Consider the following 63635-nt stretch of genomic DNA (forward strand, 5'->3'; position numbering starts at 1 on the left):
AGCATTTTTTTATTCTCTACATTGTCAGCACTACTTAGAAATGGTAAGTTAAACATAAAGAAAAATCTTTAACATTTTCTTTTCTACACAAAACAATTTTCTTTTCTAAAAAAAGAAACTAAAACTTTTTCATGCAAAATAGAAGCTGGCAGAACATACTCTATAAAGTTAAAAAATTAAATATTCATTTTGAATTAGAAGTTCTGAATGAAATTTAGGCTCACAAATAAAGAGTAGGTTTCTACAGATCTCTAAACCCATCTCCATATAAAGTCTGCTGAGAAGGGTCCAGGCATGTCCATTCCTCTTCTGAATATTCAATGACCATATCCCTTAATGTCAATGGTTCCTGAAATAAAAATTAATAAATACATATCACATAAACCATATGATTAATGACATAGCATTTAATTTCATACAAATTTTAATGAGAGTTAAAAGATGTGGCTTTCACATATGGTAGTGATGTCAAATATTCAATAAGATACTTTTTTTTTTATGGTTCTGGGGATTGAACACAAGGCCTTGTGCATGAAAGGCAAGCACTCTACCAACTGAGCCATAAGCATTATAAGCATTAAAATTGGTGGATAAATTTGGTATAATGAAACCCAGGGAGCAGCACATGTGAAGCAAAACACTGAAGCAAAAAAGTGGGAAAAAAATCCAACATAATTCCAAAGGATAAATAATAGTTGCGATCAGTTATTGAATATTCAAAAGAAGCACAACTAAACAAAGAAATGATACTTGAGACATGCATAGCAAAATTATAAGTAATAACTATATTCATACAACAGTGGTCACCTCAGTGTCTAGAAGACATAAGATATCACTAAAGACACACCAAAACTTTCAACAGTCCACATGTTTATTTGGATGGTTATCTCCAAAGTTGTCTACTCTTCTCATTATTTAAACATACCATAAATCTATACTATATTTAAAAAATTACTTTTATTTCTGCAGACCACAACATCACAACTCACTTCTAAAACAATAGAATAAAATTTGTAACTATCAAACTATTACAAAACACTTAAGTACTTGGGTCAACTTGAATTACATAGCACAAAGTTTTAACAAAATAAAAATAAAAATGCAAATTAAGTGAATAGACTGTTAATATCTCAGTTCATAAAGAAACTGACACATCAGGTTTAATATTCCCAGATTTGTAAAACCACTCTCACTGTGGAACTGTATCCTCACCTGGCTCATTTCAAAGTAGAAAGACTGAGAATACTAAGCAGTTAAGAAAAAAAAAATTCTGAAAGTTTCTGGAACCCTAAACACCTCCCTGACAGCATGGAAATACTCCTTTTTCCAGGGTCTCACTTATCACTAGTGAACAACACATACATGAAGTTAGTTTAACATTCTGATCTGTGATGTCTTTCTTCTGAAATAGCATTATTTAAAAAAAATTAGAGATTTAGCCCAGGGGCTCTCTACCCCTGAAATGCAGTTCAAGAAGTTTTTACTTTTTTAAAAAATTGTGATAAATGGGCTTACAAATTTGCATAGGGTCTCCAAATTACTGAGACTGGAATCAAATTTACTTTTTTCCCACCTCATTTTTCCACATCACTGTGATTAGAGGTGTGTTCCACTACTCCTGACTCTGCAACCATTTTTGATACCAAATCTGCAAACAACAACCAATATTTCAACAATTAGTATTCTAAAAATTCAATTCAGATACCTAGTACAGATCCCACAAGTTTGGTATTATGCTTATAAAATTTTACTAACTGAAGTGTCAGTTTCAAGCCCCAGAATAGAATATTTATACTTATGATTCATTTTCTATAAATTAGCGGTCTCTACATCTACACACTCAAGTTACTTATTCTGATAAAAAAGAACACACTTATGTATACAGCTTCTTGAATCAAGCCAAGGATTTTCTGTAACCAAGAACAATGTTGTTTGAAAAGCACTGTGAGAAATTTGGATAGTAACTTTAAAACATGCATAACTAGGGTGCAGGGAGGCACGCACTGCACAGGTTATCCTACAGCAATCCTGATGCAGGCATTATTATTATGCCATCTTTACAGAAAATAAAGAAAAATCCTGAGATGTTGAGTAGTGTGCCCAGGCTACATGGCTGTGCTGTGTCAGAGCCAGGATTTGAGCCCAGGCAATCAGTCAGATTTCTAAGTTCACATTCTTACCTACCATTTTGTATTGCCTCTTTTAAATGTTTAACTATTATATATTCCTAAAGATGTTAATAGTAAGAACACAAAATTGTACTAAATGAAGGATGTTTTCTATGAAGAATTCAGAAATAGTTTTTTTTATTTTAATTACTAAATGCTTTTCAAAAATTACATAACTGCCAATATTCTTTATTTCTTCACAAAATCAAAGAAATTATTAATTTGTACCCAGGGCATTTACAATTTTTCAAATTCATAAACAGTCTAGTAGCTGAAGGCCAAGCACTAAATAACTAGATAGTCCACTCACAACCAAGGATCAGAGATCAGCCAAAGGCAGGTAGTCAATATCTCCTTTCACTTCAAATTAAATTGACACAAGTACTTTTCACATTCATTTCTACAGACAAAATTCTTAAATTTAGTTATAATTTGACTAAGTAACTTCAGACCAAATATGGCAGCTTCTATCCAGACTGAAATTAAGAAAAAATGTTAATAAAAGTATCAGGAGTTAATTAATTTTCCAAAGTTCTTGGCATGATGTAGATTTCAAAATAGAATGCCAATTCTAAAAAGCACTGGTAAATGATAATTTAGAGTACTAAATTAGGCAATAATGGTATCTCAATGATTTTTATAGAATCAAAGGTAGTTGTTAAAAAGATCATGAACACAGACTTCATAAAGTTGAGATTCTAAATACCAAAAATTACTCAGCATAATTCATTCTCAAAACAGCTTCATGCATTAAGTTATAGACTCCAATTATAAAAATATACACATTGTACATATCACCAGAGGACATAATTTATCTCTCAAATAAAATAATTTATTCCTTCTAATAATGAATGGGCAAGTCTAGAATGAAGGAAAGATTCATGCCCTCAAAGATAAATAAGTTCTAAGAATTCAACCTAATTTATAATCTTCCAAGGTAAAACAGTGTAGTTTTGTGAGCAGGCACTTAAACTAAGCACTAAATCATGAAGAATAATTATACTGGGTAAAGGATAAACTAGTGCTGCTAGGGTTGTCTGATTCTAAATTTTCTAATGATTTCACAGCACATTTTTCCCAGGGGGGCTTTCAAATTAATGATTGTGGTGAGATTAGAGCTGAACCTTTTCCCAACCAGGCTGTTGAGATGAGTCTGTTATAAGCAGATTTTATCCAAAGATGAGGGAAACTATAAAGACAGGCTCCCTCACCACTTGCTTTCTGCTTCTCACTTTTCTCCCTAATGCCTCCCATTCTCTGCTTCTGCTTTTCACATCTATTATTTACTCATTTTTTTACAAAAATTTACTTCTTATTGAGTCAAGCCTCCTAAGCAATGATGGAATCAGCTGAAAAGGCTGCTTTCTGGTTGCTGCATGCCACCAAGCTCTCCTGATGCCTCCTCCCCATCTGCACTCTTTTGGCATTTTATCTCTGTCCTTCTCCAAATATGGCATATTCTCAGAGCATGTATCTTTAAATCTGAAGCTTAATTTTGCTATAATATAATGATCTTGGTTGGAATTCACTTTCTTTTAGAGCTTGATAAATACTATTCCAGGACCTCCTGCCATTGAGGTTTTGGGTTGAGCAATCAGCTGAAATCTAAATTGGTTTACCTCTATATATAATTTTTGTTTCTTGCAGGCATTAAAATTTTATTCTTATTCTGTTGGTTATTCACTCTTATAATGTGCCTTGGTGAGGTTTTCATGTAATTTTTTTTTTCATCTGGAGTTTTGTAAGGCTCTTGTAGTTGATTTTCCATTTTATTCTTTAGATTTGGAATTTTTTCTGATATTATTATTTTTAAAAGGTTATGCATTACTTTGGTTTGTGTCTTCAAGACTTCATCTATTTTGGTCTTTTCATGATATCTTGTTTTCTTAGAATTTCTGTTCATAATTTCTTACCATCTTCTTAGTGTGGTTGATTTCATTTTCAAGAGTATATATTTTGCCTTCATTGCCTGCAGTTTTTTTTTTCTTCTAAGTGATCCATCTGTTAGTGAAATTTTTTATTGAAATTTTAATTTGGTTTATTGTTGTCTTCATTTGAAGATTTCTGTTTGATTTCTTTTCATAATCTCTGTCTCTTTATTGACATGATCTTTTACTTACTGTATTTCCTCGACTGTATCCCCTTCATTTCAAAGTTCAGCCAAATTATGTATCTTCTAAATTCCTTTCTGATATTTCTTCTACTCTGTCATCCACAGATTCCATTGTTGGAACTTGATGGCTTTTTGAGGCACTTTGATCTCTTGATTTTCATGTTGTTTGTGTTTTTTTCCACATAGCAGTATGACTCTGAGGCAGTAGTTTCTACACTGTAGTCTTATAGTGTCCCTAAATTCTCCCAATAACTCACATTTAAGGGGAAGGCTAATATTAATAGCACCCAATGCAAACAATATACAACTTTAATTCTAATAGCTCCTATTAAAGCAGCCACAGTTTTGTCAAAATAAACAGAAATGGTGTATTAAATTATTGTCTACAATATAAATAGTAAGTTTGCTAAAATGGTTCACAATTTCTAATAATGGACAATGAGAGAACAGAAGTATTGTAAGATGTGGTGTTTTAAGAGAGAAAGAGAGAATATAGAGATAAAAGTGAAAACAAAATTAATAAACATTTGTTTTAGTATGGGAGAAGTGAGAAAGAGAATCCAGGAAGACAGACAGGTGAGAGAAAATATATAGAGAGAGATTTAGAAAAATATATATATGCATATATATATATATATATATATATATATATATATATAACCTCATATTTATGGGTGTGCTAATGGTAACAATCTGGATGCCATGTATATGAGAGAGAGAGAGATAGAGGAAGAGAGAGAGAGAAAGAAGGTAAATCCTTCATTAAGCTTATTTTTATTCTTGCACAGAGTATTTGACAGAATCACAAAAAAGGAAATTTCATGTACAGTGGATGAAGAAATAGAGGGGTCACTGAGCTAAGGGAATGTAGCAAGACAGGTTAATTATGCACAAAAGTGAGCATGATGGATTAAAAAGTGACATTATATACTGTCTGCAGATGCAGAGCAGAGGATAGAGCCATTTCTAGAGTGAAGGTCTTATTTGTTTTTTCTTGGAACCCTGGAAACTCTCTCAATCCCATGGAGCTTTGGATTATTCCAACTAATACTCTATTTATCCTTTCTCTCTGTCCTTGATCATCCTCCTACAATAAATGTGCATGGTACTTATTTGAATACTTGGAAAGGAGAAACTACATCAGTGACCAATATTACTCAATTTTTAAGACCCTTTGCCGTATATTTCCACAGATTTATGTATTTGAAGACCAATTTTTAATATTTTAGTATAAGGAACACTCCATGATCAATGCTAAAATATAAAGTGGGAGAAAATACTTTTAAAGTACATATATAGCAAAAAGTTGATATGACAGAATATAAGTGGTGTTATATTTGTGAGGAAATGAAGGCATACCAAAAGAGTATTTTACAGTCAAAATATTTCTAAATTCACTTAATAAAAGAGAAAATATTCAACCATCACATAAATTTACAAAAAAAGGAGTATATATCACTTACTACTTAGATGAGTTTTCAAAAAAGTAAATTCACTATTGCATACCAACCAGGAAGAAAAACACGATGTTGAAAGGAAAAAAAAAAGGACTGAAATTACAAACATAATAATTTATTGGAATTGACATAGCCTATTCTTTGCCATGCAAAACTTTAGAGCCTAGTAGAAAATTGATTTGGTACTGCCTACATAGGTAAACTTAATGAGTCATCAGTTCTACTCCTGTACACCAAAATATTCTGAATGTTCCAAAAGATAGCTACCACTACTGCTTTCACCATAAAAAATAGACTGCATCTGCCAGCACCTTCCATTGTCCAAGTTCCCTAAATCAGCGCCCTTGTTCCTAAGATTCCCATTAGCCTATGCCCAGTCCCACAATAATGTCAGAGCAAAGCATAAGGAATGTGGCATAGTTGGAAATCAAGGATCTGAACATAGACACAATGGAAAGAAAGGCCAAATGGAATGAGTAGAAGAAAAAGTGGTGAAGGAGTAAAGAATGGATCTGAGGAGGAAGAAGAAACTGCTAACTGTGTATCAGATGAGAAAAATTTCATCCCAAGTGGGAGAAGACAGAAAATATTGTGGCAGCATAATACTTACCCCAGTGGCCTCATATTTGGAAATTCCTAATAACCAGAAGTTAATGGTGTAATGGTATAATCAAATAAGTATGCCACACACCTGGCTTCCTGCTCTTAGAGCTCTACCAGAGATGTCACACTCTGTTTTTTCAAGACATCTAATTTGTTCCTCTCCAGGCACTGCTCCTCAAACTTAAATCTGCTGATGTTTCACTTCTGGATCTGTTCAATCTGAGCTTCCTCAGATTGTCTCCAATAACTCATACCCAATCTTTTGTTTTTCTTTTTGTTCAACTTATCCCACCAATCCTTATACTCTGGTTGCTTCTCATACCTGAACTCTTAATGCTCCATCCATGACATTTTGAGCTGCCCCTCTTTTTTATGACTCCTGGATCACCCTCTGATTTTTCTCCACCAACAAAGCTTTAAGCATAAATGGTGTAAGATTCTGTCTTCTACACAATTAACTACATATTTTACTCTTTTTTGGTATAATTAAATAAATAAATGGCCCCACTGCTGTTTGTTTATTTATTTATTTATTTACTTATTTAAAAAAAATAATACATTAAAAGAATAAGTTGGAACAAAAATGTTGAAATTACCACTAGGGTGACTGGAGGGTACATTGAAAGCAAAGCTGTTCTCCATAGTATCATTAATGGTCTATTTCTTAATAGAAATAGTAGTTACATAGTATGTTCCACTTGTAATATTTCATTGACCTATTGAGATTTGATGCTGGTCATGTATTTGCATTGTTAAATAAGATCAAATTAATTTCACAAAAGGTGGTGGGGAAGAGAATAAGGGATATACTAAAAAAGGGTACTAGAAAATATTTGGGGTAATGGATGAATCAATTAATTATTGAGCAGGTTTTTTGGATGTGTTTGTAGGTCAAATGCTAAAAGTATACACCTTAAATAGGTATAGTAATTATGGTGATAGTAATTAGCACTCAATTGTGGTAGAGTGCTTGCCTCACATGCACAAGACTCTGAGTTCAATTTCAAGAACAAAAAAAAGTACAGTAACTATATTAATAAACCTGAAAAATATATCTAAGTTATGGTTAAAGAGAAATTACACTATTAAATGATTAATTAAACATAAAACTAAGAACTCATTAGCTAAATATTCATCTCAATATTTTGAGACAGGAAATTTGTGTAGGTAGAGAATAGAGGGAAATTACTAACAAAGAAGTAATATTTAAACATATTAATAGTGAATATAGCATAGAAAGTATCAGTAATTACAAATTTTACATTGAGAATACAACTAAAATTAAAAGAATGCTGGTAAATTTCAGAAGTAACATTTTTATATTATTTATGTATTATATACTTGTAAAGTGTATGATATATATAATAATGCCTCATTTTATGTGTATGCATTCTGGAAAATGCATCGTAAGGTTGTTCTGTTATTTTGCTAATGATGCAGAGTACTTACATAATTCTAGATGGTACAGACCACTATATACCTAGGTTATTATTTACCCATTAGAGTACATAAAGTCCCTCATTAATGAAAACATTGTGACACATATGACTATGGGATTTAACATTATAGCAATCAATATAGATCTCATAAATGAGGTGAATAATCAGTCCCATGGAACTAAAGACAGAATACTTAAAAAGACTCTGGCCATTTAGATAATGATAAAACACAGAAACTGAACTACCATAAAGGGGAAAAAATGATAAACTTTCCAAAGAAAGCTGCACAAAAAATGGAGTATCTGAATAACAAAAAATTCCATTGTATCATTTACTGGTATGACTTAATAAAGCATTCAATGGCAAAAAACCCCAATAATTTAATATAAAAGAAAAATATAAGATATGCAAAGTTTTTACAACAAAGAGATTTATACAGTATATCTAGTGGTGGGTGACTATAAAACTAGACACGTGGAAGGAAAAGGAAGAAAAAATTGCAAAAGCAAGATCAGTTTAAGCAGCTTAGTGAGATACTTACTCAAAATATACTTTAGATAGGACTGTAAATGTTGTGGAGTAGTATGGTACACTTTTCTTTAATCATCTAAAATAATAAAATAATAATAATAATAAAAGAGAATTATGGCTGTTTGTTTTCAAAGTTAAATGATAAATTTATAACAAAACAGAAAAATATTTAAATGCAATTTATATTTATGATATCATATCATTAAAGGGTACAAACTGAAATAACCAATTGGGAAAAACTAATTGCCTCATGTAGGACAAAATGTATGCCTCACATATGAAAAAGGAGGAAAATTAAAATAAAAAGAGCAGGGTTAGGGTTTGTTGCACAGTAGTTAAGCATGCCTGATTTTAAAACTGGGTATCAAAAAAGTAAATAAAAATAAAAAAGAAAATGTCAAAAACAGAGACTAAAAAAAAAAAAAAAAAGAAGGTAAGATCTATTCATGTTGGTACATTTCTATAGTTCCAGCACCTTGGGATACTCAGAAATAAGAATTGTGAGCTCAATCCCAGTCTCAGGAATTTATTGAGGTAAAAAGCAATTAAGTGAAACCATATATCAAAAGATAATACTAAAAAATGTAGAATGTTGTTTAGTGGTAAAATGCCTCTGGATTCAATCCCTGGTACTAATAAAAGGAAGGGAATTGACTTCAATAGCCACCTTTCAATAGGAAACATAAGTGTTCAATAATTATAAAAGAGCTCAATTTGAAAATGGCAAATAAAATCATATCTGCGAGACAAAATTAAATAGTATCAGCAAACACATGGAGCAAATAAATTCTTATGAACAAAAGAGAGAGTAAAAGTTGTTATTTCTTTTAAGAAACTAGCTATTGAAAATACATGTTCATTCCTCAGTAGAAGCATATGCTTATAAAAATTACTGCATATCTGAACCACGATAACATATAAGGATATGGCAGTATTTGTCCAAACAGATAAAATCCATGACATGCAGAAAAGGCAATGTACATTAAAAAAGATATAAAGAGAATAGAATGAGAAAGACAGAGATTATGGAGAGAAAAATAATTTCAAGAACCCATTTTTATCAAAATATATCTAGTTTGATAAATGTTAGTCATTACATAATTTTATATAGATGTCACAAACATGTAATATTTTGCATGCATGCATGTTTAAAAATATGTAGTTTGAGAAAACAAAACTATACAAAAGAACATAAAAGACTTGTGTTCATGATAAAACCCATAATTTCAAACATGTAAAATTCCCCATAAATCTAAAACATCACCTCATTAAAATGTTAGCAAATTTTACTTTTAATGGAAGAAGTTACCAGAGCAAATATTGTAAAATTAATTTGGAATGTTATATGTTATACATGATTTTCAGCCCTCAAGTTCTGAATTAAAAGAAGAACTTATTTTACAATAATAAAATACAAAGAATCATACATAATACAAAAGAAAACCCGTAGATAAATGTGTATGTACATAACACTTTATGTACATTTAATAGAAATTAAATATCCAACATAAGCCTAAACGCCTCAAGAACAACATCACAAGTGAATGGTTGATATGGCAATCCTAAGGAATGATTGACAAGGGGGCAGAATTCACTTGTATAGTTTGTTTTTACAATCTGTAAAGCCAAAAGATAGAAGGCATATCTTAAGTGTGGGCAATGCGTGGAATATAAATGAATAAGAGCTACTGACTTTCTCTCTATCCATGGATATCTTAAATGTAAATGTTATGTTTCAAGTTCCTCTTAGGCAAAGTAAAAAAAAAATGACTTGAGAGATTTATATAAACTGGACAACTGGGAAAATATCTGCCACTTGATGATTTCAAAAAGCTAGGGTAGACTTGAGACTTATTCCAGTCTTAGGCAATATACTATGTAATTGGAACAGAATTACCAAAAGCCAGTATCACCATGAGAAGAGAAAGATTGGGACCATATATATAACACCCTACCTCTAAATAATTTTCTGCACTTTAGACCTTAATTTTGTTTGTGCTAAAAAAGGATTTTCACATTCATAAGTGCTAAGAACACACAAAAAGTAATAGTTATCTATATTCATGAAAGGGAATCCATGGGCTTAAAACCCTGGGATCAGGAGAGAGAAGTTAAATCACAAATAATGTGGTTTATGCATTTATAGGTGTTCAGCACACAAAGAGCTCTAGTCTCCAGCTTCCCCCTCTAAAAATTCCATGACAGCCAATTTTTCCCAGCAAGATTTTGTTTTTTCCACCAAAGGTTGTAAATCTCTTAACATCTTCTATTCAATGGAAGAAACTAATTATCTCACATACAGCAAAACACTGGGCAAAAAGAAATGTAGAAGGCTTAGGCAGGAGGACCTCAAACAGAAAGCCATTCCAAATGCTCAAGTTCTGGGAATAAAGCTTACTGATCATATGCAATTCTCCTCTAGATCACAAACTATTGCTTTTTCATTGGTTGGCAAACATCTCAATGGGCTGCTAAAATCCTAAGCAGGGGTTAGAAAGCACACACAGTTGTTAATTCCCAGAAAAGGTTTCCACACACTCTCTCTGTGGCTACTTAACAGACTGGACTCTACAATCCTCCATGACAGATTTGATGCACAAGTCCAAATGTGGACACTTGTATACTGAGCACAGGTGTTAGAGTAGCTTTTGTCACCAGGAATGGTTGCATATGCCTGTAATCCTAGCAGTTTGGAAAGTAGAGGCAGGAGGACCTCAAGTTAAATGCCCAGCCTCAGAAAAAGTGAGGCACTAAGCAAGTCATTGAGATCCTGTCTCTAAATAAAATGCAAAATAGGGCTTTGGGTGTGGCTAAGTGGTTGAGTGCCCCTGAGTTCAATCATCAGTTCCTACTCCCCCCAAAAAGAGAGAATAGTCTTGTAAACAATATAATTACAAAAAAGGTCAAGAAACTATGAATATGTGAAAAAGAAAATCCTTTAGTGAAAATGTAAGTTTAGGAAAGTTATCTGTAAAATAATGTAGACTCCTTGAAATATTTAAAACAGAAATAAAATATAACATGGTTAAATTAATTCTATGTGTAAATTCAAGAAGTTAAAATGAATAAATCAAAGAAATGACTGCATTCCAAGTCTTACATGGTGCTTTAGAGGTTCCCAAATCCTTAAGATGTTAGTTCTGACATCACCTTACCACTGAAGCATCTTGATTGAATTCCACCTTGAACACTGATACTATGCTTTTACTGAAAGTGATTAACTAGTTATGAATATCATTCTTTTTCTGCCCTCAATACTCTTAGAAATGTGGGGATTGATGATAAGTTTAGAATCATAATTTTCAACATACTTACTCTAGACCCATTTGATAACAGAAGACACCTATATTCTAAAAACAAGGGAAAAGACAATTCACCAAGTCCTAAAGAGGTAAAAAATAAATTCAGGGAATAAAATAATAGTCATTCATTAAATTTGTTTCAAAAATATTTCAGTTGGTAATATCTTACTGCATTAGGAAAGAGTCATATAAATGCAATTTCAATTTTGAGAGTTGTGACTGATTATTTTAAAGAGAGTATCAGAAGCTGTGTGCAGTGGTGCAAGACTATAATCCTGGAGTCTTCTGAGTCTGTGGGTGTAAGATCACTAGTTTAAAGCCAGCCATCCCCAGAAACTTATTGAGGCTCTAAGAAACTCAACAAAACCCTTTTTCTATATAAAATATTTTATAAAGAGCTGAAGATGTGTCTTAGCAGAAAAGCATTTCTGGGTTCAATCTGTAATATTAAAGAGAGAGAGAGAGAGAGAGAGAGAGAGAGAGAGAGAGAGAGAGAGAGAGAGAGAGAGAGAGAGAGAATGAATAAAAAAGTAATCAGTGACACTTTCAGGGTCAAGGATTTAAACAATTTAAAAAGTATAGTGGGTTAGTCAATGGAAACTCATCAATGGAAACTCATCTAGGTTTATTAACTGCTGCTTTGAAAAGTTGGTTTTCTCTCAAACATATAAAAATAGGAGAGGAATCCTATTTTAATGTGTGTATAGGAACAAAGAGAAGTTTTGGCACAGCTTTTAGTTGACCCAAAGGCCCACTTTAGTTGGAAATTGGAGATATGCCCAGGTGATAGATCCTTGAACTGTTTGAAATAATGAGCTTTTTTCAAGTATTCATAAAACAAGATTAAGACCTAATATAAATCAGGCTTGGAAAATGAAAACAACATTCAAATACCAAGTAACTATATAAATAAACACATACAGTAATACAGAGAAGTTAACATTCAGGATATTTATATAATTATATAATAACCTGGAATGTCAAAACAATGACAACTAAAGAAAAAGTGAACGAATAAAGAAACAAATAAGCAATGGAATGAATGAATGAATGGATAACTAAAAAGTATAAAGATGTAATGTGACTGGAATTATCAAAGACAGCTTGTAGCCTTGAAAAAGTGTAAAGGTACTTGGATATGGTGTTTTACTACTTGCTGAGGCATACCTTATGAACTATCAATTCCACATCTAAATGGAAAGAGTTAAACACAGAACCCGTTCACCTGGCTCTCTCACTTGGAAACTGTGCAACAGTTACCATTTTCTTTCTCCCCAAATTTTATTTCTGCTTCCAAGAATACTACCCCTCTGCCCTCATGCTGCCATTGTAGGCTTTTTGCATCTAAACCCTTCTATTTCTCAAGATTTTCTTTTATTTTTCATTGCTCTTTTCCTTACTACCCCATATATTCCACCAATTTTTCTTTAAATATTTATTTTTCAGTTGTAGTTGGATACAATATATTTTGTTTATTTACTTATTTATTTTTATGTGGTTCTGAGGATGGAACCCAGTATCTCTCACATGCTAGGTGAGCATTCTACACCTGAACCAAAACTTCAGCCCCTCCACCAATATATATATATATATATATATATAAATAATTGCACCTATCTACTCAGCATCCACCAGTCTTACATCCTGCTTCATTCATTTCCTGCCTTGTGCATTAATGTTATTTAGATCTCCTCCATTCAGACATCAATAGTCCAGGGTGCTCAAAATTGGGGGTTAAAAAATGCAGAATATTAGAAGTCAATTACATAACAATGAAGCTATAAATAGTGGAATGCATCTAAAGCTGAAGGTAAAAAGAAAATATGCAGACATTACTAGTTAAAATAAAGGGTCTAAAATTCATGATTATCAATAATTTTCAAAAGAATTTCATAAAAAGAAGAGTAAAGAATAGAACATAATAATAAGCGAAAGCAAAAAATTTTAAAACCCAAAAAATTTACATATGCACAGAGTGTGATATGTGGGTGCTTCCAAAAGACAAATTAAATTTAAAGAGATATGATTAATTTGAGATATAGCAATAATATATTAATTGTATATAATGGTGATATATATATATATATATATATATATATATATATATATATATATATTATATATATATATATATATATATTTGTACAGGTATATATATACCTGTACAAAATATGCCTCATTTAATGATGGGTATATATTGCAAAAAATGCACTCTAAACTTTTTTATTTTATCTTATTTTATTTTATTTTTCAAAATGCCATAGTGAATACCAACATCTAGATTTTTGTATTGCCAAATTCTTAGGCTACATATTATATTTACTTGAAGTTAATCACTGAACAACAGATAATTGTTGTATATTTTACAATTATAGAAATAAGTATATGTACTTTATAATAATATGAATGAATAGACCTGTTTAAGTAACACAGAACCTTTATTAAGAAAGGGAATTGAAATTTAGGGAAAATTTGCAATACTCTGAAGAAATAAAAATATGACATTATTTCCAAATAAAATTGTTGAAATTGGGGGATATTTTCTGGGAAAAACTATACTATATGCTTTCTTAATACAAAAAAAAAATCATTTTTGAAGTAATATGTACTTCAATATAAAAATAAAATACAGCTGTGAATAGTATTACACTTGAAATCCTAATGGCTTGAGAGGCAAAGGCTGAAGAATCAAAAGTTCAAAGCAAGTCTTAGCATTTTAGCAAGGCCATGACCACCATGAGGAAGTTCCTCTCTCAAAATATAATAATAAGTGGCCTGGGTATATGGCTGTGCCTTAAGAGTATACCACCCCTAGTTTCAATATCTGATATGTATCTGTCAAAAGTCACTATAACAAAGGATTTATGCTAGGTCTGGTGGCACATGCCTGCAATCCCAAAACTCTGAAGGCTGAGGCAGGATGATTATGAGTTCAATGCCAGCCTCACCAAATGTGTCACTAAGAAACTCAGTAAGACCCTGTCCCTAAATAACATATAAAATAATACTGGAGATGTGATTCATTTGTCAGGTGCCCCTGTATTTAATCCCCAGCATGAATAAAGGGGAGTTATATTGAAAATGTCATAGTACATGCCTCTAGTGCCATCTATTTGTGAGACTGAAGTAGAAAGATTAAAATTTCAAGGTCAACCTGGGCCACTTGTTGACAACCTGTCTGTATATAAGATTAAAAACATGGCTAAGATTAAAAAAAAAAATGGCTAAGAACATTAATCAGTATAATGGTAGCTTTTGTTTAAATCTCAAGAACCACAAAACAGGACAGATATTTTTTTCAAAAGATACAGAAATATGTTAAAAATTCATAAAACAACATTAAAATAAAATAACATAGAAATTTTGTTCATTAAAAAGTACAAATATGGGCTGGGTTTGTGAATCAGTGGTAGATCACTCACCTGGCACATGTGAGGCTACCCCATATCGATAAATAAATAAATAAAATAAGGGTATTGTGTACAGCCACAACTAAATAATTTTTTTTTAAAAAAAGTTACAAAGAGAAGTGACAAAGTGGGAGAACTAATGACCTCACATAAAATTAAGTATGTTTAATAAAAAAGGAAATGACACTTGCCGCAGTCTGGCTGGGCACAAAATCATGAGGACCCCTGACCACTGCTCCCATGCAGGAATGCTGGCCACAAAGCCCACACAGGCCCTCCAGCCACCATGCCCAAGCAAGACCACCAGCATCAGCACCTGCACAGGACTCCTAGCTGCCCACCCATGCAGGAATCCTTGTGGCCACTGCCCTGCAGGATCCCTAGTCACCACTCCTGTGTGGATCCTCATTATCAACATCAGGATCCCCAATTTGCCTCCATCTTGGGATACTTCAACCACTGCCATAGTTTCCTACATGTGGTTGCCTGCACCTGGGGACATTGGACAAGGTCTGGGTACAGCTGCCAGCCACAACACTGCATGCCACAGAGCTGGATCTTAACATGTCATCCAATGCCCCCATCTAGCCCAACACAACTGATATCCCCATCTCTGAAAGCAGCCACCTCCAACGTGGGACACCTTTGTTGCCATCTTTAGTTAGGGCAACTCCCAGCTTGGGACACAGACTGGGGCCTAAGCAATATCAAGGTACCTAGAGTCCCCAAATCCCCCCTCTCCCCAGGAGCTGCTAATGCAGCACAGTGCCTGTGGCCATACGACCCATCCATAGCTTGCAGAGCCTGGTCCTGGTCTGCTCAACAGCTCTCCACAACAGGTGCACAGCTCCTGGAGCACAGCCCATAAGACCTCTGGGGAGAGGGGTTTCTGATTGGCAAGTAGAAAGGGAGGAGTGAGTGAGATAGAGTTCAGAGACTAAATTAGAGGCCAGGAATTGTAAGGTCTACAGGTGGGCCACAGATGAGATCATTGGGTGTAGTCTCCCATGGGAATTGGCAATTGCTACACTCCCACCTCCAGGAACTCCATCCCTAAGATCAACACTCCCACCCTAATAACTTTCACCATCCTGAGGGTGGAGACACCAGCAAACAACAGACGACCCCAACTAGTAGGTGAGAAAAGAAGCAGGAAAGATACTAAACTCCTACTAAAACAATCCTTGTATCTTCCTTTGAGATTCTTTTTCTCTTTTCTTTCTCCCTCTTCTTCCACCCTCACATTCTTAGTATTTGTAAAACCAAGAACTTCTCATGGATTAGGCTACTGAGGCCTCGGGGGTCTGAATAGTATGTTATACTTGTGTTGTATATTCTTTTATCTCCTATTTTTACATTTTGTATTTCTTAATTTTGGGTTTTTTTGTTCTCTCTACTGTCTTCCACTTACATATTTCCCCAAAATCACTTTCTCTTTTATCCTGCTACTATCCAACATTTCATTCCTCTTTCACACTTCCTAAGATCTAATAACTCTATATCCTCCTCTCCTAACCCCTCAACATCTCATCCTACACCCCATGCCTGGTTCTCTCTTTGTCCACACCCGAAACTGCAGACCCTTTTGTAAACCAAATGTTTATATTTTAGATAATGATTGAACTTGCCATTTCAATACATTGTGAAAAATCAAAAAAAAAAAAAAACAATTTAATAGCAGCTACTTGGTTTAAGGCTGCATATTGTTTGTATTGGGATCTGTGAATATTGTTCCCCCCATTTAAAGGGGAGGCAATGGAACCCATTAGGGACACTATAAGCCTCCAGGGTAAAAACTGTAACACCTCGAATACACAGAGCTAGAAGGGAAGATGCATGAACAACATGAAGAACCCAGGGGAAAATGTGCCCCAAAGATGCTCCATTATTAGAAGCCATGGTCAAAATAGCAGAAGAAATGATAGAGAAGAAGTGGAGGGGTATAATTTTCTTTCAATTAAAGAATGATGTAAGACAGCAAATACAAGCAGCAAAGGATTATTTTGATAAAGAGCTACGTAAGCACATACAGGAAGCAAAATATTCCTTCAATAAGGAGATAGAGATTCTGAAAAAACAAACAAACAGAAATCCTTGAAATGAAGGAAACAATAAACCAAATTAAAAACTCAATAGGAAGCATCTTAAACAGAATAGATCACTTGGAAGACAGCATCTCAGACAATGCAGACAAAATATATAACCCTGAAAAAATAAAGTTGACCATACAGTGAAGATGGTAAGAAACCATGAGCAACATATTCCAGAATTATGGGATAACATGAAAAGACCAAATTAAAAAATTATTGGGCTAGAGGAAGGCATAGAGGTCCAAACCAAAGGAATGAACAATCTATTCACTGAAATATCAGAAAAATTTCCCAACATGAAGAATGAATTGGAAAATCAAATACAAGAAGCCTTCAGGATGCCGAATGTACAAAATCACAACAGATCCACAACAAGGCACATCATAATGAAAATTACCAACATTCAGAATAAGGAGAGAATTTTAAAAGCCACAAGATAACGGAATCAGATTACATATAGTGGGAAACCAATTAGGATCTCTGATGATTTCTCAATGGAGACACTGAAAACTGGAAGATCCTGAAACAACATGTATCAAGCTCTGAAAGAAAATGGGTGCCAACAAAGAATCTTGTATCCAGCAAAATTAAGCTTTAGATTTGAAGATGAAATAAAAACCTCCTACAATAAACAAAAGTAAAAAGAACTTATAGCTAGAAAATTGGCACTACAAACATTTTTGGCAAAATATTCCATGAAGAGGAAATTAAAACAATGAAAATCAGCAGAGAGAGGCAACACCCTAAAGGAAAACTAATTAAAGGAGAAAGTCAGGTTAAATAACAAAAATACAGAAATGTGGCTGGAAATACAAACCATGTCTCAATAATAACCCTGAATGTTAATGGCTTAAACTCACCAAAAGACACAGGCTACCAGACTGGATTTTATATATATGCAACAATATGCTTCCTACAGGAGACTCATCTACAGGAAAAGACATACCAGATAAAGATGAAAGGTTGGGAAAACTCATACCACTCACATGGACAGCAGAAGGAAGCAGGAGTTTCCATCCTCTTATGAAATAAAGTAGACTTCAAGCCAAGGTTAATCAAAAGGGATAAAGATGGACATTACATATTGCTCAAGGGCACCACAGACCAACAAGACATAACAATCATTAATATATATGCCCCAAACAATGATGCAGCTATGTTCATCAAACAAACTCTTCAAATTCAAGAGTCAAATTGACCACAACACAATGATCTTGAGTGACTTTAATTCACCCCTCTCACCACTGGACAGATCTTCCAAACAAAAATTGAATAACGAAACTATAGAGCTCAATAACACAATCAATAACTTAGACTTAACTGACATATATAGAATATTTCAACATGCATCAAGTGGATACACTTTCTTCTCAGCATCACATGGATCCTTCTCTAAAATACACCATATTCTGTGCCACAAAGTAACTCTTAACACAAAAAAATAAAAATACTACCATGCATTTTATCAGATCATAATGGAATAAAACTGGAAATCAACAACTAAATAAAAAATAAAAATTTCTCCATCACCTGGAGACTAAACAATATGCTACTGAATGAACAATGTGTTACAGTTGACATCTAGGAGGAGATTTAAAAATTCTTAGAGTTAAATGAGAACACATACACAACATATCAAAATCTTGTGGACACTATGAAATCAGTACTAAGAGAAAAATTCATCGTATGGAGTTCATTCCTTAAAAGAAAACAAATTCAACAAATAAATGGGGACATTATATTCATTTGCAAACCTAGATATTATCCTGAGCTAACCTTTAATATGAAAGTCAAGAATGTGATCCCTGGGGCTGGGGCTCAGTGGTAGGGCACCTGCCTAGCACATGAAGCCCTGCATTCCATCCTCAGCACCACATAAAAATAAATATATAAAATAAAGGTACTGTGTCCATCTACAACTAAAGAAAACAAAAAAGCCCACAATCCCTGACAGGCATTGTGGTAACACACACATGTAACCCCAGCTGCTTGGGAAGCCGAGTCTGGAGTGTCACAACTTTGAGTCGAACCTCAATAACTTGGCAAGACCATATCTCAAATAAAAATAAAACCAGGATGATAGGTGTGTTTTACAAGTGAGCTCTAGGTGCTATCGTCATTACTACAGGGGGAGATTTTTAATTCCTGTCTTGCCTTCTTTCTGTGAACTTAAAGTCCTCACAAACAAGGAGGTGGCTTAGGGATGATGCTATATTTTCTAAAAACAACCCATGTAAAATGTTCAAGTGTTCACATCTTTTGAAAAATTCCCAAGCATTTTGCTTTTGATATTATGGTCATTAGAACTGTCTCTTTAATTTTATGTTTGCTATTTGTTTTCTTATGCACATAAACAACTGATTGATCTTGAATCTTGTTACTGTTCTGAGCTCATCTGTCATTTCTAACAGTACTTAGCGAACTCCTACCTTAAAAATATACACTTTAAAACCACTTCTATCTCATACCGCATTTTGAAAGACTTCTAGTCTTTGAGACACCAAGAAACACAATTAATTTGCAATACCCCTTTGACAAAGGCAAAGATACTGGTGAAAATCTCAGCAAAACTCTATTTTCTACAAGTCAGAAACCAAGAGAACAATACCATAGTCTGCCACAAACACTTTAACAGGCACAGGAGATGAGAGATACCCCAGCCAGCAAACTTCCTGTTATCAATTTAGACGAAGACAGAATCAGGAAAAAAATCCACCCATCTTTAAAACAAAAAACAGGTGTTATCAGGAAACCTATATGAGTATCAGACTTCCTCTTGTTTAGATCAGGGTTTTTCATTGCAAATTTTTAAAAATGTCACATTTAGCTTCAGAGTATTTCTTATGTCATAAGTTATGAGACATAGTCTTAAAAAAAGCGGGGGAGGCTATTTCCTCAGGGTAGAATATCATTCACATTTTAAATGAGTTGCAATTAAGGAAAGAAGCATGGAATATTAATAATTCAGCTTGGAGTTGTCTGCACAAGGACTTGCTCTTAAAAAGAAACACACACACACACAACAATATTATAGTAACCTTCAACCATATTTTGGAAAAGATTTGCACAACTTTGACAACCACGACCCAGCTTTATCAACTGTCACATTAGCATGAGCATTTGGTCACATGGTTACTTTAAATTGGAGAAAACAGGGAGAAATTCAAGTTGTGGGCTAGAGGGAGACTGCATGCTGTGTTGCTCTGTGACCTAAGATTGAAGCAGTGGAAACACTGTTTCTCTGAGAGTTCTTAGAGGACCCTTAACCACTGCTCCCATGCAGGAATGCCAGCCACAAAGCCCACACAGGTCCTCCAGCCACCATGCCCAAGCAGGACCACCAGCATCAGCACCCACACAGGACTCCTAGGTGCCCACCCATGCAGGAATTCTAGTGGCCATTGGCCCACAGGATCCCCACCCATCACTCCTGTGTGGACTGTCATTACCAACGTGGGGATCCCCCAGTTGCCTCCATCTTGGAACACTGCAACCACTGCCATAGTCCACTACATGTGGTAGCCTGCACCTGGGGACATTGGACAAGGTCTGGGTACAGCTGCCAGCCACAACACTGTATGCCACAGAGCTGGATCTTAACATGTTATCCAATGCCCCCACCTAGCCCAACACAACTGATATCCCCATCTCTGAAAGCAGCCACCTCCAACTTGGGACACCTTTGTCACCATCATTAGTTAGGGCAACACCCAGCTTGGGACAGAGACTGGTGCCTACAAGCAATATCAAGGTACCTATACTTCCCAAATACCCCTGTCCCCAGGAGCCGCTAACCCAGCACAGTGCCTATGGCCACATGGCCAGTCCATAGCTTGCAAAGCCTGGTCCTGATCTGCTCCACAGCTCTCCACGACAGGTGCACAGCCCCCAGATCACAGCCCATAAGTCTTCTGGGGAGAGAGGTTTCTAACTGGGAAGTAGAAAGGGAGGGGCATGTGAGACAGAGTTCAGAGACTAAATTAGACACCAGGAATTCTGAGGTCTCTAGGTGGGCCCCAGACCAGAACCTTGGGGTGCAGTCTCCCATGGGTACTGGCAAGTGCTACACCCCACTTCCAAGAACGCCACCTCCAAGACCAACCCTCCCACCCTAATAACCTTCACCATTCTGAGGGTGGAGACACCAGCAAACACCAGACAACCCCAACTCTGTCTCTGGCATTGGCTTTTAAACAGCATGTTCCTGACATCATGCAGCTAGTAGACTGTTTTATATCAAGGTACATAAGAAGCAGGAAAGATACTGAATTCCAACAAAAACAATCCTTTTATCTTTGAGATTCTTTTTCTCTTTTCTCTCTCCCTCTTCTTTCCCCCTCACATTCCCAACATTTGTAAAAACCAAGAACTTCTCATGGATTAGGCCTTTGAGTTCTGGGAGGTCTGAAACATATATTACAGTTGTGTTGTATATTCTTTTATCTCCTGTTTCTACATTTTGTATTTCTTGATTTTTATGGTTTTTTGTATGCTCTGCTGTCTTCCCAATTATGTGTCTCCCCCAAATCACTTTCTCTCTTCTCTTGCTAGTATCCAACTTCATTCCTCTTTCACTCTTCCTAAGACTTAATAACTCTATATCCTCACCTCCTACACCCTAAACATCACATCCTACACTCCACCCCTGGCTCTCTTTGTCCACACCAGAAACTGCAGACCTTTTGCAAACCTACTGTTTATATTGTAGGTAATGATTTCTGTATATTGTGACAAAACCTTAAACACCTTAATAACAGCTATTTGGTTTAAGGCTGCATATTCTTTGTATTGGGATCAGTGAATATTGATCTCCCACTTAAAGGAGATGTATTGGAACCCATTGGGGACACTATAAGCCTACAGGATAAAAACTGTAACACCTTGAAAACCCAGAGCTAGAAGGGAAGATACATGAATAACATGAGAAACCAAGGGATGAATGTGCTCCAAACAAAGATGCTCCATTATTAGGATCTATGCTCAAAACAGCAGAAGAAATGATACAGAAGTAGTGGAGGGGTATAATTTTCTTTGAATTAAAGGATGGTGTAAGACAGCAAATACAGACAGCAAAGCATTATTTTGATAAAGAAATACATAAGCAAATACAGGAAGCAAAATATTCCTTCAATAAGGAGATAGAGATTCTGGACAAAAAAAAAAGAACAGAAATACTTGAAATGAAGGAAACAAAAACAAACAAACAAACAAACAAACAAACAAACAAATTAAAAACTCAGTAGAAAGCATCTCCAACACAATAGATCATTGGAAAACAGAACCTCAGACAATGAAAACAAAATATATAATCTTGAAAAACAAAGTTGACCACAGTGAAGATTGTAAGAAACGACGAGCAGAGGTTTCAAGAATTATGGGTAACATGAAAAGACCAAATTTAACAATTATTGGGCTAGAGGAAGGCAAAGAGGTACAAACCAAAGGAATAAACAATCTACTCAATGAAATGATATCAGGAAAATCTCCAAACATGAAGAATGATTTGGAAAATCAAATACAAGAGGCTTATGGGATGCCAAATGTACAAAATCACAACAGATCCATACCAAGACACATTATAATGAAAATGCCCAACATACAGAATAGAGAATTTTAAAAACCACAAGAGAAAGGAATCAGATTACATATAGGGGAAACAAATTAGGATCTCCGCTGATTTCTCAACCCAGACCCTGAAAGCTACAAGATCCGGCAACAACATAAACCAAGCTCTATAAGAAAATGGATGCCAATTAAGAATCATATCTGGGCTGGGTATGTGGCTCAAGCGGTAGTGCGCTCGCCTGGCATGTGTGTGGCCCGGGTTCGATACTTAGCACCACATACAAAAAAAGATGTTGTGTCCGCCAAAAACTAAAAAAAGAAATATTAAAATTCTCTCTCTCTCTCTTAAAAAAAAGAATCATATCCAGCTAAATTAAACTTTAGATTTCGATTTTGATGTTATTTTTAAGACAAAATAAAAACCTTCAATGATACACAAAAGTTAAAAGAATTTACAGCTAGAAAGCCTACACTACAGAACATCCTTGGCAAAATATTCTATGAGCAGGAAATGAAAAACAATGAAAATCAGAAAAGGGAGGTATCATTCTAAAGGAAAAACCTATCAAACAGAAAACAAGTTAAATACTAAAAATAAACAAAAACAACTGGGAATACAAATGATGTCTCAATAATAACCCTGAATGTTAATTTCTAAAACTCAGCAATCAAAAGACTGGCAGATTGGATGAAAAAAAAAGACCCAACAATATGCTGCCTCCAAGAAAAGACATCCACAGACTGAAGGTGAAAGGATTGGAAAAATCATACCATACCATACACATCGACTGCAGAAACAAGCAGGGGTTTCCATCCTTATATCAAATGATGCGAATTTCAAGGGAAAGTTAATCAAAAGGGATAAAGAAGGATATTACATACTGCTCAAGGGAACCATACACCAATAAAACATAACAATTATAAATATATATATGCCCACAAACAATGGAGCATCTATATTGAGCAAACAAACTCTTCACAATTTCAAGAGTCAAATAGACCACAACACAATAATTCTGGGTGACTTTAACACACCTTTTTACCACTCATAGATCTTCTAAACAAAAGCTAAATAGAGAAACTATAGAGCTCAGTAATACAATCAATAACTTAGACTTAAATGACACATACAGAATATTTTATCCTTCAACAAGTGAATACACTTTCTTCTCAGGAACACATGGATCCTTCTCTAAAACAGGCTATATACTATACCACAGGGCAACTCTTAGCAAATATAAAACAGAGATACTACCACACATTTTATCAGATCATAAAGGAAAGAAATCAGAAATCAATGATAAAATTAGAAGCTACTCCAACTCCTGGAGACTGAACAATATGCTATTGAATGAACAATGAGTTGCAGACATCAAGACATCAAAGAGGAGATTGAAAAATTCTTGGAGGTGAATGAGAATAGTGATAGAACATGTCAAAATCTCCAGGACACTATGAAAGCAGTACTAAGAGGAAAGTTCATTTCATGGAGTTTATTCCTTAAAAGAAGACAAGGTCAACAAATAAATGACCTAACATTACATCTCAAAGCCCTAGAAAAAGAACGAATCAACACCAAAAGCAGAAGACAGGAAAAAATTAAAAATCAGAGCTGAAATCAATGAAATTGAAACAAAAGAATCAATTAAAAATTTGAGAAAATGAAAAGTCAGCTCTTTGAAAAACTAAATACATTTGATAAATCCTTATCCATGCTATTGTAGAGAAGGAGAGAAAAAAACTCCAATTACTAAAATCCATGATGAAAAAGTAAATATCACCATGAACACTACAGAAATACAGAAGATAATTAGAAATTATTTTGGAAATTTGTACTCCTGTAAAACAGAAAATGCTGAAGACATCAACAAATGTCTAGAAACCTATGATTTAGCCAAACTTGAGTCAGGATGATATATATAAGTGAAACAGATCATTTTCAAGCAATGAAATAGAAGACACCATCAACAACCTACCAACCAAAAAAAGCCCAGGACTAAATAAACACTAGACCTCCAAAGAGAACTAACACCAACAATTGTGAAATTATTCCATGAAATATAAAGAGAGAGAACACTTACAAACTCATTCTATGAGGCCAAAGTCACCCTGATTCTAAAACCAGGCAAAGACACAAAGAAAGGAAACTTCACACCAATCTCTCTCATGAACATGGATGCAAAAATTCTGAATAAAATTCTGGCATATCAAATACAAAAACATATCAAAAAGATAGTGCACCACAATCAAGTGTGGCTCATCTCAGGGATGTAAGATTTGTTCAACATTCAGAAATCAATAAAGTTAATTCATCACATCAAAAGACTTAATGACAAGAATCATAATCACCTCAATGGATGCAGAAAAAGCATTTGACAAAATATAGCACCTTTATAGGTTCAAATCATTAGAAAAACTTGGGATAACAGAAACATAGCTCAACATCATAAAGACTATCTACACTAAGCCCCAGGCCAACATCATTCTAGATGGAGAAACATTGAAGGCATTCCCTCTAAATTCTGGAACAAAACAGGGATGCCATCTTTCACCACTTCTATTCAACATAGTTCTTGAAACACTGGCCAGAGCAATTAGATAGATGAAAGAAATTAAAAGAATAACCATAGAAAAAGAAGAACTCAAACTATCACTATTTGCTGATAACATGAATCTATACCTAGAAAATCCAAAAAATTCCACCAGAAAACTACTAAAACTAATAAATGAATTCATCAAAGTAGCAGGTTACAAAATCAACACCCATAAATCAAAGGCAATCTGTACATCAGTGGCAAATCCTCTGAAAGGGAAACTAGGAAAAACTACCTCATTCACAATAAACTAAAACAAAACAAAACAAACTTGGGAATCAACTTAATGAAAGAGGTGAAAGCCCTCTACAATTAAAACTATAGAACACTAAAGAAATTAAAGACGACTTCAGAAGATGGAAAGATCAATTTTGCACTTGGATTGGCAGAACTAATATTATCAAAATGACCATAATTCCAAAATCACTATTCATATTTAATGCAATTCCAATCAAAATCTCAATAGCATTCCTCATAGAAATATAAAAGGCAATGATGTAATTATTCCCAGAAAAATAAAGAGACCCAGAATAGCTAAAACAGTCCTTAGCAGAAGAGTAAAGTAGGAGGCATCATTATACCAGACCTTAAACCATACTACAGAGCAATAGTAACCAAAACAGCATGGTATTGGCACCAAAACAGAGACTAACCACATAAATACAGTTATCTCATAGTAGACAAAGGTACCAAAAACATGCATTGGAAAAAATAGCCTCTTCTACAAATGGTGCTGGGAAAACTGGAAATTCATATGCAGCAAAATAAAATTAAGTCCCCATCTCTCACCAAGCACAAAACTCAACATCAAGTGAATCAAGGACCTAGGAATTAAACCAGAGACCCTGAACCTAAGAGAATAAAAATAAGTCCAAATCTTCATCATGTTGGATTAGGCCCCTTATCAAGACTCCTATAGCATAAGAATTAAAACCAAGAATCAATAAGTGGATGGATTCAAACTGAACAGCTTCTCTGCAAAAGAAACAATCAGTGAGGTGAAGAGATAGCCTACATCCTGAGAGTAAATTCTTACCACACACATGTCAGATACAGCACTCATCTCTAGGGTATATGAAGAACTCAATCTTAACACCCCCCCCCAAAAAAAAAAAAAAAAACCACAACAACCAAATAACCCAATTGATAAATGGAACAAGAAGCTGAACAAGCACTTCTCAGAATATAATATACAATTGAGCAACAAATATTTTTTTTAAGTTCAACATAGCAATTAGAGAAATGCAAATCAAAACTAAGATTTCATCTCAGTTCAGTCAGAATGGCAGCTATGAAGATAAAAAACAAAACAAAACAACAACAACAAAAAAACAGTGGTGCAATGTCACTAGAATCTAGAGCAAAGTGAAAGTAAAGCAAGTGAGGAGAGATAAAGGTTAATAACCTGACAAGAATCCAGTTGATTTTAATTTTTCCTAAAAAAATTTATACTTTTCTTGAGGGCAAAATATAAACTAATAACAGAGTCATGACAGGGTATTTAAATGCTTTACTGTTACTAGGTCAGTCTGGGCTTTTGGCCATAAATCATAGAAAATGGGTGATGCTGTTGTTTTCCACAGAAGAATTTCAGCATGCAGGGTGAGAGTTTCATAGTGGGGCAAAAGTGAAAAAAGAGGGAGTTTCAAACTTACGATCTTTTATATGTTGATTTTCAGACTTGGAAAAAATACATAGATCTTTAATTGTAATTGATTTCTTCTCAGAAGTTATGACCAAATTTTTTTTAAGAATTTGGTTCATTATAGGTGTGCACTTGATGAGAAATGTGTGAATATATGTCAACTCTTGTATAAGTGTCATCATGTAGAGTGTTCTTTGTATAAAAGTTGTTCACTTATTAATTCCCCAAACAGGGTCAGAAATAGATTACTGATCATAGTATGTATGTTGTAGTGATAATAATAATGTTATACCCAATTCCTTTACACATGAATTAGATGTGAAAACAAATGATTTTTATTGACAGAATATCCATTCTTGTTTTTCTCCTTTTTGTCTTTTTTTTTTTTAAAGTGAAATTATTTTAAACAAAATGCTTACTGGTGCATTTAATTATACATAATAGTGGAATTAAATATTAAATATTCACAGATTCACTTAAAAATAATTTGATCTTTATCTCCAGTACATTTTTCCTCTCTTCCTCTCCCTTTACCTTTGAAGGCATTCTACAGTGATTAAGAAGACATATTTTTGTATCTTGATAGAAAAGTGTTTTTTACACTCTCTTATTAAGGCTAGCATGATATGGCCAATTAATGTTCCATAAGAAGATCTAGGAACTATTAAATTTAGTTTTAAGTAAACGTGTTTATTAATAAGTAAAAAAATAAACATCACTTTCTCCCAGAAATTATTAGACAATAATTGATCTCCCTTTGCATTGTTTCTACATTTACACACTATTTATCACTGTTTTGTAAAATAGTCAATTATCTCATTTTTCTGATAAGGACTAATAAGAACAATTTATACTTTGTAGCCTGCATAACAACTAAGTTTTATTGTCTTTTTGTACATGGTCATTCAATTTCATGACTCTCAAGCACTTCAAATCTGATTCTTTCATTGTTTTCTGAAATATATTTATGTAAGATAAGAAATATATATATATATGACACACATATGTTATTAAATTACATTCTTATTTTTGTATTAAAACCTAATTCTTCCTGTCAAACCTATTTGAATGCAGCATTTTCTTTATAAAATTTAGATTTGTTCTGTGATTTTTTTAGGTCAACAATCCAAATAAGTGATTAAGGTTGAGGCCATATTTAAAATAGACATGCATGTCTTCACTGTGTTTTATGAAGACCATCAAAATGCCATGGAAGCAGGGTGTGCTATTGAACACCTGTAATCCCAGTGGCTGAAGAGGCTGATAAGGAGGATCTTGAGTTCATGCCAGCCTTAGCAACTGTGAGGCTCTAAGTAACTCAGTGAGACCCTTTCTCTAAATAAATACAAAATAGTTCTGGGAATATGGCTTAGAGGTCAAGTGCCCCTGAATTCAATCCCTGGTACCAAAACAAACAAACACACAACAACAAAAACATCATGGAAACTCTAAATGAAGAAGCCATTAAATGGGTATTATAACAATAATAACACACAATGAAAGCAAGAGGCTATCTTTTATTTATTTTTTTTATTTTCAAACAGATATTTCATTATTGTAATATTTATCCTGATTAAAAATGATTAAATATTATGGAAGTATCTTGAAATGGGTTCAATATAATTGAACATTGTTTTACTTGTCAGCTCTTAAAAAATATAGCCCATCATGGTTGATATAAGATTTGACATCCCCACATGAAATCTTAGAATGAAGACAATCACATAGATATACTGAAGGGCTTCTGTTACAAAATGCAACCCTAACCCTAACCCTAACACTTACCCCAAACCAACCCAGAAAGTTGGGAAAGCACTCAATGTAGAATAGTGGAATGAATCTAATTTTTTTTCTCTGTATGCATATGAACATAGAACACTGAATTTCATCTTCATGTATATCAATAGTCCACTAAAAATGCAAATAGCTATAGGATAGATCAGAAGAAGAAAGAGAGAAAAAGAAAGAGAACACACAGGAAGCAGGGATGATAAAGTGGAAGTACTGGTCACTGAATTAGAGCACTTTATAGTTTATGCTTGTTAAATTATGTCAAAATTAACCTCAATATTATGTGTATCTAAATACACTATTAAAATTTTCATCAAAAAAAGAATAAGAGTTAGTGAAGGTATTGTGGTGCAGTTGTAGAGTACTTGCCTACACCTGTGAGGCATTGGATTCAATCCTAGCACCACATAAAATAAATAAACAAAATAAAAGTATTGTGTTTATTTACAACTAAATAAAATATCTTTAAAAAGAGCAGGTGGAAATTCTAAGTAGACACTGAGATTACAGTAAGGTTACACACAATATAAAGAGTAAGAGCAGAGGTAATGCATGCAATTATATGTTTGTACTTACACAAAAGAACTGTACATATTTCTAGGAAGTCTTCAAACTTGTAAGTAAAGCAATGTAGGTGGATGAGAGACAGCAATCAGAGATGTATGATTTTGCAAGTAACAATGCTGCCTCCTTGAAAGACTCTCCTTGGAAGATTCTTGAGGAAGCCATTAGAAATATTGGTATTTTAAAGGTAAGTTTATTTGAATACCAAAGCCATTTTAATATGTTGAAGTATATTAAATCATCATGGTTTTCTTAAAAATATGCAACCAGAAAATTTTAGTAAAGCTGGAAACTTCATATTTAGAGAAACAGTTCAAGGACTTAAAGATGTTTTTAAGCATTTACTACTGCCATATGTACATTCTACCCCTTACCTAGATAAATTAAGCATTTGGCACTGAGCCAATTCAGAGCAACAATCACTGGTGCAGAACAAGATAGCTGGGTTGGTGATCAAGATAGATTAAAGCTGCTGCCAAGAAAGTAGGCTCAGGAATTTGTTACCAGGAGTTTAAGGGACTCCTGCCTATTTATTCTGTAATTCACAAGCCCCAAAACTGACTATGAGAATATTTTAACCACTTTTCAATTTATATTTCCCTTCATCCTGTGATTATCTTTCCCTTTTTCACCAGTATGACAATGTTGAGAGGAAAAAACTATATAGAATACTTTGTCTCTAGGTATCATCTAAGGATAATATCAAAGATCAAAATAAAAAGCAGTAAATCTATCAGTTGTCAGAATTTGCACAGAGTGTAGTTATAGCCATACTGGAAACTAAGGGTTTATGTTATAATCATTTAAAAATTATTAAACTTGTTCATGTTTCCATGTAATGGAATACTTAGAAAAATTTTGGTCAAAATATAACCATCTGAATTAGAAAACTTCAAAAATACCTAACTGAAAGTCTAGTAGACCAGATTTCACACAGGAGAAAACTAAGGAAAAAAGGTTGATAGTTTGCTTAAAAATGTAAAATGCAAAGTGGGGTGAGAGATAAACTTCCTAGACAAATATTTCAAAAATACACCCATTTCCTAACATTGCTTCAACAAATTATATGGTCTAGTTAGCTTTTGTATGCTACTGATCTCAGGAACCTCTCTCAAAGTTATGCACTAGAGACAAATTAATGAGATTAGATTGCTTTCTTTTATTCTAGGTTTTGAGATACTTATAAAATTTGGATTCTTCTATAAAAATGTGCCTATATTCTTTCAGTTGTATTTCTTAGAATTTTCATTCAGATTCCAGATTGCTAATTCTGATGTGCATCTGACTTCTTATTGAAGCAAAATTAGTCTTTCTTAACTGCTCTGTAATTTCTGCAGCTGATGCTTGTGTCTATAGAAAATAAAAAGAATATATTTTAAAAACAATTAGAATCCAAATAATTATTATGTATTTATTTCATTTAGTTCTGAGTCAAAAACTCAGACAGGAATTTTAAATGTGAAGAAAAAAGATGCTAGACTTTAAACTTCTGTCATCAGTATCAATTACACTAAATCTGAACTAATAATAATTGAGTTCTTCCTATCCTCCTTTTCCTCTTTAACCCCTGCCCTCCTCCTCCTCCCCATCCTCCCTCCCCCTCTTGTCTCCTCCACCTCCCTTCTATTGTGAATGGAACCCAAGGCCTGGCACAGGCTAGGCTAGGTATGTACCATTGAAGTGTGCTCTCAGTCATGAATCATTCTCATGTAAGTACTCAGATCATCTGACAATTTAAAAAATAATAGAATTATTTCGAAATATAAAAGTTGAAAAATGTAATCTAACAATTTTAAAGTATGTTATATTTCTATATCACATTTTTTTTCTTTTCTCCTCATAGTCTTATTTATGCCCACTATTATCCAATATCACATGATTATTTTAAGAAAATCATTACTCAGTTAAAATTAGCTATAAGAATAATGTAAACTGAGGTATTTGAAGGGGACATCAAATGTATTCTTCCTTTTAGAAATCTACAAAACATCTTTCCTCAAGAGGTATAGAGTACACATATAATGTATATATCCAAAATACAATTTACAGTGAAATGAATTAAAGCACATTACAGATAAATAAGATAGCCTGTAAAACCGGAAGTACTCATTTTGGCTTCTCCTCTAAATTCCATCTTGCTTGTTTTAAAAATCACATATGCATGGTACTCTGACATCATTCTACTATTCTGCTCCCTGTGTGCCTTGGGAAGTTTCCTACATTTTCTTCCAACTTGTTTTGATTTCTGTCTATCTTTTTCAAACATATCTTGTATATTTAAAATAAATTCAAAATCACAAATATATGAATTTTTTTTTTCTACATGAGGTGGGGTCTGTGGCCTGTAGGTGTCCTAGTTGTTTTTTTTTTTTTTTTCTCTTCCTGAGTTTCCTTATTCTTTTTGGGAGATCATGGTATTGTATATTGAATCCAGATTACCTTTACCACTTAGGTACACTCCTGGTACTTTTTGATTTTTATTTTTTTACCTTGAGACTTTTGATGAGCGTGATATTGAATTTGTGCCCCAGTCTCCTGAGTTTCTGGTGCTATAGGTTTGTGTCACACTGCCTGCATACTCTTGAATGTTCTAAATTGATGGGAAGCAAAATTTCAAATCTAGAACATTGTCTTCCAGACTAAATATTGTGTGTGTGTGTGTGTGTGTGTGTGTGTGTGTGTGTGTGTGGATGTGTATGCATATGCCCACATTCCCAATGACAACTTCACATTTTCCTGGTATTATCAATTATTTTTTACATATTAAATACAAAATGAGCCCAGTATTTTTAATTGTTTTACTAAAAGCTGCATGAAATGTTTTAAAGGATTGTTTTCCTTGTGGGGTGCAATGACAAATGCATATAATTGCACAGATTACATTTTCAAGGTCAACATGAGAAAGTTAGACAATGGGAAAGTTAGAAAGACTTTTCTCGAATTTTAAAACAAGGACTGGATATGTATCTCAGACTTACCATGCTTCTCTTTCAAATTCCCAGTATCCTAGAAAAACTCAACATCAAATGTTTGATTTTTTGTTTGTTTATGAACATTTTACATGATAGAAAATTGGAGAAGAATTACTTAACCTTTGAAAAAAATGTGTCTTTTCTTTTTGTTTGTTTGTTTGTTTTTTTGTCTCTCCAAAAGCAGTCACATTGTCAAAGTGTCTTTGTGCGGAGAATCCCTCTTGTGAAATTTATGTCAGAGTGTTCTCATTCCCCACTCTGGTATTTTCCTGGTACTGTGTTTCAGAACTTTCTGATATGAGGATCCCACGGCTGGAATATTTTATGTCTTTTGAGAGTTTTGTTCATGTCAATATTTGGATCTTTTCTTGTTAAAGATCAGTCTAAATATAATAGGTATATTTTCTCAGAAAAGTAGCTGAAAGAAAATTTCAAATTCCACTGCTTTAAAAAATGTCTCCACTAAATTACTATTCTAGTATATTGTGAAAGTGTTACCTTCTTCCACATACATATAATTGTTTAACTTTTATATAGTAGCCATTCTAACAGCTGTGCTTTGGCTGCAGAAGATCTTACACTTGGCTGGTGCACTAAAAATTTGTGGCTCTTAAAAATAAAAGTGTGATTTATATGCATATGAGTTTATCTATGGTGATTTCTAATTTTATAACATATATCAGTGTCAGGTAAAGATAGCTGATACTTTTGCTCTTATATATCAGAAAGTCCTTGACAAATTTTATATACATTTAACCTTTTAAGAGAATTTATTTTTTTTTTGATTCTTTCTTTAACAAAAAGCAAAGTATGGTAAAATTTTGATGTGGTATTATAGGTTAACCTGGGGAAAATGGTCTTCTTTATAATGACAGTTTTATTATCTATAAATAGGGTGTACAATTGAGTCTTTTGTGTGCTTTTTGTATTTTGATTTTCTCAAACTCTGCACATTTCCTTTTATAATATGCTTACATATAAAATGCAACATTCATGTGACATCTACAAAAATGTACCTGGTGTTTCATATTTTTTGTTAAACTAGATGAAATATGATAAAAAGTATCTGGCTTCTATAAGCATTATTTTCCCCAATATATTATATATTTCTTCCTAAATGTACATTCACATTAAACATGCCCTGGGTTTTAAATCTGAAGGAATATAACTGTATCCTCATATGTGCAAGTTTTATAAATTTAGTTTCTGTATGCGGTAGGAGTGTATCATGTATGTTTAATAACAAAAATTTTCTAAAAGTTGATACTAAGAGTTTAAACTCTATATTCTTTTTTGAGAATGCATTTATTCCATATGTTAATCAATAATATTTGTGTAAATGGTGTGATTTTATTTTTTGTTATTTTTTGTGATATCGGGGATTAAATCCAGGGTGTCCTATTAATGAGCTATATACTGAGCTATTTTTAAAATTTTGTTATGAGATGGGGTTTTACTCAGTTGTGTGGTTTTACTTTAGAATTGTGATGCTCTTGCTATTGCTTTCAGAGTACAGAATATTTCAGGTGTGCACAAAATATAAATTGTATGTCCCTCTTATTTATGTTAACTTATGAATTCTTTGTGTTTTATTTTCTATTAAAGAATATTTATTATTAATTCTTATATTCAATATTTAGTATGTGAAAATAAGCTGTTATGTGGTATTAGTGAAGGGCACAATAGCATTATATTATCACACAGATGTCTCAATATCCTAACATCTTTTTTTGGAATGAATGCCATTTTTCTTCTTCCATACACTATAACATCTATGAGGTACCACTGCCTAAATAGAAAGAAAGGGTTTTTTCGGGAGTTCTCCACTTATTTATTTTATTATGAAGTCTACACTTAAAAAATGCTCACATCCCCAGCACTTTATTGTATTTTATTTAGAGAAGGGATCTTGCTGAGTTTCTAAGTGCCTCACTGAGTTTCTGAGACAGGCTTTGAAATCATGATCCTCCTGCCTCAGATTTCTGAGTCATTGAAATTAAAAGTTTTCACCACTGCTGTGGCTTATTTGCTTTTTAATTTTTTTTTAGCTGTTGACACAGCTTTGTTATATTTATTTTTATGTGGTGCTGTGAATTGAACCCATTACCCCACACATGCCTGGCAAGTGTGCTTCTACTGAGCCCCAGGCTCAGCCCTGCTTATTTGCGTTTTAAAAGCACCAACATTGACATTCTTCTCTGGTATGTTAATTTTCAATAGCTTCTAATTTTGCTCTATTGTTTAGATTTTCTTTCCTCTTATTTTTTTAAAATGTACTTTTCCAAATATTTAGATAAATAATTTACTAACAAATTCCTAGTCATTTTATGGCTTACTAATTTATGTTTTTTTAAACTTGACTTTAGAGGCATCCCATTTTTGACAGCCTTATGGAGGTTCAATTGGCACATATTTGTCTGTATATATCTTATGTGTATATTTTTATCTTATTGTATATGTACAAACCCATGAAACCAGCATCAAAATCAACAAAATTATCATGTCCATTACTATGTCTCCTAGAGTTACTTTAAATCCCTCATTTTACTCTCCTTTACAATATTTTACATAATAAATCTGATATTCTTGAACACAGTAAGAACAGGCAAACATAAAAATGATAGAGATCCTGGAATTATCACAAATTAAACAAACCATGTATTATTCTCTACATCAAGAAATTGAACATTAATGATGTCCTGAAAATCACTTCATTCTCTCTTCCTCTTAAAACCCCTTCATAATCCCCAATGGTGATTACTCTTTTTGTTTTCTATATAGGGCTATTCATTTCTTTCAAAAAAAGCAAATAATAAAAAAGAAGGGTTACTCCATTTTTACTCAATATAAAAAGGGGGTAATCTGTTTGGTTCTTTTAAACCCTGACCTCACCTCAGCCCACTGTTCTCTGATAGAAGAGGATTGAGATAAATCCTGATATGTAGAAGGAGGGGGCTAAGGCAGGACATAATGCTGGGGCCTGCTAAGAGAGGATACAAGAGAATAAGTGGTATGATGCAGAAAAAGAGCAAGGAAGAGGAGAAGGGAAATTGGAAACCAGGGTAAAGCTCAAATGGAACAGGTCAGCTTGTGTAACAATGGTAGAACAAGCAGGTCAGCATTTAGATAGGTGAAAATAAAAAGCCTGAATTTTAAAAAGTGTCATCTCTGGAGCAGCTCTCCAAGCTACAAGCAGGTAAAATGTTCACACACTATTTTTTTCACTCTCATTACCCAAGAGGAAGCCATTCCCAAACCCACTGGAAGGGTTCTACTACTGTCACCACAGTTTCTGATTTATGCCAAGTGGGCTTCACTTTATCTTCTTTCTCATCTTCTGTACCCTATTTATTCCCTTCTACATCCTCATCAGACAACTTTTTTCTCCTCATTCTCCTTCTCATTCTTTATTTTGGTCTTTCCTGCTTGCATTATTCTTCATTTTCTTATCCTTCAGGTCCCTGGCATTAAAAGAGCACTACCTGTTGACCTTCTCTGACATTGTGCTAAAGTGGTGTTTAGACTTGTATGAAAACTGGGTCTCAGTTTGAAGAATCCTGGACAGAAGAGTGTGGTGGAAGCTGGCAGATTAGTTCCCGGTGGTAAAGGCAACAGTGATGGGGGTCAGTTAGAGCATTTCCATAGAATGCTTTTTCCACTTCAGTTCTGTGTGGGATTAGAATTAATGGTCCATAGTATATGCCTTAGTAGATAGTTTACCACCCCATTATCCAAAGTGTCATTAACTTTTACCTTGCCAGAGCAGGCTAGACAATTCCAATCACTTAACATGTCTGTTACAATTAGTCTATTCTGTCTGTTTTCTTCTTCTTTTTTTTCTTTCTGGTAAGTGTACAATAGTCTCTGTTGGCTTAAATTTTAGCTCCTCAAATAGTGTTGCTTTGTACTCGTGTTCATATATTTATGTGTCAATTGAATATTTCCTCCTATGTGATTTTTAAAAATTTATCATTTCGGCAGTACTCTGTTGATATGTATTTTACCCCAAAGAAGTAATTGAGAGTGGGTTTCTCAATATTTTGTGCTATTAAAAATGTGACAATTATACCCCCAATTAAGGAAAACCCTTTTTAACTGTATGGTCAAGGTCTTCTGACACATAGGTTACTGATCACAGTATGTCTTTAATGTTTGTATGAGATATTCAAGGAGTATACATTGTTTCTCATATGTATATAGCCTTACCACTTTATATGTGCCAGACTAGCCAATGGCAGGTCCTGTCATGATGCTATTTTAACTTTTCAAAGGCATCTTGAAATTCTGATGCAGAGTCAACACATGATTTGAACTTTGTAAGGCCTTGCATAGATTACCTATTAGTCTAAAATTAGGTACCCAAATATGGAAGCATCTTACTGTTTTATTTAGCTTTTATATGGCTGTGACTAAAATTAAGTACAAGAAAAATTTTAGAGGAGGAAGAGTTTATTTTGGGGCTCAAAGTGTCAGAGGTCTCAGTGCAGACATGGCTAACTTCATTCCTCAGGGTCTGGAATGAGAAAAAACACAATGGCAGGAGAGTGTGGTGGAAAAAAGAAGCTGAAAAGATGTTGCCAAGAAACAGACAGTGCTTGGCTCATTCGAGAGAAAATATAAACCCCAAAGACCTGACACCATGGACACTTCTCCTTTTGCTATTCCGTATTTGCCTCTAGTTACCACTCAATCCTTATCAGAAGATTAATTTACTGAATAGGTAAAACTCTCATGAACTTATCATTTCACATCTAAACCTTCTTGCCTTGTCTCTTACATAAGCTTCTGGGGGAAAACTAATATCTAAATCATAACACTTATATTTCCAAGAAGCCACGTACCGATCTCTGTTTCCTGACTTTTATAAGGCTTGAGATAGCCTGCTTAAAATATGACATTATAATTAAGGTTCATTGGCCAATCTGAAATCCCAGATAGGTGACTTGGTTAGAAAACTAAGTCATTTTATGGACATCTCATGCCTGCATGACATGAGGTGGTTTAATGCAGCAATACATTATTTGAATATCTTTATTCCTAGTTGGGGTTGGGTATAAACAGATCATTTGAATATTGTGAAAAAATTTCTTTACAGCTAACAATTTAGATATACTTGTATTAAAATAATTATAATTTTTTTTTCAAATCCCTGATGTAATACAACTCAGGAAAAAATATATGGCTACTTTTGTATTAAAGTCCTCCCAGTCAAAAGCAGTAATTATGAATTCTTTATCAAAGGAATACAAAGGAACACATCTCTTGAATTTTGTACTTTCAAATAGCCATCACTACATGGCATTGCCATTAACAAGTTTTATGGATTAAGTACCATGAAATAAATATCTGAAACAATGTTATATTTAGATCTCAGATCCTGCCCAAATTAGTATCCATCATTTTTTTATTATTAATATCATTTATTTTTTAAAAAGAAAAAAATTGATATTGTTTTCTGTTATAAATTGTAAACATTACATAATAGCATAAATGACATTTGGATGATTCCTTGAGACAATATTCTAAAAAATGGATGCATATGTTTTCTAAAACATTCAGCAAACATATTTGTAGCTCAACTCAAATACAAAACATTTATTTCCACAGAGATGATCAAATTAACTACATCTACAGAGGAAATATTTTTTGTTTGCAACTAAAATACATGTTCTGGTTGTCAAATCATTTCTCAATAAAGGTACTTGATTTGGTGAATATACGCCCACATAGACATAGACTCAAATAAATTTAAAATAATGTATAGACTTATTAGGAAATAAAAATAATAACTTCCAATTACTTGCTTACTTCACAAAAAAATAACTGAGACAAAGCTTTATATTGATAACCTATCATCATCATTATTATTAAAATGAGAAGCAGATAGAAAATCTGAAGATTAGAGAAGTCAAACAATTTTTTTCTCAATTTTACTAATAAGACTATATATTATGTCTGTTTCATCTAGTCACAGGCAACAACAACCAATGGTTTTAAAAGTGTTACAAAAATATATATATATATATATATATATATATATATATATATATATATATATATATATATATAATAAAACACTTAATATAGGTAGCCCAGGACCAGGAAAGCAGCTGTGGCATGGCTATGGAGAATCCTGCCTTGCCCTCCTTCTGCTCCACTTCACCTGGCCTGTCCACATGCTCACTGCTATATCATTATGGAGGGTTATCACACCAAAAACATCTCACCTTAATTTAATACAAGTCGACCAGAAAATGAAGGAGGAAAACACATGCCACAAATCTTCAGGTGGAATGCAAACCAAGAAACTGAAGGATGTGTCTGTCATAACTTTCTTAGATGAGGGTCAGCAAACATGTTTCACAAAGAACCAAAGAGCAAACAGCTAGAATTTGCAGACTCTATGGTTTCTTCCACTTACCCAACTCTAACCATAGAGCTGAAAAAGAAGGAAAGCCAAGGTGTAAAGAATCAGTAAATGCAGTCCAAAAATAAACTTTAACTGGAGATAACAAAACAGGAAGAGGGTGGTGGCACTGGTAAATTTGCCTATTGGGTAGTAGTTTGAGTAGAGAATGTGTAGTGATATCAGAGGTATTAGAACTGTAGGAGTAATTTTGATTTGCACCTGGGGTGGGTTGATTACAGTTCTGTTCTGGAAAAGAAAATTGCAGTCTTATAGAAAAGCAGAGGGAAAAGATATGGATAAGCAGTGAGATATATGTGCCTTGAAACTGATGCAGAGGCAAGATACAAATTGAAGCCTGTGAGACTCTAGCCTGTGCTTTCAGTCATGGCTTTATTGCCTCTAGAAAGTTCACCTCATAATCCACGCATTTGGAACCAAGAAACCTGTTGACCTCTCATGTACTAAGACATGATGAGATTCCACAGAAGAAAACAAAGTTATGGAAGGCTAAGAGACTTTCTACAAATCACAGTTGTTGAAATGAAAGAAGAACTATATTTCTTGGTTTTCCTGCACCACTACTATAACTGCTTCAAATAATAACTGAAGAAAAGTTGGCATCTTCAAAGCACTCATAGAATGTGTTTATTGTATCAATTATTCTTCACATTACCCTTATGGTAGAGACACAACTGACTTCTCTGATCTCATGCTACATTTAAGAATCGATGCCAAAAACAATACTGATTTGCCAAAGATTATACTACCCAGAGGAAATAGAGCTAAGGCATGAACCCTGGTGTGGTATCTGAGCCCAGGCTCTGCACCACCAGACTGTACTGACCACAGCTTCCTTTTCACTTCACTGCTCTTTGGGCAATGAGACAGCATATCACATTTCTAAGAAATACTCAGAAGCCTCTACATTTTGAAAGAGTACTAATATGCTGAACATGGTATGTACAGCATCAAACAAAAATTAAGCAGTAGCTGTGCTATCACCACAATGTGTATCCATGGTCTCAAAGCTCTTAATACACTGCCTGTCCAGGAACAGCTATAAAGAATTTCTAAAGGAGTTTCCTTATGGAAACCATCCAGACTTTGGTAATGAAACATTTTCCTTATTTTTTGTAGTTGTAGATGGACAGAATGCCTTTATTTTATTGCTTATTCATGTATTTGGTGCTAAGGATCAAACCCAGTGCCCCACACATATTAGGCAAGCTATTTTGCCACTAAGCCACTGACCAAACCTAGAAATAAAACCTTGCATAATACTGATAGCAGGTTTGATATTTCTCTTCCCATTCCCTGTATCTAAGCTCTTGAGATAATGACAGATTCACATGATTTTTTAAAGAAATAATAATTCACAAATGATGCATCCCCTTTACCAAATTTCCTGAAATGCGAACAGCCTGAAAAATAATAACCAGACACCTGACCAGAATGCTGCTGTGAAACAGTCAAGGCAGAGTATTTCCATGGCCATAAGGGTCCATTGGGCTCTTCTTCTCTAATCCACTCACCTTTGGCCCTCCCCTACCTCACTAACCCCCAACAGCCTGTCATCTTCTAATTTTAATAGTGTTATATAAGTGGAATTTATAGTAAATTCTACTGTAGGGATAATGGTACATTACTGAGAATAATACTTGGAAATAAATTCAGTTTTATTCACAAAATATTTCAGCCTTGCTTAGCATTGAACTTTCTATAGTTCCTTGGAAATATAGAAACTTTGACAGTAGTAAATAAAAGACAAATACAATAGGGCAAGTTATATAACCCCAGAAGCAGTGAACAAGAAGTGTGGCCAACCACCTTGACATTCCCAGGGACTAAAAAAATATTAACCACTGAAACAGGGACAATGTAGGGCAAACTAAATTGATCTGGTTACCCTACACTCACATGTGCAACTTCTAGACATATGGTCTAAATGGTCTCTCTCTCTTCAACATATCCTTTGTGGTAATATAAGAATGCTCAATATCAGCAGAAACTTCTAAGGGAACAGCTTCAAAGAAAGTAGAGCAACAAACCGTGAGACCAAAGACATATATCATGAACCTAAATCCTACTTCCATAAATGTTTTTAGTTAAAAATGTTAAGAGGATGATAGGTATGTATGAAACAAGATTCTGCTTTTATTCTCCAACTGAAACTACCACACTTGGAAAAAAATGTATGTTCACTTCTCTGATGTGAGATATTTTATTTTAATTACAAATCTTTCTCTAGCTGGGGATATAGCTCAGTTGGTAGAGTGCTTGCCTTGCATGCAAAAGGCCTTGTGTTCAATCCCCAGCACAAAAAAAAAAAAAAAAAAAAAAAAAAAAATCTTAGTCTAAAAATTAATATCATGATTTTACTTGAAACATGGACAAGAATCAAAGCTTTTTACCCTGTAATAGGTTAAATATATGTAAATGAAATAATCTGATTATTTAATCATCAAATTGATATTATCAAGTCTAATTATCAAAGTTCAGAATGAAATAAAATGGATATACTGGCTGTCTGATACACATATGCACATCTGTGCAAACACACACACACTTGAAGATACATTACATAGTTTTACCATGTAAAATGAGATGCATTTGGAGGATGCAGAGGGCAAAATATCTGTCATTGTTACTGTGCACCTCCTTCTCTGACCTAGACTGTGAGGGCGGGACCCTCCCTTCAGCAGGCATTTTCAGCAACATTTTTTTCCTCAGAATAACAAGAAATAAGGTCTGGATCACCAGCACCTTCTCTGTCTGCTAAAACAGGGTCTTGAATGATGAACAGCACCTTTGAAGGGTTGTCCACAGAATGGGTTTTACTTTCAAGGTTAATGTGTAAGGTGAGAAAAGGAAGCAAAGATGTGCTTTTCACTTCCAGTTTCATACCAAGAATCAAGCCAAGAATTTTCTGTAACCAAGAACAATGTCGTTTGAAAAGCACTGTGAGAAATTTGGATAGTAACTTTAAAACCTGCATAGCTAGAGTGCAGGGAGGCATGCACCGCCTGGTAGAGTCCCAGCTGCAGCCACACGTCCCTCTACAGCCCGGGTAGCTTAGCGTTCATGCCAGGGTACCCTGTCGCTCACTGCCTGCTCCTCTCTCTGCCGCTCCTCTGGGCCCAGACCATGCGCTCCTTTGGGCGCCTCTGGAATAGCTCGCTCCCTGCTTCCCAGGGGCACGGACTGTTTGACAGATACAAAGGCCCTTGAGCCAGGATGGCGGGCCGGGAAGGCCGGCGAGGCTCTGCTTCTGGCACTCCTGCTGACCCTGATGGCGCCCCAGGCAGGCCGAGGGGGCGCTGCAGGAACCACCTCACTGCAGCATGCTGGAGGCGGAGCTGGAGCACCGCTGGGATAGTCTGCTGGCGCCCTTGCTGGTAGCCTCACAGCACATAGAGGCTGCCATCCAGAGTGGCACCTGCGATTACCTGCTAGGCATCAAGCGGCTACACCGGCTGTACTACAACGTGGGCATTGGCTTCCACATACAGGTGCTCCCAGACGGTCCCATAGGTGGCTTGCATGCGAACACCAGCGACAATCTGCTGGAGCTCTCCCCAGTGGAGCAGGGCATTATGAGCATCTTCAGAGTGGCCAGCAGATTCTTCCTCAATGAGAAGGATCAATATTTCATCACTATACTCAGAATAGCACATATTTAAAACTCATGAATTCTTTATTTCTGGAATTTTCCATGCAACAACTTAGACCTGCAGCTGACCTAGTAACTAAAATTATGGAAAGGAAACTGAATAAGAGGGACCTTCTGTAATAAGAAAAAAAAGAAAAAGAAAAAGAAAGAAAGAAAGAAAAGTTATGATGGTCTTTCTATGACCCAGGTATTACTTAAGGCCCAAAGATTTACACATTTCTACACATTTTTCAACAGGTATCCTACAGCAATCCTAACACAGGCATTATTATTATGCCATCTTTACAGAAAAGGAAAGAAAAATCCTGAGATGTTGAGTAGTGTGCCCAGGCTACGTGGCTGTGCCATGGCAGAGCCAGAATTTGAGCCCAGGCAGTCAGTCAGATTTCTAAGTTCACATTCTTACCTAACATTTTCCATTGCCTCTTTTCAATTTGTAACTATTATATATTCCTAAAGACGTTAATAGTAACAACACAAAATTGTATTAAATAAAGGATGTTTTCAATGAAGAATTCAGATTTTTTTAAAATTTTAATTACTAAATGCTTTTCAAAATTACCTGGCTGCCAATATTCTTTATTTCATTACAAAATCAAATAAATTACTAATTTGTACCCATGGCATTTACAATTTTTCAAATTCATAAACATTCTGGTAGCTGAAGGCCAAGCACTAAATAACTAGATAGCCCACTCACAACCAAGGATCAGAGATCAGCCAAAGGCAGGTTGCCAATATCTTTTTTCGCTTCAAATTGAATTGACACAAGTACATTTCAAATTCATTTCTACAGACAAAATTCTTAAATTTAGCTATAATTTCACTAAGTAACTTCAGTCCAAATATGGCAGCTTCTCTCCAGACTGAAATTAAGAAAAAAAATGTTAATAAATGTATCAGGAGTGAATTACTTTTCCAAAGTTCTTGGAATGATGTAGATTTCAAAATTTGCCAAATTCTAAAAAGCACTGGTAAATGATAATTTAGAGTACTAAATTGGGCAATAATGGTATGTCAATGATTTTTATAGAATCAAAAAACCAAAACCAACACTGTGACTCCAAGATAAGAGCATGCCTGATGCAATGGGAGTCCCTGAGCTGGACCTATTGCCTCACATGTTTTAAAGGTTTGTAAAAAAACTTTAAATTTTATTAACATGCCAAAATTAACCTAGATACCTTTGCTTACTTTCAATACATACAACTCTATAAACATTCACTAAGCAATATATATTTCAAATTTCAAATGTCCAAAATAAACTGCATACACAACCATCAATGCACACACACACGCACACACGCAAACTTGCATCTCAAAATAATTAAATAAACAAACAAACAAACAAATAAATAAATATAAAAAGGGTCTCATCATTTCAGAAAAAGATCTATCCTATCGGTTGATCAGGCCAGAAATCCTAAGTGTTATCCATGGCTGCTTGCCAATACCATATCAAAAAATATTATTGATTATAGTTTTGAATTACAGAAATAACTGACACTGCTACACAAACTGAGGTTACTCTAAATAAAACCTACATAACAAGCATAAAAATGCTTTATTTTGCACAATGAACTTTTGGTCAAATATTTCAGAGTTTTTAAAGAAACATCTGGTGGTGCAGAACACAGCTGAAGCCATCTGATTTTTGCCTGCAAACCATTTGGGCAGCAGTAAAAGTAAAATGCCTTTCCACCTTTAGCCAAAACTGGAATTTTTTTTTTCAAATTGAAAGCCAATCTTCTACACAGAAGAAGAAAAAGAAAAACAATATGAGAAAAAATTATCAAGAGCATGAAAAAAGTTCAGCGAGTAAATTGTAAAGAAGAATTAGGCTCATGCAGAAGAGAGCATGGTGTGTAGACCTGGGTTGGAATCCTAGCTCATCCTTTGTGCCCTTGGGTAAGTTATCAGCTCTAATCTGAAGTTGTGAGGATTGTAAGTGAAACTAATTATACTTGCCTCAGAATCCAATTGGAGGAATTAAAAAATATATGTTTCAAGAGGTCCTCAATATATAATAGCCACTAAAACTATTAGTAGGCTATTTAAGTAATTTTTCAAGTTTGAAAATAAGGCTTACTGTTTCTCTACAAACTGAAAAAAATTACCTGTAAGCATAAAAGCTCAACATGAGATAACATTAACAAGTAGTAGGAGTGGAGAAGAGGTTCCTCTCCCTTGATAAAAATCTCTCACTCCTGTTGTGTCTGCGAATTGACTGAGGAAATTTAAAGCTGATGCAATGTTTCAATGTGTAGGATGCTTCCAGACAAATGTTCCTATTGCCATCCAATGGAGCTGGTGATGTATGCTGTGTTCACATCTCTGACTATTTCAAAAAGTAAGAAAATGGTAAAAGAAGCACATAAGACAAAAAAGTACCATTATACACTTTGGGATGGCTCTCCAACCTTTAGTTTCCATGGAAAGAGAGAGAGCCACTGGAAAATTTTTATTCTTATATAGGGGACACACAAGGGGAACTTCCATGGAACATTTTATCCCAAAAAAGTGCAAAGGGATAGGATTCCTAAGGAACAGGAGTGTGTAACTCAACCTCACTGAGTGATTCCCAAAATTGGAACCACACCTCATTATTCGAGTGAGGGTAAAAGTCAAATATATTGTGGGGTGCAATAACCATTCAGTACCCCTTACTCAGAACTTAAATGTGTGTACTGTCCAGAGTGGTTCCCGACATCTTTCATGCTAAAAAGCACTCTGCTGGTACAGAACACATCTGATGACACATGACTTTTCCTGTCAACAATATGGACAGGAGCAATGCAGGACTGTCTTTCCATCTTCAACTCAAAGTAGAATTTCATTAGAAACCAAAAGCTATACATCTTTGAGTAACACATAAACTTGTAAAAAAGTCTTGCATATACTGATTTATAATATCTTACACAGCTAGCCATGGTGGAACATGCCTTTAATCCCAGTGGCTCAGGAGGCTGAGATAGGAGGATCACAATTTCAACTTCAGCCTCAGGAATTACAAGGCACTGAGCAACTAAGTGAGACCCTATCTCTATATAAAATATAAAAATGGGGTTGGTTGTAACTCAGTGATTAAGTGCCCCTGAGTTCAATCTCCAGTAACTCTGAGTGATATTTGCCAGAATATTTCTATAAAACTCTGCACTGCCATTTGCTCAGCCTAACAATTTTCTAAGGTAATGAGATATTGAGTCTTTCTTTCTTTCTTTCTTTCTTTCTTTCTTTCTTTCTTTCTTTCTTTCTTTCTTTCTTTCTTTCTTTCTTTCTTTCTTTTTTGTTTCACCCAAACAAAAGGCATCTCTTATGATTGAATTTGATATAAAGTGTATATCTAAATTACTTTTCATAAAAAATAAAAAGTGATAGCAGTTATCACATTTTCTAAGGTAATTAGTACTTTTAGAATTTTTAAATATGACTTTTACATATATTTCAGGCTTGTTTTCCTGTTTCAATAGCCAAAATGGAAATATTTGCTAAATAAGCTTAAAAATACTCTAGATTCAAACAGTCTTTGGAGGCCAAGGTGGACAAATGACCAAACTGGGCTTAAAGAGGAGATTCCATTGGTGATCCATTATGGGAGAATAAAAGTTTATGCCAGACACGCCCAGCGGCCTACTGAGGAGCAGAGCTGCCCCCACACCCCTCGCCTGCCAGGTAGGCGGAACTGTGACCACCGACAGAAAAGGCCCAGTGGCCCTCGGAGGGGCAGAGCTGCCAACCACACCTGCAAGGTAGGCGGGCCTGCGATCCACCGGCAGAACAGGAGCAGCGGCCTGCTGAGAGGCAGAGCCGCCCCCTCCCCCCACGCCTGCAAGGTAGACGGAACTGTGACACCCACAGAACAGGCCCAGTGGCCTGCTGAGGGGCAAAGCCGCCCCCTACCCCACCCCCCCAGCGCCTGCCAGGTAGGCAGAACTGTGACCACCAACAGAACAGGCCAGACCTGCAACCGACAGACAGAACAGGCCCAGTGGCCTGCAGAAGGGTGGAGCCGCCCCCCCCCCCACGCCAGCAAGGTAGGCGGACATGCGACCCACCGGCAGAACAGCCCCAGAGGCCTGCAGAGGGGCAGTGCCGCTGCCTGCGCCTGCAAAGTAGGCAGAACTGCGACCACCGACATAACAAGCCTAGCGGCCCGCAGAGGGACAGAGCCGCCGCCCGCACCTGCTAGGTAGGCGGACCTGCTACCGACCGGCAGAGCAGGCCTAGCGGCCTGCCGGCATGGTAGGCACATTGCCCCAATTGGAGGAGGGGCAGAGCCACCACCCGCACCTGCGATGGAGACTTTGCAACTATACAAGATCAATATAAATATATAGGGGGAAAATTCAATAGCACAACAGTTTCACCAAGTAGAAAGGAACGCGAACAGTATGAAGAGACAAGGAAAGAAAGGACCACAAGCAATGCAGGTCAACTCAACGTTAGAAGAGGTAATAGCTGCAGCAGATGGAATGTCAGATAAAGAATTCAGGATATACATGCTTCAGATGATCTGGAGTCTCAAGGAAGACATCAGACAGCAAAATCAGACAATGAAAGATCACTTCAACAATGAATTACATAAACAAATCCAAGAAGCAAAAGATCAACTATACAGGGAGATAGAGGTTATAAAAAACAAACAAACAGAAATCCTAGAAATGCAGGAAGCAATAAACCAACTTAAAAACTCAATTGAGAATACTACCAGCAGAGTAGAACACTTAGAAGACAGAACACCAGACAATGAAGATAAAGTATTTCAACTTGAAAAGAACATAGACAGCTCAGCAAGACTGTTAAGAAACCATGAGCAGAACATCCAAGAAATATGGAATAACATCAAGAGACCAAACTTAAGAGTCATTGGGATACAGGAAGGGATAGAGGTTCAAACCAAAGGAATGAGCAATCTATTCAATGAAATAATACGAGAAAACTTCCCAGACTTGAAGAATGAGACAGAATCCCAAATCCTAGAAGCCTACAGGACGCCGAATGTGCAAAATCATAAGAGACCCACACCTAGACACGTTATAATGAAGATGCCCAACATACAGAATAAGGAGAGAATTTTAAAAGCTACAAGAGAAAGGAAGCAGATTACATTTAGGGGTAAGCCAATCAGGATAACAGCTGATCTTTCAACACAGACTCTGAAAGCTAGAAGATCCTGGAATAACATATTTCAAACACTGAAAGAAAATGGGTTCCAACCAAGAATTGTGTTTCCAGCGAAATTAAGCTTCAGGATGGAAGATGAAATTAAAACCTTCCACGATAAACAAAAGTTAAAAGAATTTGCAGCTAGAAAACCATCTCTTCAAAACATCCTTGGCAAAACATTACAGGAAGAGGAAACGGAAAATAACAATGAAAACCAACAGTGGGAGGTAGGACAGTAAAGGGGGGAAAATAATCAAAGAGGAAAACAAACCATGTTTAGTAACATAAATAAAAAATATGGCTGGAAGAACAACCCATATCTCAATAATAACCCTAAATGTTAATGGCTTAAACTCACCAATTAAGAGACACAGGCTAGTAGAATGGAACACAAAACAAGACCCAACAATATGCTGCCTACAGGAGATGCATTTGATAGGAAAAGACATACATAGGCTGAAGGTGAAAGGTTGGGAAAAATCATATCACTCATATTTACTTTGGAAACAAGCAGGTGTGTCCATACTCATATCAAATAAAATAGATTTCAAGCCCAAGTTAATCAAAAGGGATAAAGAGGGACACTACATACTGCTCAAGGGAACCATACACCAACAAGACATAACAATCATAAATATATATGCCCCTAACAATGGTGCAGCTATATTCATCAAACAAACTCTTCTCAAGTTCAAGAGTCTAATAGACCACCATACAATAATCATGGGAGACTTCAACACACCTCTCTCACCAACTGACAGATCTTCCAAACAAAAGTTGAATAAGGAAACTCTAGAACTCAATAACACAATTAATAACCTAGACTTAATTGACATATATAGAATATACTACCCAACATCAAGCAGTTACACTTTTTTCTCAGCAGCACATGGATCCTTCTCAAAAATAGATCACATATTATGTCACAGGGCAACTCTTAGACAATATAAAGGAGTAGAGATAATACCATGCATCTTATCTGATCATAATGGAATGAAACTGAAAATCAATGATAAAAGAAGGAAGGAAAAGCATACATCACTTGGAGAATGAACAATAGGTTACTGAATGATCAATGGGTTATAGAAGACATCAAGGAGGAAATTAAAAAATTCTTAGAGATAAATGAAAACACAGACACAACATATCGGAATCTATGGGACACATTGAAAGCAGTTCTAAGAGGAAAATTCATTGCTTGGAGTTCATTCCTTAAAAAAAGAAAAAAACAACACACAAATGATCTCATACTTCATCTCAAAATCCTAGAAAAAGAAGAGCAAAACAACAGCAAAAGAAGTAGAAGGCAAGAAATATTGAAAATCAGAGCTGAAATTAATGAAATTGAAACAAAAGAAACAATTGAAAAAATTGACAAAACTAAAAGTTGGTTCTTTGAAAAAATAAACAAAATCGACAGACCCTTAGCCATGCTAGTGAAGAGAAGAAGAGAGAGAACTCAAATTACTAGCATACGGGATGAAAAAGGCAATATCACAACAGACACTTCAGAAATACAGAAGATAATCAAAAATTATTTTGAATCCTTATACTCCAATACATTAGAAGATAGTGAAGGCATAGATAAATTTCTTAAGTCATATGATCTGCCCAGATTGAGTCAGGAAGATATAGACAACCTAAACCGACCAATATCAATTGAGGATATAGAAGAAACCATCAAAAGACTACCAACTAAGAAAAGCCCAGGACCGGATGGGTATACAGCAGAGTTTTACAAAACCTTTAAAGAGGAACTAATACCAATACTTTTCAAGCTACTTCAGGAAATAGAAAAAGAGGGAGAACTTCCAAATTCATTCTACGAGGCCAATATCACCCTGATACCTAAACCAGACAAAGACACTTCAAAGAAAGAAAACTACAGACCAATATCTCTAATGAACCTAGATGCAAAAATCCTCAATAAAATTCTGGCGAATTGGATACAAAAACATATCAAAAAATTGTGCACCATGATCAAGTAGGATTCATCCCTGGGATGCAAGGCTGGTTCAATATACGGAAATCAATAAATGTTATTCACCACATCAATAGACTTAAAAATAAGAACCATATGATCATCTCGATAGATGCGGAAAAAGCATTCGACAAAGTACAGCTTCCCTTTATGTTCAAAACTCTAGAAAAACTAGGGATAACAGGAACATACCTCAATATTGTAAAAGCAATCTATGCTAAGCCTCAGGCTAGCATCATTCTGAATGGAGAAAAATTGAAGGCATTCCCTCTAAAATCTGGAACAAGACAGGGATGCCCTCTCTCACCACTTCTGTTCAACATAGTTCTCGAAACACTGGCCAGAGCAATTAAACAGACGAAAGAACTTAAAGGCATAAAAATAGGAAAAGAAGAACTTAAATTATCACTATTTGCAGGTGACATGATTCTATACCTAGCACACCCAAAAGGGTCTACAAAGAAACTATTAGAGCTAATAAATGAATTCAGCAAAGTGGCAGGATATAAAATCAACACGCATAAATCAAAGGCATTCCTGTATATCAGCGACAAATCCTCTGAAATGGAAATGAGGACAACCACTCCATTCACAATATCTTCAAAAAAAAAAAATACTTGGGAATCAACCTAACAAAAGAGGTGAAAGACTTATACAATGAAAACTACAGAACCCTAAAGAGAGAAATAGAAGAAGATCTTAGAAGATGGAAAAATATACCCTGTTCATGGATAGGCAGAACTAACATCATCAAAATGGCGATATTACCAAAAGTTCTCTATAGGTTTAATGCAATGCCAATCAAAATCCCAATGGCATTTCTTGTAGAAATAGAGAAAGCAATCATGAAATTCAGATGGAAAAATAAAAGACCCAGAATAGCAAAAACAATGCTAAGCAGGAAGTGTGAATCAGGCGGTATAGCGATACCAGAACTCAAACTATACTACAGAGCAATAGTAACAAAAACAGCATGGTACTGGTACCAAAACAGGCGGGTGGACCAATGGTACAGAATAGAGGACACAGAATCCAATCCACAAAACTACAACTATCTTATATTTGATAAAGGGGCTAAAAGCATGCAATGGAGGAAGGATAGCATCTTCAACAAATGGTGCTGGGAAAACTGGAAATCCATATGCAACAAAATGAAACTGAATCCCTTTCTCTCGCCATGCACAAAAGTTAATTCAAAATGGATCAAGGAGCTTGATATCAAATCAGAGACACGCCATCTGATAGAAGAAAAAAGGTGGCTATGATCTATATACTGTGGGGTCGGGCTCCAAATTCCTCAATAGGACACCCATAGCACAAAAGTTAATAACTAGAATCAACAAATGGGACTTACTCAAACTAAAAAGTTTTTTCTCAGCAAAAGAAACAATAAGAGAGGTAAATAGGGAGCCTACATCCTGGGAACAAATCTTTACTCCTCACACTTCAGATAGAGCCCTAATATCCAGAGTATACAAAGAACTCAAAAAAATTAGGCAATAAAAAAACAAACAACCCAATCAACAAATGGGCCAAGGACCTGAACAGACACTTCTCAGAGGAGGACACACAATCAATCAACAAGTACATGAAAAAATGCTCACCATCTCTAGCAGTCAGAGAAATGCAAATCAAAACCACCCTAAGATACCATCTCACTCCAGTAAGATTGGCAGCCATTATGAAGTCAAACAACAACAAGTGCTGGCGAGGATGTGGGGAAAAGGGTACACTTGTACATTGCTGGTGGGACTGCAAATTGGTGCAGCCAATTTGGAAAGCAGTATGGAGATTTCTTGGAAAGCTGGGAATGGAGCCACCATTTGACCCAGCTATTCCCCTTCTCGGTCTATTCCCTAAAGACCTAAAAAGAGCATGCTACAGGGACACTGCTACATCGATGTTCATAGCAGCACAATTCACAATAGCAAGACTGTGGAACCAACCTAGATGCCCTTCAATAGATGAATGGATAAAAAAAATGTGGCATTTATACACAATGGAGTATTACTCTGCATTAAAAAATGACAAAATCATAGAATTTGCAGGGAAATGGATGGCATTAGAGCAGATTATGCTAAGTGAAGCTAGCCAATCCCTAAAAAACAAATGCCAAATGTCTTCTTTGATATAAGGAGAGTAACTAAGAACAGAGTTGGGTCGAAGAGCATGAGAAGAAGATTAACATTAAACAGAGATGAGAGGTGGGAGGGAAAGGGAGAGAGAAGGGAAATTGCATGGAAATGGAAGGAGACCCTCAGGGTTATACAAAAGTACATACAAGAGGAAGTGAGGGGAAAGGGAAAAATAATACAAGGGGGACAAATGAATGACAGTAGAGGGGGCAGAGAGAGAAGAGGGGAGGGGAGTGGAGGGGAGGGGGGATAGTAGAGGATAGGAAAGGCAGCAGAACACAACAGACACTAGTATGGCAATATGTAAATCAATGGATGTGTAGCTGATGTGATTCTGCAATCTATATGGGGTAAAAATGGGAGTTCATAACCCACTTGAATCGAAGTGTGAAATATGATATATCAAGAACTATGTAATGTTTTGAACAACCAACAATAAAAAATTTTAAAAAAAAGTTTATGCCAAAGTTACTTTCATAATTTTAATAAAATCTATTCAGAAATTTGTCTTAGAAATATCTGCTTTCAACAACAAAACACAACAAAATCTTCTTACGCTTACATAAAATTTCTTCACCTAAGTGAAGCCACTTGGCTGCATAAATATATTTGAATCCAAGCTTTCATGATTCTTTTGAAAATTATTATTCTTAAAACCTTTATATTCAGAATATTGTCTTTAGATTAAAAATACAATCTTTTAAAATGTATACCAAATATTCTTGTTAACAACTTAAATCTCGAAATAAAGAAAACCTGTCTGGCATTATAAAAATGTCTTGAATTAGAGATAGGCAAGAAAACCTTGAAATAATGCTTAACCAATCACAAAGTGAGTATTCTGTAATAGATTGCCTTTAATTAGACAAAAGTAAATAAAATTGATAAGATAAAAAATAAAGAAAATTAAGCAGTGATTACTGATTTATCATTAGAGAAAGTGATATCAAACGCAGCTCAATTAAAAAAAAAAAAAAAACGAGGGAAAGTCCACAGCTGTACAAGTAAACAACAGGCCTGGCCAAATTAATACTAGAAGCTAGACACAATTCAGGGGTAAGAGTGACACCTAAACATCTAATGAAGAACAGAACTATGAGCTGCAAAGAATAATGTTACATGGGCACTGGCTGAAAAATAACCAAGCTATTCTCAAAATAGCTCTTCATTAAAGACTGAGTTAGGACTCTTAAATAAGGATATTCTTTTCAAATTATTGGTAATTTTAATTGGTTCACTTAACATGCAAATAGTGCCAGGAGGTATGATCAATTGTATTTGAAGCTTTAATGTTTAGAGCAACCTACTTTCTAAGGACACAGAGAAGCCCAGAAAAATGTCTTGCAAACATGGAGACAGAAGATGGCAATCTATGTCTCAAAGAGTGGGTCTCAAAGGAAATCATTCCAGCAAGTATCTTGAAATAAAAATTCAAGAATTAGGACAAATAAATATCTGTGTAACTCAATCTATTCATTGTCTTATGAGATCCCTGTGACACTGATGCAGCCCATTAGGATACACATATACTGTCCCTTCCACTTGGTTGAATGAATGTACAATTGGATCAAATCACATTCCAACAACATTGAAAGGCTGACCTGCTGCAAAAATAAATAAATAAATAAATTTCTTACTAGAATATTCTAAAGGCATTCAAGGACATAGCTTCTTACCAGATGGGCCTATAGAAACTTGTTTTCTGGTATGACACATCCATAAAACAATATAGACTACATTTACCTCATTTGTTTGTGTAACTCCCACTTCACTTTGCGCGTCAAAACTTTCCTAGTAAGGATGTTCATATATAAGTCTCATAAAGGACTAGAAGGCGAGTGGAGTTGACTGGTACATGGGCTACCTGGGGCAGGTAGTTAAAACAAAAACAGTAGCAACAGAAAAGAAATATAATTGCCCAATAAACACTGACAACAAAGTGAAAATGATTTCTCTGTTATTTCTCCACGTATATAATCTGAAGATTTACATGTATTATGTTGTCAAGGAGAATAATACAATCTATAATTCCTTTGGAATGGACATGTAGATTATTCAAGTGGTAAAATTCTTAGACTTTAAGAGATTCCTCATCTTGGGTGTTTGTTCTGCATATTCTGGCCATCTCCAGTTTTGTTTTTTCTCTTGAAGAGACAATTCTCCAGAAGGCTTAGCTAACCTTGCAACACAGATATCACTGTGAGTTTTCTGGTGCACTTCCTCTTTCCCCAGGACACAGAATTAACAAGTAGCTTTATTATGGTCTACAAGGAGCTTGGCAAAAATTTTGTTCTACATGTAGGACAATAATTAATACTGGCTGTTTCCAAAGATGACATTCCCACTGAAAAATTTTGTAGACAGATTAGAAATAGATGAATATATGCATAGACCTCCACACATTGGATTACAGAATAAGGTCTTTGGATAGTAATTTCAGTAAAAAAAATCTAGAACCCAATATTTAAATATACAGCTTAGCACCCATGTCCTGATATAACCTAATTCTTCCATTGAAGGTGCCCCTCAATTACTTCCCTCCCCCCCCCACACAAGGGGAATGTCAAAAAAAACTTTCCAGCTGTGATCCCAGATGAGGACTTGTCTGGATTTGTCTTCTCTTAACTGCTCTCTTTTACCCATAAATGCCTTCTGATAAATAGTCATAGGTCCTGGTGTGAAGGCTGAGCCAACGTGCAAATGTGCTTTGGACATTTTTGTGCCTAGAACCCTGGAAGATTTGAATACATCATGAAAACATCTCTTTATCTTGTGCATTTCCCTTTAAATGAGATGAATAATGCACCCTCTATGGAATGTGTGTGCCTGGTTACCAGAGTTCTAAGTTCTATTTGGTTCTAATGCTAAAAAATTGAGGTTGATTTGAAAGCTTCATTACCTGGGCCACTTCCTATAATAAGACTATCACAAAGCATTCTTTGGAGTGCTGACTTTTCATCTTTTATATATTTAAACATATGCAAATGAATATGGCCTTTCAGTTTGTTGGAAAGTTGTGAATACATCTTGTAAAAGTACTGGAAGGCCAGTAGAGTTGACTGATACATGGGATACCTGGGGCAGGTAGCTAAAACAAAAACAGTAGAAACAGAAAAGAAATATTCAGTGCCAAATAAACACATTGCCTTTTTCCCACATTGGTGAGTGCTTCCAGCAGGCTTGACAGGTGCCCTGTAGTAGACTTGGATGTGGATGTCAGAATTAGAGCCTGATTTTTCTCTAAGTGGTTTATTCTGGAGGCAGAATAAGAAGATTAGCACAGAAGAGACATCATAGAGCACAGACGTGTAAAATCCAGCTGTCCCTGGGCTCCCTTGGTCACTGGTGAGACATTTTTTTGAAAGAAATACCTATGGTGGCCACATGATGGCAGGTTTCCACAGAACAAGGCAAACCTGGGCAATCTTTCTGCCTCCCGCCACTCACCTTGATTCTGGGACCTGGGTGCTCACCTGCCTTCCTACAGCAGTCAAAAAAGCCCTGCCAAGGGGTGCATCCTTAATTGCAGCTGGACACTCTGTAGTTTACAAAGAAAGAAAAAAAACAGCATTACTTACTTCTCACCTCTTCCTGCTTGTTTTGATACGATTCAAAAGAGAGATCTGTATCTTGCTCCCCAAACATCAGGGGTGCAAAAAGTCATATAATGCAGATAAGACTTATTGTTAAAAGAGGGTCAAGGATCTCTTTCTTCAAGGAAAAAAAAAAAACATTTGGCTTTCATTGTAAATCCAGGAAAACTAATTCCAGATTTTTCTAATTCTCTATATATCTCTATGTATGTGCCATTAAATAAATATATAATCAAGCACATTGCTCCTCTCTGCCCTAGTTAAACATGGGGGACCTTGAAATTATCTTCTCATTTGGATCCCTTCACCTGTATATCAATGCAGCAGGGGTGCAGTCCCTTCTTCTTCTCTTTGCAGCATCCTGAACTTCTACCTTTCTTTCAGGCCTGAATACCTTTGGCAGACTCCACATAGTGAGAGATTCAAAAAATTCTGAAATGAACCTAAAGACATTTAATCATCAGACTTTTATTCTATCAATTTTGTTTCATGTTCCTATTCCCTAGTTTTTAATTTATTTTAGTTGTTATTCTTAAGTTTACATGGCATAGAATCCATTTTGATAAAATTATACAAGCATAGAAACTCTTATTTATAATTCAACTCTTATTTATAATTATTTCAAGCTGGGAATATAGTACACTGGTAAAGTGCTTGCCTCACATTTAAAGATCTGGTTCAATCCTCAGCACCAGAAAAATAAATAATGATATCTTGTCCAGTTAAAACAATAATTCATAATTATTCTAATTATTCATTCTAATGTCTTTCATATTCCTATCTATTCTATCTTTCTTGAAGGCTTCTTTGGATAATCTACTGAACTTCTCCCCTTTTCCTCTCTCGTTTATTGTGGTTTAGCCTCCAATTATCAGCAAAAACATTCCACCTATGTTTTTTTTTTTTTTTTTTTTAATTTGCTTGTTTCGCTCACAGTGAGTCTCCATATCCATTTAATTACTGGGATATGTAATAGAGTCATTCTTCTTTATGGGTGAGTAATATTTTATTGTTTATATATACAACAATTTCTCTATCCATTTATCAGTTGATGAGCATCTAGCTTTGTCCCATAGCTCAACTCTTGTGAATTGTTTTGCTATAAATATTGATGTGACATTGTAACACTGTATTATGCTGATACCAAGTCATATATATATATATGAATGTGATAATTGGTTCAAAGTGTGGGGGGGTTAAATACTAGATATTTCTTTTTTTGAATCTCCACAATGCATTCCAGAGAGTTTACACAAATTTGCAGTCTCACCACAATGTTTGAGTGTTTCCTTTTGTTTTCCACATCCTCACCAAAATTTGCTTTTACTTATATTCCTGATAATTGGCATTATAATTGGAATGAGATGGTAGCTCAGTGTAGTTTTAATTTGCATTTCTCTAATTGCTAGAGGTGCTGCCTTCTCAGTGTTTTTGACTTTTGCTTCTTCGTAGCAGCATCTATGGCATTTTGGGAACCAGTTTTGCTTTATTTATGAAGTGTGGACAAGATTTCACTTGAAGGATTGACTCTGAAGCTTAATACACATGACCATGAGTCCATGGATGACTTGTACACTGTTGTCATGACCATGATTATGGAAAAAAATGAATATAGGGTGAGAAGAGGGAAAAAAGTTGGGAGCAAGAAAGAAATGAAACATATTGGGGACAAAAAATACACCTTCCTCAATTAAGTGTAAGTGAATCCAAACCAGGCCTGGTCCTCAGATGTTTAGGAGAGGGATGGGCCATTTCTCCAAAGACCAGTTCCTTGGCTAAGCCAACCTGAGACTGGTAGCAATGTGCCCAAGATGCTCCCAGCTATGGTGTGCCATGTATCTCTGGAAGTCACAACTTGAGGTAAGTATCCTCTTGAATTTTCAAGGTTTAGTTAATGCAGACACCCCTTTTGGGCACATTGGTCCAAGAGCTGAGATTAATGCTGGCACAGACTCTTGGTAATGGCAGACATGACCCACACTCCCCTTGTATTTTCTGACCAGTAGAAGTAGCAGCCCCAACAAGGAAGCTCTAGTTTCATCCCCGTGTTAACAATAAACATGCCAAATATGGCTTTACATAGTGCTGATGAAGGAACTCCCTGTGGGATCCTGCTGAAAAAAATGGGCAGCAAGAAGAGACAGATAAACAGACACAGAGAACTGTGGTCATGGTACTTGACAGGTACTAGTGACCTGGAGTTCTCTTACAATACTGGAGAAGGAGCAAGACCTGTGAATAGTCATCCTGAATTGTAAACCCCCTGAGGTTAGGGTCAGGGCTCAACCCCCAAGCAACACTGACACAATCATTCTCATAGGAATGTCCATTCCAAGCCTTAAATTTTAAAAAAAATTTCCTCAAGACCACATGCACTCTGCAAAATACAGTGCCATTCTTCTTGGTGTGGCACCTCCTATGAAGCAGGACAGGTTTGGTACCTGGATCAGCTTCCTAGCATAAATTCTAAGGGACAGCTGTACAGGGCATGCAGGCCAGAGTTGGGTATCCCAGGTCACTCTGAGCCACTGAGTGGAAACAGGGATTATACTTCAGTCATGTATTTCTATATTTGTATGCACTAGCAAGAAGTTCACTAGGACCACTATAGTTGTATATGGGTTGAAACATTTTGCTCAAGAAATGCAGCATCAACTAGCACAGTAGTAATCTCATCACACATGCAATTAACTATTTGTTTTTACATATGAACATTATCTGAAATAAACCATCCATACTTTTAAACCATCATTCTTAGGTCTGCATAAGAGCTTGTAGAATAGTTGCACCATAGATACCCAGCCATATTGCTATATTGGGTGATTGGGTTTCTTATAGTTTTTAGCCATTCTGAAAATAATCATAATAAACATCTTCTGCCAAATAATAAAACAAGAAGTTAGTGTAGAGGAAATATTCTTGGTTGGGGAATGATTTCTTTCCTCTCCCTTCCCTTTTCAACAAGACCACACTTCCTTGGAAGTCTAGGCTTTTGGGATAATATCTGTCCTTAAATTGTTTGGACCTCTACTCCTTAGACTCTTTGTGTCTCTCACCCATACTCATCTGTCTTTCTGGTTTTGTTGTACTGATTTTGAGCAGGTGGGATGTATTGACCTCCTAAGGATGACCCTTACCAGCATGGAGAGAGGAGCCAGACTGAAAGCCAGTTGTGAAACAGGGCTGAGCAGAAGGGAGCTGAGTGGCCAACTGCGAGAGAAAAGATTTCAAGCCACAATGACTTTATATTGCTTTCTGAGACAGAGGAAATGTACTTTATGTGCAACCTTCTGGTTTATGCAATCACATGAAGCCTTCTCCATACACAGGATAAAATGTCTTGGAGTCTTCACGATGAGGGCAAGGTGTGGTGGGGCTCTCTATATCCTTTTGTTTTTTCAAGTTTTTTTTTTTTTTTAATTTCTATTTCTATAGGATCATTAGCTTCTAGGAGGTCACGTGGTTCATCTCCTAGGTGAGAGAAAGTCATTATGACTACATGGTTGTTCCACAGAGACTAGACAATTTTAGAATGAGAAGTTTGCACACTCTGTCCTTAGAGAAAGGAGATCAATGTCATTTGTGATAGAAATAATGTCAGTTGAATAAAAGAAATCCTTGTGCAAGGAATCAGGGGATATTGATCAAATACAGCTCTGTCCTAGCTGTTTGTGCAAGATAGTTAGACCAGTTCCCTGAGGACTGACTTTTTTTCTCTTCACAGTGACTGGTATTTGTTCTTACTCTCAAAGGCCCTTCTTTATTCTTAGGTTGGTAGCCTCTGTGTCTTCCCCTGAAAATTGGTCTAAGACAGATATTTGTGCAGCAGATAGGCAGAAGACAAGTGGAAAAAGATGTGCACTGCCTTGCTTCCTGGATACACAATGCAATCCTGTTGACTTCTTCCAAGGGCACTTAAAGCAATAATCACACTAAAGGTAAAATGGGAGTTACAACATGATACAGTGTTCAGGAAAAATAGTGCTGGAAGAAACCAAGGCCCCTGAATAAATTTATACACCTATAAAGTATGTGTTCAGAAACTAGGGAGTGCAGTGGCCAGGATCTAGTGCCTGAGGAAAGGTGTGGAGACTTGGCCACATTTGGGGTAGGATAACCTGGAATCCTGGTTTAGAGGACCTGGTACTTCCTTAGACTTGCTCTTAGAGTGCAGAGGAAATTATAGGAATGGAAAACTGCATGTGGAGAAGCATAGTGATCATTTGTGTTCTGGTGTGACCTGGTAGCTCTAATTATTCAAATTGATTCAGAAGACCCTACCTCAGTTGTGGGATGATATTAAATGGTGAACAGATGGCTAGCCTTTTATTTAATTCTTTCATGGAATTTTAATGTAATTTTTATTTGAGGCAAGTATTACTCATTTTGATTTAAAACTGCCACAAACACTTAAGGTTTTGAGGACATTTCTGTAAGTATACCAGACAAGTTGACTTAAGAAAAATAAGTGAACAAAAAAACAATATGAATGCCAAAATTGGAAAGGTGATGTGGAAATATATGTTTATCAACCACTAGAAGATATTAGTAGGCAGGAAACCTCTCAAACTCAGGAACAAACTTACCAGTACAGGGTCTATGTGAAGTTCTATCAGGGGATCTTTATGTTTCCTGCCTCCCCTCTTCCTCCTCTATGTCAATGATAATCTTCTTGTACTTGATGGAGAGTAGCCTTGAGCTGGGAGGTCAACACTGATTCAAAACAGTCTGGATTTGTCTTCATATTCAGGTCTACCACTTTCAAGGCCAGTGGCTTTTGACAGGAAGTTTAAACTCCCTGTGAGCTCTAGTCTCCTCATCTATAAACTGGAGATGTTCTGAGCCCTGAGTGCTTGAACAGTGTCATGAACTAACATAGATTCTCAGCTTTACAGTATAGGCAATGGCTTCCCTGGAGATCAGAAGGGAGTCTGATTTGTTATTTATCACCAGTGATTCTTTTCTCTTCTTCCAGAAGTTGCTTGTGTTTTTCTCCTGGGAATCCCCTTCTGCTTTCCACTCCATGTGGGGTGAGTCAGACAGGTTACCCAGACCAGGAAGTCATAGCATGAAGCCCCCTGAACAAGATGCTCTTAACCTGCAAAGTGGGTTTGAGCTGGTCTGAACATACTCATCCAGAGGGCCACAAATAAAAATAGAAAGTGAGCATGGAAAGCTTATTGCCAACTATGACTACAGGGGAGGCCAGAAAATAAAATGGGAAGTGAGAGATGAAAAGACACTGATTCCTGAAGTCAGCTGTGCCTCAGTCAGAACTACCCACAGATATTTTACGTGCAAAAGAAAACAAATTTGTGGCCAGGTGCAGTAGCACATGCCTGTAATCCGAGTGGCTCTGGAGGCTGAGGAAAGAGCATCCTGAGTTCAAGGCCAGCCTCAGCAATAACAAGGTATTAAGCAACTCTGTCTCTAAATAAAATACAAAATAAGGCTGGGGATGTTGCTCAGTGGATAAACTAACTCTGAAAGTGTTGCTTTTTTTTTTTTTACTGTATATATATATATATATATATATACACTTCATAACCAATAATTTGTTTCTAGTTTCAGGCACATTATTTTTTTTTACTAGTTCTGCAATGCATATTAAAAACCATATCAACTGAGATACATTTCTTCAGTGAGTAGAACAGGTAGAGCCATGTTATGGATTCCAGTTTCTTGAGTGTCCCTTGAGCAGGGATAACTTCTGATTGGCTACATGTCCTAGTGGTTTGAATAGGCTGAGAAGAATTTGTGGGTGGAGATCAGACTATTGCTTATTTCTAAGCTAAGAGTGGTTTATTGAGCCAAGCATTTACCAGAGCCCCTTATGCTGGAGACACAGGATGGAACTGATCCTCTGATGAATTCTTCTGGTTGTCCAGTGCACAGGCTTACCATTTGTTTTGGTGAGTTTCTAGCATAAAACACCTCACATGCAAATCTTTATTTGAAAGTAATGAAAATGTGCATGTATCTTGTGAAAACATCTCATATCTGGCCTCACATACTGTGGATGATGACCATCCTAACCTCATTGGTAATTTGGATGCAGAAGTGGGAAACAAAGGTCTTTGCTGCACAGGAACTGGGCTCAACCTTATCTCCTGGTGGTCCTAACCACTAGAGTGTGAGGAAAAAGACAGTCACACCATTTAAAAATGGTGAAAGAAAGAGCTGGAGACTACCACTTTGTAAATCTTGAAAATGTAGCTGGAGCAAGCTTAATGTATATCATGAGAACTTTGTAAATGTTTAATGATACAAGGTTGGTGACTTCAAATAAACTGAGAGAGTAAGAAGGCCCCCTTTCAAACTCTAATTCTTGTAACTAAGTCAGAAAGATTTCAGACATTTCACTCAGAATAACAGGCATGAGTTTATTAAATAGATAAACAAGGAAAGGGGACACTGTCATAGTAGATAATGGGTCATCTGAGAGGGGAGAGAGACAGTGTGCCTTTCATGCAATCCACTTTTGTTGGGTATCCCAGAGAAGTTTCCAAAGAGTCCCACACAGGCCTACTACTTAACTTTGAACTGACTGCTGGATGACATCCCACTGTCAAGTCCCCACTGCTAAGATAATGTTAGGTCACCTTGGCCAATGCAACTGATTCTAATTGGATTCTTAACCATAAATTCTTGTAGATTTTAGAGCTAGGAAAATATTTTTATCTCTCTGGGTTTCAGAATCTGGTATGTGGAAAAAATCAGAAAAGTTCCCTTCTTTAAGGTAACATGGCTTCCTCTTATGGACATTTATTTTATACCTGACTTTCTCCTGCAGATAACAGACAGTTTACTGATAAATGTGATATACCCTGTCCACTTAAGGCAGGCAGGGTAGTAGGTTAATTTCTTCATGAAAAGGAAAGCATGTGGGGGTCAGCACACTGACCCCCACTTTATAGAATTATTCCCTGAACCTCATGCTCTCACCACTCACATCTGTCCCCTATCATTTAGCAAGAAGTAGTTTTGTCTAAGTCATACTGTTGTTGATCCTATGTCCCAAAGATTGGGCCCCAGACAAACATCAGTTTTACCAGAGAACTGGATAGAAATGTGGGTTCTCAGGTTGCAGCTCAGCTTTATTATATGAGACTCAGAGTGGCTCACAAATCTTAATTTTTATGATCCATTCAGTTGCATGGTTGGGGCTTACAATCTGTGCCCTGATTTGGCCTCTCCTCCAAGAACATTTTTTTTTCTCCACTTTACAAAAAAAAAAGTTATTATGACCTCACTAACTTACACCTTAATGACCTGCATCCAAAATTGTCTAGTTTCAGCCCTGGTGGAGAGACCCTGAGATCCAAGGGCCTGGGTGCATGGATCACTACTGCTGAGATGTTCACGGAATACTGTTGCAATAATCTCATTAAGACCTTCAACCACAACACCCACAGCTAAGAGTCAATCCCTGTAAACATTTTAACCTTTACTTCTCTTCCAGAGATTAAAGTGATACCTAATCTCTTGTTTAAAAACTAAAGGGGGCTGGATTTGTGACTCAGTGGAAGAGTGTTCTCATAGCATGCATGAGGCACTGGATTTGATCCTCAGCACCACATAAAATAAAATTTAAAAAAATACATCCACCTCAAACTAAAAACAATTTTTTTTTAAATTTTTTAATTTGTTGTTCAAAACATTACAAAGCTCTTGACATATCATATTTCATACATTAGATTCAAGTGGGTTATGAACTCCCCTTTTTACCCCACATGCAGATTGCAGAATCACATCGGTTACACATCCACATTTTTAAATAATGCCATATTAGTAACTGTTATATTCTGCTACCTTTCCTATCCTCTACTATCACCCCTCCCCTCCCCTGCCATCTTCTCTCTCTACCCCATCTACTGTAATTCATTTCTCTCCTTGTTTTTTTTTTTCCCATTCCCCTCACAACCACTTATATGTAATTTTGTATAACAATGAGGGTCTCCTTCCATTTCCATGCAATTTCCCTTTTCTCTCCCTTTCCCTCCCACCTCATTTCTCTGTTTAATGTTAATCTTTTCCTCCTGCTCTTCCTCCCTGCTCTGTTCTTAGTTGCTCTCATTATATCAAAGAAGACATTTGGCATTTGTTTTTTAGGAATTGGCTAGATTCACTTAGCATAATCTGCTCTAATGCCATCCATTTACCTGCAAATTCCATGGTTTTGTCATTTTTAGTGCTGTGTAATACTCCATTGTGTATAAATGCCACATTTTTTTTTTATCCATTCATCTATTGAAGTGCATCTAGGTTGGTTCCACAGTCTAGCTATTGTGAATTGTGCTGCTATGAACATAGATGTGGCAGTATCCCTGTAGTACACTCTTTTAAGGTCTTCAGGGAATTGTCCGAGAAGGGCAATAGCTGAGTCAAATGGTGGTTCCATTCCCAGCTTTCCCAGGAATCTCTATACTGCTTTCCA

At 35.6% G+C, this 63635-nt stretch overlaps 1 pseudogene; it reads left to right on the top strand.

The window, feature by feature from the left end:
- Window positions 1-29366: 29366 nt before the first annotated feature.
- Window positions 29367-42333, top strand: LOC124106785 (fibroblast growth factor 4-like; annotated as a pseudogene).
- Window positions 42334-63635: the final 21302 nt, after the last annotated feature.

This window comes from Marmota monax, unplaced genomic scaffold (genome assembly GCF_021218885.2).
Source record: "Marmota monax isolate L192 unplaced genomic scaffold, Marmota_monax_Labrador192_F-V1.1 WCK01_AAM20220418_F8-fsc01476, whole genome shotgun sequence".
Taxonomy (NCBI): domain Eukaryota; kingdom Metazoa; phylum Chordata; class Mammalia; order Rodentia; family Sciuridae; genus Marmota; species Marmota monax.